This window comes from Lactuca serriola, chromosome 8 (assembly GCF_051521515.1).
Source record: "Lactuca serriola cultivar US96UC23 chromosome 8, Lser_US96UC23_V15, whole genome shotgun sequence".
Taxonomy (NCBI): Eukaryota; Viridiplantae; Streptophyta; class Magnoliopsida; order Asterales; family Asteraceae; genus Lactuca; species Lactuca serriola.
This window is the reverse complement of record NC_136415.1, coordinates 70,636,906-70,708,994: the sequence shown is the minus strand read 5'-3', so window position 1 is coordinate 70,708,994 and position 72,089 is coordinate 70,636,906. Positions and strand designations below refer to the sequence as shown.

The window sequence follows — 72,089 nt, the reverse complement described above, 5'->3', positions numbered from 1 at the left end:
CTGACCTAAGATCGATCTTTGAGAAATAGTTCGAACCTTGCAACTGATCGAATAGGTCATCAATCCTTGGCAATGGATACTTGTTCTTCACCATTGCCTTGTTCAGCTCTCGATAGTCTATACACATCCTCATGCTTTCGTCCTTCTTCTTTACAAATAGCACCGGAGCTCCCCAGGGTGATGAACTAGGTCTAATAAAACCTTTGTTCAATAACTCCTGAAGTTGTGTCATAAGCTCCTTCATCTCCGTCGGTGCTAGTCGGTATGGTGCTTTCGCTATTGGTGTTGATCCTGGCGACAAATGTATTCGAAACTCCACTTGTCTATCAGGGGGCAATCCAGGAAGATCTTCGGGAAAGACTTCCGGATAGTCACACACCACGAGTATACTTTGTATCTCCTTCTTCTCCTTCTTAGTATCAATCACAAATGCCAAGTATGATGTGCATCCTTTGGACAAACATTTTCTGGCTTTCATCAAGGAAATGATTCCAGAATTTACTCTGTGTTTTCCCCGTACACCATAAATGACTCTTTTCCAGATGGGTTTACTCTTACCATCTTCTTCTTGCATAGTATCTCAGCATCGTACGTACTAAGCCAATCCATTCCTAGCACGATGTCGAAACCATTCAACTAAATGGGCAGTAATTCCTCGTGGAATTTATTCCCGTTCAAGTCGATGATGATATTTTTAATGCAATTACTAACAGGTATGAACTTGCCACTGGAAACTTCTACAACTATAGTATTATTAAGTTTATCTATAGGCAATGCTAGTCTTCTACCAAAATTATGTGATATAAATGAGTAGTTTGCTCCTGAATCAAATAATATATTGGCAGACAATCCATTTACGAGAAAGGTACCTGAAGCGACATCTACTTCATCCCTTGCTGCTTCCAGTGTCATCTGGAAAGCTCTGGCTTTCGGTTTCGATGGGACATTGGGCCTTGCTACCTCCTTCTTCTTCGGTCAGTCCTTCAAGATGTGCCCTTATTCATTACACCCAAGGTTGTAAAAATCGCTCGACGTTAGCTAGTCGGTGGACTAGGGTTAAGGGATTAATCGGCTAGGCGGAGATTAATCGGAGACCATTAATTGCTAGTTTGTTAGATTTTAAAAAATTAAATATGAATAATATCATATAAAAGTTTGTAAATACCATTAATATCATAACAAAATAGGTTAATATGATAAATATAACATTAATCATACCTCATATAGTTTCTATTGAGATATAACTTCTTCAAAGTGTTAAAGTTTCAGCAGGTTTTACTGTTTTAGTCATTGTGTATATAGGGATTAATCGCTAGGCACCCTATAATCGGTCGAGTAGCGCCTAAGGATTAATCGGAGATTAATCGGGACCTAATCGGGATTTTTACAACACTGATTACACCCATAACAAACTTTCTTGTCGAGGGTGCATTCATTGGCATAGTGCCCAGGCTTTCCACACTTAAAACAAGTGACTCCTCCGTCATATTTCCCTATGTGCTTCTTCTTGCACTTCTCACACCATTTCGCTTCACCTCCTCTTCCTCCAAACTTCTTCGAATCAGACTTCGAAAATTTACTTTTCTTGTTGGACCCTAAAGATCCATCGTACTTCCTTTTATCACCAACTTCAACCTTGCTGGCAGCTCTTCCCTTAATCATCTCCTCAATAGACTTAGCAGCCCAGATAGCTGCCTCCAGAGTAGGTGCCTGACATACTGGCACAGCGTACTCCCATGGAAGTCCCTTTGCATACTTGTCGACTTTTGTCAATTCATCTGGGACGATGCGCAAAGAAAACTCCATTTTGTCTGTGAAGGCATTGGTGTATTCATCAATGGACATGTTGTCCTTCTTTAAAATCAGGAACTGGTTTTCCAGCTCTAGCAGATTTTGGGCCGAGCAGAACTTGCGTTTGAAGTATAGTAAGAACTCTGCCTATGTCAGTTGTAGTGTCTCGTTGGGGCTTATGGTCTTCCCCAGAGTGTTCCACCAGCGAATAGCGCCACCTCTAAACTGACGTACTGCATATGTGGTTTGTAGTTTGCCCTTGCAATCACATGTTATGAAAGCCAACTCCATCTCCGAGATCCAATCCATAACTCCAATTGGATCTTCTTTCCTAGTGAAAGTCGATGGCTTGCAAGTTGTGAAGTCCTTATACTTGCATCCATTTCTCTCGACTCTTTCATCTTGGTTGTTCCTCCTAACCATTGGCGGTTCAGCTTGACTAACAGTCCTACTGTAATTCCCTTCTTCTGACAGTCCGTCATTCAGCTCAGGCTGTTCAACAGGTATCGTAGGTTCGTCCCTATTCTGTTGAAGTAAACGCCTTGTCTCCTCCATCTGGCGATCCAACATCATCTGGATCATAGCTTGTACTCCAGCCATCGTCATTGGCTCAGGTGCAGCTGCTACAACTGGTACTTGTTCAATCACTTGGGGTTGAGGCTGTTGATTGTCATTTACATTGGCATTTTTTACTCCACTTCAGGTTCTTGCCATGATGATCTATACACGAAATCATACGTTCAGTGTGTAGTGACGAGAATTAAGATAGGAAAACTTTATCTACCATAGACGTATTAAATCCTCCTTATTACTCCAAAATGTTTACATGCTAGTTCTAATATCATAGTCGAACGTTTAGAATCCTAAACACATAAGGTTTCTAGATTTGGTCGGCAACAGACCATAGATTCGAACAAATAATAGCATATAAGGTATCTTTATAGTTATAGCTATAACACAAAACATTTAGCACATAAAAGCATTTTAGGCATTTTTCCTAAAATAAACTAGTGATCATGTCTAAAATATAGCAGGAACTCATCTCACAATCATCACTTAGAATTCAAAGTTTAAGTCTACAAATCTTACAATTTCCTAGTTCGCTTAAACTAGTGCTCTGATACCAACTATGACATCCCCAAATTCACGGCCAGAAAAGACTGATTTGTTTATGCTTTATTTGAAAATCATAGTATATTTTTAAAGAAGTATAATGCGGAATTTGTTCCCAAAAAAAATATGAAAAAGAATTTATCAAAGCATTTCCGTGGAAATGTATTATATTAAAAACTTTGGGATATCATTGTTAATACAGATCAAAAGCATAAACATAAACAACATAGGCATTATAATATCTATTTATTCTAGTAGCCTATAATCCATTGATCTCTCATCAGATCATCACTCTTGTGCTCTCTTTCCACTACCTGTATATGAGAAAACTGAGTGGGTCAGGCTTGGGAGCCTGGTGAGCACATAGGGTTTTCAACCCGCAATAAATAAGTTTATTAATTTCATCAACAAACAATAATCCGATTACCCATTCCCGTTATCCTCATTTTACGTCTCTAATACACCTATCGTAAGGGATCTAGCCTAAGGATTATCATCAGGATGGACACTACTGCTAAGGGTTTTCCTCAACAATAAATGTCCGTAAGGCAACCATGAGGGGGATAGAGTACACCAGTGAACACATCGTTCACAAACACCTACAGGTTGCAGGCCTGCTAGCGTTCCACTTGACTATCTAGAATAGTCTGTGGTTGTCATCTATACTCTACTAGATGACTGGATCAACAGCAACATCGAGGCCTCTCATCATTTTATTTCATCACACACCCACTATTTCATCTACCCATGTTTTACCCTAACATATTTGTAGATATAAAATACATATACAGTTCAAATCATTTAAAACATGTATAATAGTGTTCGTCTAACATAGATAACAAGTATACAGACAATATGCATACATAGCATGTAATTTATATAAAATACTTCATATCTATGCGTAAGATGAAAATAAATATGCACTCACTTTAGTAGCGGGAGAAGATAGAATCTAAAAACAGTCAACGGCTCGTGATCGTTGGGCTCGGGACGCAGAATGGCTTCAGAAAATGAGAGAGAAGGAAGATTTGGTGTAAGAAGTGAATGAGGTCGAACTTGCTATTTATAGGCTGATTTCGGCCCATTCATGTTGTGAGAATTCATTGCTCACGTTGTGAGCCATGGCTGAATCACCTTGTAGCTTCGACATCTGCGTTCTAGGCTTGAATAGTGTCTGTTTGACTCCTCACGTCGTGAGAATTCATTACTGACGTCGTGAGCTTTTGAGTTATCGTTTCCATAGACTTCTAGCTTCGAAATGTGGCGTTTTGACTCCTCACGTCGTGAGAAAAGAGGCTCACGTTGTGAGTCCAGTCAATTTAGGGTTTCTGACACGTGTCATGCTCTTAGACATTTGTCTCTTCGGAAGGTCATGACTTTTGCATACGAACTCCGTTTTTGACGTTCTTTATATCCACGCGTAGGTGGAGACGTACTCTACAACTTTCATTTAGACCCCTAAGGATAAAAAGTACTTTATCATAAACTCTTTTTACGATTCCCAGTGTCGTGTCGGTTTTGACGCGAAACTTTGACAGGTCATATCTTATTCGTTATAACTCGGATTTCGGCGTTCTTTATATCTCCGGAATCCTTTGATGGGTTTTGGACATAAGAACTTTACATATGTGCACATACAACCCTATAGCTTGGATCTAGGTTTCACTAATTGAACATGCAACATATCCAAGACTTTCATGGCTAGATCTAATGTAAACTAACAATCAAAACATATGAAAACAGATCTAGAATAATACCTTGAGTTACTTGCTTGAAAACTTTCTTCTTCTTGGAGCTTAGAGTCAGAAATGTCACTCCTCTTATGGCTTACAAACACCAACTAGAAAGAAGATGATTGAGAGAGGTGAGGAAGAGGGAAATTGGCTCTAGGGTTTCTCCAATCACAAGGATGGCCGATTTCCTCAACCCTATGGGTCTATTTATACTGTGAGCTTCTAGGGTTTCACCCTTAAACCCTAATTGGATAACTTAGCCTCAAAGCAATCCAAATCCCTTCCTAGATAAGGCCTTGGACGATTTCTAGGTGATCCATATCCCTAAAATCGTCCAACCCTATGTCCATAAGGATTATCAGCTCAAAATACAACTTTCATACACTTGACAGTTTATACCCCTTTATTTAATTAATCTCTTTAAGTCACCAAATTAATTCCTAATTAATTTATGACTTATATTAATCAAATAATATTATCATTCCTTTAATATATTATTCTTATAATATATTAACAATAATATTTCTTCCCTCTATTAACAAATCATCCTATCAAGTTGTTATGGTGAAGGCAACCCAAAAGGACCATGCACAATCGGGTCAAGTACTTACCAAATATAGTTACAGCCTTAGACACTAATCCAACATCCTTGTCCCGACCACTATAACTTTCTTCATAGATATTGGACCTATTTATTATTTTATTTTTGACTCTTATTTTTATTCTTAACTTATTATATCTTATAATTAAGTATAAGGCACATAAAATCACATAATATTCAAATAATTCCTATTTATTATTTCAAAGTAGGTTAGAAGTGTTGATCCTAACTATTACACCATTAAATTAATGCTTAGCCTAGAAACATGGGCGTTACACTGAGAGGCGTAATCGAACCTTGTTGGATATGGTTCGTTCCATGATGAGTCGAGCTTTGCTACCAATCTCATTCTGGGGGTATGCCTTAGAGACTGCCTCCCATATCCTTAATCTAGTCCCTACAAAGAAAGTTGCCAAAACTCCTCATGAGATGTGGACTAGAAAAGTTCCTAATCTAGACCACATCAAGATTTGGGATTGCGAGGCTTTCGTGAGGCGTGAGACTCACGATAAGCTCGAACCTCGAAGTGAGAGGTGTATTTTCATCAGCTACCCACAGAAATCCTTTGGTTACCTCTTCTACAGACCCAGTGAGAATGTGGTCTTTATAGCAAGGAGTATTGTCTTGAGAAAGAGAGAGATAGAGAGAGAGAGAGAGAGAGAGAGTTCATAAGCCAAGGAAACAGTGGGAGGAAAATTGACCTTGAAGAAATTCAAGAGTCACATGGTGAAGGAAATTCAAACCCTAGCAGTCAACCTGAGGAGGAAACTCCTGTTGAACCAATTGACGAGTCTGTACCTTCGAGGCATTCCACAAGGGTTAGGAATGCACCTAAGCACGACTATGGTTTCCATATTACTGCAGAAGGTGAGACACTTATCACTGATGAGACACTGGTAAGTCTGGATGAACCTAACAACTATGTGGAAGCCATGGCAGGCCCCGAGGCTACTAAATGGAAATAGGCAATGGACAGCGAGATACATTCCATGTATGACAATCAAGTTTGGAACTTGTTTGACAATGTACCAGGTCGTAAGACAGTTGGGTGCAAATGGATCTTCAAGAAGAAGACCGACATGGATGGTAATGTACACACGTATAAGGCACGACTGGTTGCAAAGGGCTTTTCTCAAACTCCAGGAATTGATTATGATGAGACCTTTTCACCAGTATCAAAGATTAAATCCATTAGGGCCCTTTTAGCCATTAATGCATTTTATGATTATGAAATATGGCAAATAGATGTCAAAACCACCTTCCTTAATGGAAGTTTGGCTAATGTTTACATGTGTCAGCCAGAGGGTTTTGTTAGTACAGAATACCCTAATAGAGTGTGTAAGCTTGAGAAATCCATCTATAGATTGAAACAAGCACCTCGCAGATGGAATCTTTGTTTCAATGAGAAAGTCAAAGAGTTTGGCTTTTCATGGAGTGAAGATGAATCTTGTGTATATGTCAAGGCTAGTGGGAGTGTAATTAGCTTTTTGGTACTGTATGTGGATGACATGCTACTCATAGGAAATGAAATCCCAACCTTGCAGGAAGTGAAGTCCTGGCTTGGGAAGTGTTTCACTATGAAAGACCTGGGAGAAGCTACCTATATTCTAGGGATAAGGATTCTGAAAGACCGGAGTAAAAGATTAATTGGACTTAGTCAGAGTACCTATTTGGATAAGGTGCTGAAGAGGTTCAGCATGCAAGATTCCAAGAAAGGAGAGTTACCCATCCAGAGTAACGTCGGATTGAGTAAGACTCAGAGCCCGAGTACCGAGGTTGAGATAGCAGAAATGAGTCGAATACCTTATGCTTCTGCTATAGGTTCGATCATGTATGTTATGACCTATACTTGTCCTGATGTGGCCTTTTCCTTGAGCATGGTCAACAGATATCAGGGGAATCCTGGAAAGGCTCACTGGACCATGGTAAAGACTATCCTCAAGTACCTGCGGAGGACTAAGGACTGGGTCCTTACCCTCGGTGGGAGTGATGACTTGAGAGTTGTAGGGTATAGTGATGCTAGCTTCCAGACTGATAGGGATAATTTCCGCTCTCAGTCAGGCTGGGTCTTTACCTTAAACGGAGGAGCAATTACTTGGAAAAGTTCCAAGCAGGATACAGTGGTTGATTCAACTTGTGAATCAGAGTATATAGCGGCAAGCGAGGCAGCAAAGGAGGCTATATGGCTAAAGAGCTTCATTGGAGACCTTGGAGTTGTACCAGCTATAAAGGAGCCTATGGAATTTTTCTGTGATAGTGAAAGTGCAGTTGCCTTAGTGAAAGAACCAAGGGATCATGGGAGATCCAGACACATCAACAGAACATACCATTTCATTAGACATTGAATAGAAGAATGACTCCTCGTGGCAAAGAAGGTATCATCGGATGAGAACCCAGCAGATCCCCTCACAAAGGGACGGGGTAGGGTTAAGTATCTCCAGCATGCGAGGCACATAGGGCTGAAGGATGATATTAGTTTTAGTAGTTAGATAGCTCTGAAATTTGTAAAGTGTAATTGACATTTGATGATGAATAAAAGTTGTGTTTATTTATGAGTAAAGTATTGCTATCTTTTGCCAATCGTTTACTATATTTCTTTTGCATGTTTTGACTTCCAGAATAATTATGTTTGGTATATCATATTATTCGAATTCTCCGCAGTCAGTCATATGTTGGAAGTAGGTATGAATCAAGACTGTTATGAGTTGGTTGCAGAGGTCAAAGTTGTTGGACATGGCTACAACACTCATGAGTGCTCATAAGTTCCGAGTATTAGATTCTACCCACGCTTACTGGTATCACATCATGGAATTTATCTCGAGTGATCGTGAGATGGTAATATCATATAAGTCTTCAAACCTAGAGATATGACTTGTTGCCTATGAGTTGGTTATACATTGATTGTACAAAAACACATTGGTAACTCGATGTTATAAAACGTACTTTTATGTGTGATTCAACAAGTAGTAGAACAAGCATATGAGTCGAAGTTTATCTGTTCCTTCTTGGATTAGAAGCAATATCTGGGCCCCTCGATGATTTTGTTTTGACCCATGTACCGGGCCCGGTCAGAACTAAATTGATGTGTTCGATTAAGTTCTTTGTCAAACAAATCGGAAATTGAGAAACAAACTGCTGGACAATAAGTAAGACATTGTTCCATGTATTTGTCTGGCTGATATCTAGAACAGAAGGTTATCTAATCACTTATCTTAAATGGCATATCATCATTATCTCAGTTCTGAGAGACCTTCAAAGAGATACGATTGTTGATCAGTTCCTGAAGTCATACTTGCAGTTATAGTTATTAGACTTATCCAAGTGGGAGACTGTTGGATAAGGTGTCTAAGTCCATAACTATTTCTGGTATGTACTTGACCTGGTTTGGCATGCTCCATTTGGGTTGCATGGCATCATGCATTTGGATAGACTAAAATGAGAGAAATAACACTTATGGTTTATTAATATATTATAAGTTCTAATATATTAATAATAATATTTAATTAGTATTGATCAAAAATTAATTTAGAATAAGTAATCAAAAGAAGACTAATTAAATATATGGGTTGATTGTGTAAATCACTCATACTTGTATAGTGGGCTGATGCTCCATGGATTATCAAGTTGGGCTAAAACCCATAGGATGCTCCATGGTGGTTATATAACCAATGGGCCATGGTAATGAAAGGTCATGACAATTAGGGTTTACATGGTGTAACCCTAATTGTAACACAATATATAAGGATCAACATGCCCACCAAAATCGGTACTTCAGCAAGAGTAAGAGGGCATAGCCGATTTCTAAGTGTGTGACATTTCTCTCAAGTCATTCCAAAAGCACTTGGTGTTGTGTGAGACATTTGAGGCATCACACTTGGGGTGCTAGGCTCACAAGGTTTTCAAGGAATCCAAACTACTATAAGGTATGTTGTTCTAGCTTACTTTATGTTTAGAAGTTCCCCATATATGATAGATAGGATTATGAACCTTGGAAAATTAATTATGCATGTATCTTAGTCAAACATCGATCCAAGGTTTCTAGGGTTGCATGAACACCTTAGGAGTGTTAGAATGCTCAAAACCCATCACATATTCCATAAGAAAAATCGAGAGATCACTCAAAAATCCACTACTACCAAAAAACAACCCAATAACTTGAAAATACTCAATCACAACAACTATCTTTCTCTCCCTAACGATAAGACCCAAATTCCAATGAAAACCACTCAAACCGGGAACTCTCAAAACTACAACCACAAACCAACTCCATCAATATACTCCCGGGAACCAGGAACCCATCAGTCTAAACTTTAGAAATCATAACCTAAGACTGATGATCATCCATTCTTCGTACCTACCCCAAGTTCCTTGACTAGGACCACCACCAAATTGTGACAATTAGCTCCTCGAGACCAACACCTTACTAAATAATTATTGATTTTAGGGCTACTATTTATTCATTAATTTATTAAATAAACGGGGTGTTAAAAAATTGCAGACATCGTTCATCTTCAACAATATTGGACGTATGTCGCTTAGCTTTAAAGGTGGAAAAGCAATTAAAGAATCGAGGCAAACCAGGAGGCAGAAAGTTTATAACCTCTTCCAGATCACCACCAACACAAACCAACAAGACACCCAACCCTAAAGTCGATATCCTAACAAGTACTATCAACAACCCATCAGGCCCCTATGTTTTTTGATGCTTCAAGTGTCAGGGTGTGGGATACATTGCTAGAGAATGTCCGAACAAGCACTTAGTTACCTTGGTGGAAGAATCAGCTCCTATTTATGATACCGAAGATGAAAAGGAGGATGATGGGGATGAAACTGAAGTGGTATATGTTGATCATGGTGAACTCCTGATTGCCCAACGTGTTTTAAATGTAGATGTTTCAAAAACCATTGATGACAACTGATGGTTGTGAAATGACATTTGTCGCACCAAATGCATAAAAAAGGGAAAATTTGTAGCATCGTAATCAATGGAGGAAACTGTGAGAACATGGTGGCAACAACAGTGGTAGAGAAGTTAGGCCTCAAGGTGGTAGATCACCTACAACCATATCAACTGACATGGAAGAAGAAGAGGAATGTCGTCAAACTAAGTAAACGTTGTTTTGTTTAAATTTTTATTAGAAAAAAATATGTTGATGAGGTCTGGTATGAGGTAATTCCCACGGATGCGTGTCACATCCTACTGGGAAGGCCTTGGTAGTATGATCGGAGGACCAAACATGATGGTTTTTATACACTAACAGTTTCAAGAAAGATGGAGTATATATAGTCTTAGCACCCTTTGACGTAACCCCATTGACAATTTATTTCTGTCTAAGGTTAAAATCAGGGGGCTAACCAAGCTTACTCCTCAAACCATCATGTATGCTATAGTGATAACAGAAGAAAACAAACCAACCCCAACTGTCCCCAAACTAATCTAACCCTTAATCGAGAAGTTTCAGGGTGTTTTTCCAAGTGATATCCCACCTGGTCTACCACTAATGAGGGAAATCCAACATTGTATCGATTTCTTACCAGGCTCCACCATTCCAAATAAGCCCGCCTCTCGCATGAACCCTAAAGTATTTGAATACTTACATCAACAAGTGAACGAGTTACTTGAAAAGGGCTAATACGGCAAAGTATGAGTTTGTGTTCCGTTCTCGCCTTGCTAGTTCTGAAACAAGGAGACACTTTTCACTTGTGCATCGATAGTCGAGCTGTTACCAAAATAACTATTAAATATTGGTTCCTAATTCCTCGATTCGATGAATTGATCAACTAGTTGCATGGCTCAACAGTTTTCTCCAATATTGACTTACAAACTGGGTACCAACAGATTCGCATGCTACCCAGTGATGAGTGGAAGACTACTTTCAAGACACGTGACGAGTTATATGAATGGCTAGTAATGCCATTCAGTTTGTCAAACGCACCAAGCACATTTATGCGCTTGATGAACCATCAAACCATTTATCGGCCGCTTCATTGTTGTTTATTTCGACGATATATTGGTTTCTTAATAATGATGTGGAGAGACATGTAGCACACCTTTGGTAGGTTTTTACGATCTTACAGGAGTAGAAGTTCTATGCTAATGGAAAGAAGTGTCACTTCCTTACTAACAAAGTTATTTTCTTGTTTTTTTTTTGTTTTAGGCGATGGCATAAGGATGGGCGAATCAAAAGTTGAGGCCATTACGAGCTGGCCTACACCGACTATGATTCACGACATCCATAGTTTCCACGGGTTGGCCTTGTTTTATCGGCGATTCATATGGAAGTTTTGTAGTATCATTGCTCCCATGATGGAATTTATGAAAGGGGGAAAGTTTTGTTGGACAAAAGAGGCTGAGAATGAGTTTGAAGAGTTAAAACGAAAAGTCACACGACCCATTTTTTGGTTTTTCCTAACTTTAATGAAATATTTTAGGTTGAATGTGATGCCTTGGGTCTCAGAATTGGGGGACTGCTAAGCTAAAAACTAGAAATCCATTGTATTTTTTAAAGAAAATTTCAATGAAACACGTCGCAAATACACCACGTGTGATAAGGAGTTTTATGCCATTGTTCGGAGTTTGGAATATTGGCATCATTACTTATTAGCCAATGAGTTCATCCTATATCGTGATCACGAAGCACTCTAATACATCTAGGGGTAGCAAAAACTCACCCCTTATCATGCTAAATGGGTCGAATGTTTTCAATCTTATTTCTTCGTCATAAGACACAAAAAGGGATCATTAAATACCATGGTTGATGCTTTACGTCGACGACATGTTTTTGACCGGTTTTTCCCATTTTTTCTTTATTTTTGTGCCAAACTTGCGAAAATCATAACTTTCGCATACGAGCTCTGTTTTTTACGTTCTTTATATGAACGCGTAGCTAAAATTACGCTCTATAACTTCCGTTTAGACTTCGTCGGCTAATTTTCACTTTAATTTTTTTATTATTATTTTTAACAGACCGGGACAGGAAATTCGTTAAAAATTCATAACTTCTTCATCCGACGTCCGTTTTCGTCATATTTTTTACCGTTGTGCTACTAATGACGAGACCTTCAATTCTCATTTAGGTTGTGTCGGCTAAAAATCGCTCGATCTAAAATTCGAGTTTTTAGCTGTCTACTGCTAAGCTGAAACTTCGAAAAATCATAACTTCCTCATACGAAGTCAGATTTGGGTGTTCTTTTTATCGAACTTCTTGATTTAATGAATACTATGACTTTCGTTTAGATCACTAAGGCTAAAAAGTAGTTTATCAAAAACTCACTTTTTACGACATTCGGCACCGTGCCGGTTTTGTCGCGAAACTTCGACAGGTCATAACTTCTTCGTTATAACTCGGATTTTGCTATTCTTTATATCCCCGAAATCCTTGTTTCGGCCATTACAACTTTGTGTAAAGATATCGGTCTTACCTCACACTTTAATTTTGACGCTTATTTTCATTTTTAATTAATTAAACCCTAATAATTAAGCATAAAACACATAATTCACATAATTCCTTTTCATTTCTTCTAAACGAGTTACCAAGGTTAACCTAGAGCACTATGTCAATATTAATGCCTAGCCTTGAAACACGGGAGTTACAATTTTCTCCCCCTTAGGATGATTCTGTCCCCAGAATCACACAACAATAAACAACTATGGGTAGCGACTCACTATGCCACTCTCCGTTTCCCAGGTGGGATTTGGCCCATTTATATGTTTCCAACGTACTGGGACTAAATCGACTATCTTACGTTACAACTTCTTAGTCTTACGGTTAACGATTGCGTCAGGTTCTCCAATTAACCTCTTGTTCTCGTCCGACCTTAATTCAGAAATGGGAATTATATCGGGCACACCTCCCGTGAAATTTCTCAAATATCAAACATGAAAGGTGTTATGAATACTCTCTAGTTCTTCTGGTAATTCTAGCTTGTAAGCTTGATTCCCGATCCTATGAAGAACTTTAAATGGTCCAATAAACTTTGGACTCAACTTTCCCCTTCTACCAAATCTTATAAGTCCCTTCCACGACGAGACTTTAAGTGAAACCGAATCTCAAACTTCGAATGATATCGGTTGTCTTTTCTTGTCAGCATAGCTCTTTTGAGTAGCTAACATCTTTTTCCCTAATCACTTACAACTTTTCAGCAATCTAATGGACTATTTCCAGTCCCATAGACTGCTTTTCCTTAGCTTCCAGCCAATATGATGGCATCCGACACTTTTCCCCATACAAAGCGTGATAAGGTGCCATTTTAACGCTTGAGTGGAAACTATTATTATAAGTGAATTCTACTAGAAATAAGTGTTCATCCCAGTTACCTTGAAATTCTAGGGTACATGTTCTCAGCATATCCTCCCATGTTTGAATCGTTCATTCGCTCTGACCATCGGTTTGCGGATGGTAAGCTGTATTCAAACACAACTTGGTACCCATTTCCTCTTACAGACTCCTCCAACACTTTGAGGTAAAACGATTGTCACGATCGGATACAATCATTAACGGAACACCGTGAAACCTCACAATTTCCTTCACATAAGAATTTCGCAAATTTATCCATAGACCATTTCTCGTTAGCGGCCATGAAATGTGCATTCTTAGTGAAGCGATCAACGACCACCCAAATCATGTCGTGACCGTTCCTTATTTTGGGCAGTTTAGTCACAAAATCCATGGTGATTTCTTCCCATTTACCCATGGGTACAGGTAAAGGTTCTAAACTCCCATACGGTTTCTAATGTTGTGCCTTAACCCTAGCACAAGTTACACACTCAGCCACATACTTAGCAACATCGAGCTTCATCGTCGGCCACTAGTAATAGGGTTTTGGGTCCCTATACATTTTCGTACCGCCGGGATGAATCGAGTACATGGTCTTGTGAGCTTCTTCCATCAGAAGATCTCTTACTCATCCCGTCTTAGGTACCCAAATCCTATCTTTGAATACCTTCAATCCCTGACCGTTTATATCAAACACCAACGTTTTACTCAAACGTTCCTCCTTCCGGTCATTTTTCTCTAAAGCTTCCTCTTGAGCTTTCTTTATACTTTCCACAATTGTAGAGACAACTTCAATTCTCAATGCTCTTGGCCTTTTCTTTTCAAGGTTCACCTTCCGAATGAGATCATCAGCATCAACATTTGCTTTACCAATGTGGTAAAGTATCTCACAGTCGTAGTCCTTGAGTAACTCTAGCCAGCGTCGTTGCCTCATGTTCAATTCCTTCTGATTAAAGAGATACTGAAGACTCTTATGATCAGTGAAAAGTTTGCATTTAGTACCATAAAGATAGTGCCTCCCTATCTTTAGGGCGAATACTACCGCTGCCAACTCCAAATCATGAGTGGGGTAGTTCTTTTCATGCTCTTTCAATTGCCTCAATGCACACACTATCACTTTATCCCTTTGGGTCAGAACACAACCTAACCCAACTCCAGAGGCATCACTTTAAACTCTGAAGTCATTAACTCTTTCAGTTGACGAGAGAGTCGGTGCTTCACACGACGTCTTCTTTAACTTCTCAAAGCTTCCTATGCTTCTCATTCCATGTTTAGACAGCTCCTTTGTGGGTCAAAGTTGTCAATGGAGTCGCGATCGAAGAAAAGCCTTGGATAATTCAGTGATAATATCCAGCTAATCCTAAAAAAACTTCAGATCTCCATGGGACTTTCAATCGTAACCTTTGAGTTACAAAATAAATCCTTATTGAGGACTCCTTCTTTTTCTTGGAATAAGTACTTTCCTTCATTTATTGTAACAGACCGATGGGTCATGTTCTAATGATCTCTCATTGTATACTGCACTACTTAGACTCAGATCTCCTTGGGATAATTTTCGGAACAAACTACATCTTCCTTCATGTTCTAATGTGATACAATCACAGTTCAACATGTATTATTCCTAAATATCAATTTCTTTAACAATGAGTGCGATACTTCTGTTGATCGCCTTAATCATCTTTTACTTTAATCTTCTGGATTAAGTCAAATGCTACATCGAACTTGGTTCTCTGAACCACGTAACATACTCATCTTAGTCGGACTCGATTCAATATGAGCTCTAAGGTCGGAATAACAATCATCTTCTTAGTCTTTACCGAAACGATGGTAATGACAGACTAGAACAAGACGGAATCAAATAATAGCTCCTTGGTAACTTTGTGACTTTCCCTGATCCAAGTACGAGTCCTATGCTTCCGGTAGTATAGGCGTCTACTACCATTCGCACCTACTCATACTCGTCCCAAGTATTGTCTCGTAGTTCTCCAAATCGCCATACAAGAATTTCACAAAGTCATTCAATTCATCATATGACAAAACCATGGTTTATATTATTTCCTTGAAATGATTACACAAAGGTTCAAGTTTACCCTATAATATGCCTCTAATAGGCCTAACCACTTGTTACTATTCCCATTACTACTTTATAACTTGATCTTCTTCTTTTGCAGCCTCAAGTGTCATCTGAAAGGCTCTCGCCTTCGGCTTTGGTGGTAGATTGGGATTTGCAGCATCCTTTCTCTTCGGACAGTCTTTAAAAACATGCCCTTCTTCATGGCACTCAAAACATACCCTCTTGTCGGATGGACACACGTTGGCATAATGCCCAGTCTTTCCACATTTGAAGCAAGTCACCTCCTCACTACATTTCCCTGAGTGCATCTCTTGCACTTCTCACACCACTTCACTTCATCTCCTCCTCCAAACTTCTTAAACTTAGAAAATTTGCTTCTCTTGCTGGAACCTGAGGTTCCTACTAATTTTCTCTTTTCACCAACTTCCGCCCTCTCTAAACCCTTCTCTCTGATATGAACCTCAACGTTCTTAGCAGCCTAGATGGCGGCTTTCAAAGGGGTTGCTTTCTTGACCATCGGACCAAAGTCCGCTGGTAATCCGAGGGCGAACTTGTTGATCTTAGAAAGTTTAGTTGGAACTAAGTAAGGAACAAGCTTCATCTTTTCAGTAAAACTAGCAGTGTATTCAGTAACGCTCATCTTTCCCATCTTTAAATTCTGGAACTCATTATTAATTTCCAGAAGATCCTGCTCAGAGCAGTATTGCAGTTTCAGTTGTAGTACAAAGTCTTCCCAAGGCATCTTATGTAACGACCCAAAAATCATGACTAAAAATTTCTTTTAAACATTACTAAAAATAGATTTATAACAACATATCATAAGTCAAACATAACTTTTGAGTATTAAATTCAAAACATAATATCATTATCAGAGTCAAACATTCCCAGGCTAACTGACTATGGTGTGTGCTCTGCAATCTTCCCGAGCTCCTCTTTTGAAAACCGAGTACCTGAAACCAAAACTGAAAACCGTAAGCACGAAGCTTAGTGAGCTCCCCCAATCTACCACATACCATACAAAAACATATAAAGCACCTATTGGGCCTTGCCCACTGCATCAGACCGAAGTCCGGACTAACTGGGGCCTTGCCCCCTGCATCGGACCGAAGTCCGGAAACTGACTGGGACCTTGTCCCCTGCATCGGACCGAAGTCCGGACTAACTGGGACCTTGTCCCCTGCATCGGACCGAAGTCCGGGCTAACTGGGGCCTTGCCCCCTGCATCGGACCGAAGTCCGAAAACTGACTGGGACCTTGTCCCCTGCATCGGACCGAAGTCCGGAAACTGACTGGGACCTTGTCCCCTGCATCGGACCGAAGTCCGGGCTAACTGGGGCCTTGCCCCCTGCATCGGACCGAAGTCCGGACTAACTGGGACCTTGTCCCCTGCATCAGACCGAAGTCCGGGCTAACTGAACAGAACATAACATAAACATATCAACTAGCATGAACACACGTATACTGCATACTACTTCGGGCCGTAGCCCGGAACACATAACACATAAATCCTGTCTGAGCCACGAAGGCATCAAACATACTAACTACTATATCAGATCAACATTCGAAAACTACTGCTATCTAAACGGGCCGACATTGTGGCCTTAGACCCATTCCTACTGGAAGGAGACTCACCTGAACTGCTGAGCCCTGCTGATAAACCTCTGGCTGCTACTCGACAATCCCCTGAACCGCTGCTCCTCTAGCTCTCCGAGCTATCAATATACATATAACACTTAGTCTGACAGTCAACTAGGTCAACTCTGGTTAAAGTCAACCTTCCAGGTCAACCTTACTCGCCGAGTCTTCCTAAAGACTCGCCGAGTTCATAAGCTCAGGGTCTTTCTTATTCGCGACCCGACTCGCCGAGTCAGTCCATGACTCGCCGAGTCCAACTAGTTCCAAGTCCTGACCTGTCCAACTCGCTGAGTCATCACCCGACTCACTGATTCTAGTCTCAACTCAAAGGGTTTAGGGTTTCGTGATCTGACTCGCTGAGTCCAAGAACAGACTCGCCGAGTCCTAGACAATCTTCAACCAACTCGTCGAGTTGTTCATCCAACTCGCCGAGTCCATGCCTAACTTCATCCGACTCGACGAGCTGTTCATCCTACTCGTCGAGTTCCTCCTCATCTTCAAGCTACTCGCCGAGTCCACTCGAAGGACTCGCCGAGTCTATCCAATCCTCAATCCATGCAGTGGCTTTTCGAGCCAAACAGAGCTTCCAACTCATAGATCTATACTTCTAGGGCCTATTCCCCACGTAAAGTGGCAAACTTTACGTGTAGATTGAGAGATCTATGCTCAAAACACACTAAACTAGGGTTTATGGCAAACATGCCTCTTCAACATACCAAGGGCTGATACTCTAGGGGATTCAAGACCAAAACCAACATGGATCTGAGGTAGCAACCTCAGATCTGAACCTCCAACTCGAATTGGTTACATATCATACCAATAATGACCAAAACTCACACATAAGAATAGATCTAGATGCAAAGGGAGTCCAAGCAACAACTTATTACCTCCAATTGGTCTGAAATGACTCCTCAATCCTAGATCTACAGTCCCTTCTTGCACCTCCAAGGTCTTTCTTCCTCCTCCAAGCTTTAGTGCACTCTTCAAGGCAAGATCTAGCTCAAAAACGGATATGGCGGCTAGGGTTTGGTGTTCTGAGGTAGAAAGGGAGTAAAGGAACCCTAGGAAAGAGAATGAGACGCTTAAATAGGCTCCAAGTCCCGGATTTAGGGTTTTCCTCGATCAGACCCAACTCGTCGAGTCTCCTTGGCCGACTCGCCGAGTCGGTCGCTTTCACCACAACCCGGATCCCGCTCGGACTCGCCGAGTCCCTCCATGGACTCGCCGAGTCTCCCCTAAACTTGAGGTTTTCTTTCTTTTCTTGGCTTTCCAAACTTTGGGGTGTTACATCTTACTAGCTTCTCCCTTGGGCATCGAATTAGCTAGTAACTTCCACCAGTTCAACACACCAGACTTTAATAGAGGAATTGCAAGTGCGGTCTTTTGTTTGTTGCTGCACTCACAACTTTCAAACATCGTCTCCATTTCGGAGATCCAATTCATGACTTCCACCGGTGTCGGACTTCCAGATAGACATGGCGGTTTAGATGCCATGAAATCTTTGTATTTGCATCCGCGTCCATCAACTCCTCCATCCTGGTTGTTTTGTCTAACTATCGGTGGGTTGGCTTGACCAAGAGTCCCACTGTAGTTCCCTCCTACTGATTGCCCTTCATTCAATACGGGCTGTTCCACAGGCATCGTAGTCTCTTCCTTATGTTGTTGTAGTAATCGCCTTGTCTCCTCCATCTGGCAATCTAACATCATCTGCATCATTGCTTGTACCCCAACCATCGTCATTGGCTCAGGTGCAGCTCCTACAACAGGTACTTGTTCAACTACTTGAGGTTGAGGCTCTTGATCCCTGTTTATGTTTGCATTTGCAACTCCACTATGAGTTCTTGTCATTACAATCTATATACCGAATAAGGCGAATTTAGGTCTTTACCCTCGATAGGTATTTAAATTCCCTTATCCCTCCGAAACGTTTACATGTTGGTTCTAATCTCGTAATCGTACGGTTAGAATCCTACACACATAAGGTATCCAGATCCGGTCAGCAACAGACCATAGATCCGAACAATAATGGCATATATGGAAAACATATAACATTTAGCACATAAGGGTATTTTAGGCATCTTTCCTAAAATAAACTAGTGCTCGTGTCTAAAATATGGTAGACACTCATCTCACAATCATCACTTAGCATTCTAAGTTTAAGTCTAGAAATTCTACAATTTCTTAGTTCGCTTAAACTAATGCTCTGATACCAACTGTGACATCCCCTAATTTCTCGGCCAGAAAAGACCGATTTAATTTTTGCTTTTTAAAATAAAATCAGAGAAATCTTTTTAAAAGATGTTGCGGAATTTGTTCCCAAACAAAACATGATAAAAGTTTATCAAAACTTTCTTTAAGAAATGTATAGTTTCATTTCATATCAAAACCTCGGGATGTCATGTTCCGATATAGATCAAAAGCATAAACAAGACATTATAAGCCTTTCAATAGTTATTTACAACTACTGACCTATAATCCAAAAATCCCTCATTGTCCTCCGACTATGCTCGGGGTCCATTACCTGTAACATAAAAAGCTGAGTGGGTCAGGCTTGGGATCCTGGTGAGCATATAGGGTTTTCAACCCACAATAATAATAAACTTACTAAGTTCATCAATCAACAATAACCCTGATTACCCGTTCCCGTTATCCTCACTTTATGTCCCTAAACACTTATCACAAGGGACCTAGCCTAAAGAATATTATCGGGATGGACACTACTGCTAAGGGGTTTCCTCAGCCATACATGTCCTAAAGGCAACCATGAGGGGGATGGAGTACATCAAATAAACACCCAAGTTCATTAACACCTACAGGTTGCGGGCCTGCTAATGTTTCCCACTGGACTGTCTAGAAAGTCCTTGGTCGTCATCCAAACTTCGCTAGATGACTGGATCTCAAAACTCATCTAGGCCTCTTCTCAATTTTATTTTTATCACACAACACTATCTACCCATGTTCTACCCAACATATTTGTAGATAAAAATACTTATATAGTTTAAAACTTGTATAAAACATCAACTCAACGGTCACCTCAAATAAACAATTAATATATATTTATACATAGCACGTATTATAAGGTAAATACTTCATATCTATGTTTAAAATGAAAGTGACTATACACTCACTTGATTTGATGATAATCGGGCAGCAATTCGTTTCCTAAAACGATCATTTCTAATAAAACCTGGAGTTTTATTGAGAAACCGGGCTCTGCAAAAATCGGGCTTTGAAACCGAAAAGATAAATTTTCCGGGCTTCTCGGGCACTTCGTGGCGTATTCCGGGGCTTATAATCGATACCGGGGCTTTGGGGATGTTAATATGAAGAAAATATGGGAAAAGGGGTTAAAAGTGGCAAATTTCCAAAGTTACCCGGGAAGTCTCGCATGGCTGCTATTTATAGGGGAAGAGGACCGAAGGCTCGAATCCAAACTGAGGAGGGGATGGTACGCGTCTGCAAGGCTTGGACCAGGTGGCTGCTTCGGCGAGGGTCGGACTGGTCAGCTGCGAGCTTCAGATTGGTCAGCAGCCTCGGTCCAATGAGAAGAGCCCACGTATGCGAAGGGGTGTTCGAGGGGTGTCTTCGGGGCATCTCATGCGAAGTTGTTGGCTTCTAAGTGGACCTCGACTGCAGTCCAATCAGGAGGTGCCACGCATGGGTTCGGTCCACTCAGCAGCTGCCACGTGCGAGGGTGACGTGGCATGCGAAATTGCCCGGGTTTTCCCATTTTTTTCTTTATTTTTGTGCCAAACTTGTGAAAATCATAACTTTCGCATACGAGCTCCGTTTTTGACGTTCTTTATATGCACGCGTAGCTAAAATTACGCTCTATAACTTCCGTTTAGACTTCGTCGGCTAATTTTCACATTAATTTTTTTATTATTATTTTTAACAGACCGGGACACGAAATTCGTTAAAATTTCATAACTTCTTCATCCGACGTCCGTTTTCGTCAGACTTTTTACCGTTGTGCTACTAATGACGAGACCTTCAATTCTCGTTTAGGTTGTATCGGCTAAAAATCGTTCGTTCTAAAATTCGAGTTTTTAGCTGTCTACTGCTAAGCTGAAACTTTGAAAAATCATAACTTCCTCATACGAAGTCAGATTTGGGCGTTCATTTTATCAAACTTCTCGGTTTAACGAATACTACAACTTTCGTTTAGATCACTAAGGCTAAAAAGTAGTTTATCAAAAACTCACTTTTTATGACATTCGGCACCGTGCCGGTTTTGTCGTGAAACTTCGACAGGTCATAACTTCTTCGTTATAACTCGGATTTTGGTATTCTTTATATCCCCGAAATCCTTGTTTCGGCCACTACAACTTTATGTAAAGATATCGGGCTTATATCACACTTTAATTTTGACACTTATTTTTATTCTTAATTAATTAAACTCTAATAATTAAGCATAAAAAAAATAATTCACATAAAATTCACATAATTCCTTTTCATTTATTCTAAACGAGTTACAAATGTTAACCTAGACCATTATGTCAATATTAATGTCTAGCCTAGAAACACGGGCATTACATACCATCCCCAAACAGATGGTCAAATAGAAGTAACAAACAAACAAACAGATGTAACGTCCCAAAAATAAGACCAAAATTTTAGATTTTTAAATTGATAAAACCATTATCCAAAACAACATCATAAAAACCATAGTGAATCAGAGTGTATCAATAAACAACCAAGTACATCAGAGTAATACAAAAGGTGAAACAATATAGTGTGTGCACTGTAATCACTTCCCTTTCGAACCAGAAGTTCCTGAAACATAAACTGAAAACCATATGCATAAAGCTTAGTGAGTTCCCCAAAATACCACATATCATACATATAAAACATATAATGGGCCCTGCCTGTTATCGGGCCCCGCCCGACATCGAACCCCGCTCGGTAAATAGATATGTCAGTCATTAGGCCTCGCCTGGCATCGGCCCCACCCGATATACATATAAACATATAATCATATAAAGACATGCGATAATCACAAAGATAATAGCATATTGGATAGTCATCGGCCCCACCCAGTAAACATATACACATGACACATGCAAGAGTCACGCGAACAACTAACATACTAACATATCAATGATGGTTTTGAGCATTCTAACACTTCCTAAGTGTACATGCAACCCTAATAACCTTGGATCTATGTTTGTCTAATTATCATGAAAGGTTGATTTCCAAGGCTATGATCCTATCTAGCATACATGGGGAACAATTTTAACTTAAATAAAAGATAGAAATACATACCTTGTTGTTGAATTTGATCCTTGAAACCTTGTGAGCCTAGCACCCCAAGTGTGATGCCTCAAATGCTTCACACAACACCAAATGCTGTGGAGTAAACTTGGAGAGAAAGTGTAACACACTAAAAATCGGCTCTAGCCCTCTTGTTTCTTGTCTAACCGATTTTGGGAGAACACATGAGCTTTATATAGTGTTGACACATTTAGGGTTACACCATGTAAACCCTAATGTGTCATGACTCTTCATTTCCATGACCCATGGGTTTGTAACTCCCATGGAGCATCCAATGGGTCCAACCCAACTTGATTATCCATGGATCCTCTTAGCCCACTATATAAGTTATGGATGATTTACATAATCAACCCATATATTTAATTAGTTATCTTTTGATCACTTAATTAATTCTAAAATTAATTCTTGATCAAACTAATTAAATAATATTATTAATATATTAGAACTTATAATATATCAATAACCACAAGTGTTATTTCTCTCATTTAGTCTATCCAATTGCATGGTGCCATGCAACCCAAATGGACCATGCCGGGTCGGGTCAAGTACATACCAGAAATAGTTATGGACTTAGACACCTTATCCAACAGTCTCCCACTTGGATAAGTCTAATAACTATAACTGCAAGTATGACTTCAGGAACCGATCGGCAATCGTAGCTCTTTTCAAGGTTTCTCGGAACTGAGAAGATGATGGTACGCCATTTCAGATAAGGGATCATATAATCCTCTGTTCTAGATATCAGTTGGACAAACACATGGAACATAGTCTTGCTTATTGTCCAGCAGTTTGTTTCCCGATTTCCGATTTGTTTAACAAAGAACTTAATTGAACACATCAACTTAGTTCTGACCGAGACCGGTACATAGGTCAAAACAAAATCATCGAGGGGCCCAGATATCAGCTTCTAATCCAAGAAGGAACAGATAAACTTCGACTCATATGCTTGTTCTACTACTTGTTAAATTACACACAAACGCACGTTTTATAACATCGAGTTACCAATGCGGTTTCGCACGTCCAATGCATAACTAACTCATAGTTAACAAGTCATATCTCTAGGTTTGAAGACTTATATGATATTACCGTCTCACGATCACTCGAGATAAATTCCATGAAGTGATACCAGCGAGCGTGTGTTGAATCCAATACTCAGAACTTATGAGCACTCATGAGTGTTGAGGCCATGTCTAACATCTTAGACCTCTACAACCAACTCATGACAGTCTTACTTTATATCTACTTCCAACATATGACTGACTGTGGATAATTTGAATAATATGTAAAACAACATAAATATTCTGGAAGTCAAAACATGCAAAAGAAATAATAGTAAACGATTGACAAGCGATAGCAACACTTTACTCATAAATAAACACAACTTTTATTCATCATCAAATGTCAATTACATTTTACAAATTTCAAAATTATCTAACTACTAAAACTAATATCATCCTTCAGCCCTATGCTCCTAGCATGCTGGAGATGCTTAACCCTACCCAGTCCCTTCGTGAGGGGATCTGCTGGGTTCTCAATCGATGATACCCTCTTTGGCACGAGGAGTCCTTCTTCTATACGATGTCTGATGAAATGATATTTTCTGTCAATGTGTCTGGATCTCCCGTGATCCCTTGGTTCCTTGGCTAAGGCAACAACACTTTCACTATCACAGAAAATCTCTATAGGCTTCGAGATAGCTGGTACAACTCCAAGGTCTCCAATGAAGTTCTTTAGCCACATAGCCTCTTTTGCCGCCTTGCTTGCCGCTATATACTCTGATTCGCAAGTTGAATCAGCCACTGTCTCCTGCTTGGAACTTTTCCAAGAGATTGCTCCTCCATTTAAGGTAAAGACCCAGCCCGACTGAGAGCGAAAATTATCCCTATCAGTCTGGAAGCTAGCATCACTATACCCTACAACTCTCAAGTCATCACTCCCACCAAGGGTAAGGACCCAGTCCTTAGTCCTCCGTAGGTACTTGAGAATGTTCTTTACCACTGTCCAGTGAGCCTTACCAGGATTCCCCTGATACCTGCTAACCATGCTTAAAGCAAAGGCTACATCAGGACGAGTACAGGTCATAGCATACATGATTGAGCCTACTGCCGAAGCATAAGGTATCCGACTCATTTCTGCTATCTCATCCTCTGTACTCGGGCTCTGAGTCTTACTCAGTCTAGTGTTACTCTGTATGGGTAACTCTCCTTTCTTGGAATCTTGCATGCTGAATCTCTTCAACACCTTGTCCAAGTAGGTACTCTAACTAAGTCCAATTAGTCTTTTACTCCGGTTTCTCAAGATCCTTATCCCTAGAATATAGGCAGCTTCTCCTAGGTCCTTCATAGCAAAACACTTCCCAAGCCAGGACTTAACTTCCTGCAGAGTTGGGATGTCATTTCCTATGAGTAGTATGTCATCCACATACAGTACCAAAAAGCTAACTATACTCCCACTAGCCTTGACATATACACAAGATTCATCTTCACTCCTAGAGAAGCCAAAATCTTTGACCTTCTCATCAAAGCAAAGATTCCATCTGCGAGGTGCTTGCTTTAACCCATAGATGGATTTCTCAAGCTTACACACTCTATTAGGGTACTCTGTGCTGACAAAACCCTCTGGCTTATTCATATAAACATCCTCAGCCAACTTTCCATTAAGGAAAGCGGTTTTGACATCCATTTGCCATATTTTATAGTCATGAATTGCACCTATGGCTAACAATACCCTAATAGACTTAATCTTGGCTACTGGTGAAAAGGTCTCATCATAATCAACTCCTAGAGTTTGAGAAAAGCCCTTTGCAACCAGTCGTGCCTTATAAGTGTGTACATTACCATCCATGTCGGTCTTCTTCTTGAAGATCCATTTGCACCCAACTGTCTTACGACCTGGCACATTGTCAACCAAGTCCCAGACCTGATTGTCATACATGGATTGTATCTCGCTATCCATTGCCTCTTTCCATTTAGAAGACTCAGGGCCTGCCATGGCTTCCGCATAGTTGTTAGGTTCATCTAGACCTACTAGTGTCTCATCACTAATAAGTGTCTCACCTTCCGCAGTAATATGGAAACCATAGTAATGCTCAGGTACATTCCTAACCCTTGTGGAATGCCTCAGAGGTACAACTGGAGGTATAATTGGATCAACAGGAGGTTCCTCCTCAAGTTGACTGCTAGGGTTTGAGGTTCCTTCACCACTTGACTCTTGAAGTTCTTCAAGGTCAATTAGCCTCCCACTGTCTCCTTGGCTTATGAACTCTGTCTCTGTCTCTCTCTCTCTCTCTCTCTCTCTCTCGAAAGACAGCCATCCTTGCTACAAAGACCACATTCTCGCTAGGTCTGTAGAAGAGGTAACCAAAGGATTTATGTGGGTAGCTGATGAAAATACACTTCTCGCTTAGAGGTTCGAGCTTGTCATGAGTCTCGTGTCTCACGAAAGCCTCGCAACCCCAAACCTTGATGTGGGCTAGACTAGGAACTTTTCTAGTCCACATCTCGTGAGGTGTTTTGGCAACCTTCTTTGTAGGGACCAGATTAAGGATATGGGTGGCAGTCTCTAAGGCATACCCCCAAAATGAGATTGGTAGCGTAGCTTGACTCATCATGGAACGAACCATATCCAACAAGGTTCGATTACGCCTCTCAGCTACACCATTCAACTGTGGTGTCCTTGGAGGTATCAATTGTGAGACAATCCCACATTCCCTAAGATAGTCGAGGAACTCTGAACTAAGATACTCACCACCTCGATCGGATCGAAGCATCTTAATGTTCCTTCCCTATTGATTCTCGACTTCTTGTTTAAACTCTTTAAACCTTTCAAAAGTCTCTAACTTATGCTTGATTAAATAGACATATCCATATCTACTGTAATCATCAGTAAAAGTCAAATAATAACGATTAGCATCCCTTGTGGCATGTTTGAATGGTCCACACACATCCGTGTGCACAAGATCCAACAACCCTTCACCCCTCTCACAAGAACCTGTGAAGGGTGACTTTGTCATTTTTCCAAGTAAGCATGATTCGCAACTATCATCTGACTTTAGGTCAAATGACTCCACGACTCCATCCTTTTGGAGTTGGCCTATGCATTTCTTGCTTATATGTCCAAGACGACAATGCCATAATGATGCTTTATCCAAGTTATTATTATTAGTAGAATCAATACACAATACATTATTTCCTAAGTTATCTACAATAGACACAGCTTCATACACACCATCACAAGGTAATGCTTTAAAATAAAACACATTATTAAAGAAAGCATTTATTCCACCAATTTCATTATCAAAAGAAAAGGTAAAACCTTGTTTATACAAAGCATGAAGGGAAATAACATTTCTTGCCATTTCTGGCGAATAACAACATTTATTCAAATCTAAAGTAAATCCACTGCTAAGCAACAAAGTATAAACTCCAATCTTGGTGACAGGTGAAACTTTCCTATTCCCCATGATTAAGTTTATCTTTCCATGCTCCACATTCTCACTTCTTCTTAGTCCCTGCAATTAAGAACAAATATGAATACCGCAACCGTTATCAAGGATCCAAGAGTTAGAATAGAGTGATTTATTAGATGAGATAGTGTAAATACCTTCATGGTTATGTTTAACCTTCCCATCCTTCAAGTCTTGCTGGTACTTTGGGCAGTTACGCTTCCAGTGCGCCTTTTCGTGGCAGTAGAAGCATTCAGCCTCTTTGGGATCAGAAGAAGGTGTAACGAAACCTTTCTTGGTTCCGCTAGAAGAGGAGCCATCAAGGGTCTTACCCTTGGTACCCTTCGAAGGGTTCTTTCTCTTCTTCCCTCTATCTTTCCCGATTTCCAGGACAGGTGCTGAGTTTGGAGTAGTAGTAGGAGTGGTCACAACCAACTTACCTTTAAGACCTGATTCTGCGGTCGTTAGGAGTCCCTGAAGTTTGCTAAGTGTAACTTCCTCCTTATTCATGTGGTATGTCATGCGGAATTGATCATAACACGAAGGTAAGGAGTGCAAAATAATATCTATTGCTAACTCCTCAGGGAATTTCACATTCAACTTCATCTATCTATCCACATACCTTTGCATTTTCTGCATGTGGCCCGTGATGGGTTCTCCATCTTTGATTCGGGTTGTGATTATAGAGGAGATGATTTCATATCGCTCTTGACGAGCACTCTGATGGTAGCAGTCCATCAAATCCTGGTGCATCTCAAAAGGATAGTAGTCCTCATAGGACTTTTGGAGCTCAGCTGTCATAGTGGCCATCATGATGCATGCCACTTTGGTAGCATCTCTTTCATGTGCCTCATATTCAGCAAACTCCTCAGGAGTAGCAATTGGCTCTGGCACCTTGAGCTCCTTGTCAAGAACATATTCCTTGTTCTCGTAACGAGTGACCATCCTGATGTTTCTGATCCAGTCAGTAAAGTTGGGTCCATCAAAGATGACTCTCCCACAAAGGTTCATGAGAGAGAAGGAGCCTGTAGGGTTTGAGCCAGGAGTAGCATTATTGGAAGACATCTGAAAAGAAGAAAGAAGTTTAGTTTAGATATAGTGATAGTCCTTAATAAACACCCAAATGTAATATTAAGGCTAGGATCCAATCACAATATATTATAACCCAGAAGAGGGATGCCGTAATCCAAGTTATAACATATTTGAAAGGTAGGTGAATGACGATTCACCAATTTCCACCATGAAAACGAAATATAAATTATTAGGTTTTATTTGGCTTTTATAAATTCCTAGATTCTTTGAGATTCATTGAACTTTTCAATGGCATGTTTCAATCTCGAGTGAGCCCTTCATGTTTTGTGACTGGGATACCGAGGATCACAAAACAAGGTGTGAAGTAACCATGCAAATTACTTGGTACCCTTAATGTTTTTCACTTAATCGTTGTGCCGGTAAACCACACGCGCTCCTTCCGACCACATGAAAAACCTTAAGTCACCCTTTGCCTTCCTTGTTAAGTCCAAGTTAGTGTGCCGGTAAACCACACACGCTCCACCAACGACTTAAACAAGGTGCAAAGTGTAATTTCATGGATTAGCACCTTATTCACATTTTTCTTAAAGTAACTAAGATTGGGAATTTATAAAACATTTAGTTACTTTATAATAATCATTATACTTTTAATGAGAATTTATAAGTCCTTGTCTTACCCATTCGGCTAATGACCCTCCACCAGTCAAGCAAGCGGTGGGTGAGAGTGGACACCCATTAAGTTGCCATTTTAAACCTCATACCCACCTTATAGACCGGCTTCGTGAATGAGGCGTACTAGCGTAAGACGAATTTGATCTTATACATATATATATATATATATATATATATATATATATATATATATATATAATTATTAAATCATAATATTATAAGTATAAGGGTTGAATTTTAACTTTTAAAATTCTAAGGGTTGGAACTAAAGTTTTAATCAAGACTTTACTTGTTCCAAAACTTGAGGGCAAGTTTTTTAAACTTTCAAAAATTTTCATTTCTTGTAACTTATGAGTTTATTAGGGTATTAAAAATGATGACTCTTCATTTTTATAACCCATGTGTTCTTTTAATGGTTTTAAAGCAAAGTGACTTTTGGTTTTCCATAACTTGAGGACAAGTTATGGACTCCATTAAAACACATAATAATCATGTATTAATCTACCAATTAGGTTACAAATAATTCCTATGATCATTTAAACATCATAAGATCAAGAACATGAATATAAACACTTTCATGAATCAAAAATTACATTTAAAACTTTGTAATTTTGGTAACTTGTTGTTGTAAATGGATTAGCAAAGACATTACACCATCTAAAACAAGTTTTTAAGTACCAAAACAGTTTAGGGTAATGTTTCTAGTCCATTTCCAGCAATTAAAGTTGAAAAACTGCATTCTGTGGCTTCTACTCGCCGAGTGCATGAACCTACTCGGCGAGTAGGATGAAGATACACATGAACTCGGCGAGTCCCCCCATGGACTCGGCGAGTTCATCAGACAGATTTCAAAAATATCAACTTTTTTCAACTTTTTAGCACAAATAACAAACAAACAATCCTAGGCTCTGATACCACTGATGGGTTTTGAGCATTCTAACACTTCCTAAGTGTACATGCAACCTTAATAACCTTGGATCTATGTTTGTCTAATTATCATGCAAAGTTGATTTCCAAGGCTATGATCCTATCTAACTTACATGGGGAACAATTTTAACTTGAATGAAAGATAGAATAACTTACCTTGAACTTGCTTATGTTCCTTGAAACCTTGTGAGCCTAGCACCCCAAGTGTGATGCCTCAAATGCTTCACACAACACCAAATGCTCTTGGAAAAACTTTTGAGAGAATACACACTACTTGAAATCGGACAAGCCATCTAGTTTCATATGTGTAACCGATTTTGGTGGAGAATGGGATCCTTATATAGTGTTGACACATCTAGGGTTACACCATGTAAACCCTAATGTGTCATGACTCTTCATTTCCATGACCCATGGGTTTGTAACTCCCATGGAGCATCCTATGGGTAGAACCCAACTTGATAATCCATGGAGCCTCTTAGCCCACTATACAAGATATGAATGATTTACATAATCAACCCATATATTTAATTAGTTATCCTTTGATCACTTAATTAATTCCAAATTAATTCTTTGATCAAACTAATCAAATAATATTATTAATATATTAGAACTTATAATATATTAATAATCTCCAAGTATTATTTCTCTCATTTAGTCTATCCAATTGCATGGTGTCATGCAACCCAAATGGACCATGCCGGGTCGGGTCAAGTACATACCAGAAATAGTTATGGACTTAGACACCTTATCCAACAATCAAACCATGGGCCGACATTGGTGCCTTCGACCCACTAAACACAGTGAGGAAACTCACATCACATTCTGAAAGAATAGTTGCTCCGTTCGCTGCTCTAAAAGTTGTCTCTACTGGTCACCTATACAACTAACAGGAACCTAAGTCTCAAACAATAATCAGATTATCCAAAATACCCTTTAGGTCAAACTTGGTCAACCCTGGTTAAAGTCAAAGTCAACAGTCAAGGTCCAAAAGTCAATATTGCTTCCTAGTGGAGTACATCTTGGTACGCCCAACGTACTCTGATGTTGACCAAAAGCGAGGCATTGACCGCGTACACGCAACATACCACCAGGTACGCCCATTATACGTGATATAATCCCAAATCTCCATTAAGAGCTTATTTCATTAAGCCCTTACGTCCAAAACTCAGATCCAAGCCCAAAATGATGTCCCGAGTCATAAAGCGCTTAATGTCCAAAACTTTATGACTTTGCGTGGCTATAAAGCGCTTAATGTCCAAAACCCTAAGTTCTTAACCCAATAAGACATCACAACTCTTGAATAGAAGGGATAGTAGGACCAAGATCACATTTTTATGGTTCATAATAGCTCCGTAATGGATAAAGTTTTCAACTTTATCTATTAAAATGGTCCCAACAAACAAGATCTAGTATTTAAGTCTCAAAGGGACCTAAAAGTTCATATTTTTCAACTTAATTCATTAAGTCCAAATCTCCAACCTTCATATCTGAATCAAAATGATGTTTAGATGGACAAAGTTTCCAACTTTATCCATAACAAGGTCACAAACTTTCAAGATCTAGACTTTATGCACTTAAAGTGTCCAAAAGCTCATAACACCCAAAACTTGTTAGATCTAACAATTTCATCATCAAGATTCAAACTTTATACCTCTATAAGAAAGATCAAGGTGAACAAAGTCTAGATCTACAAGATTCAATGCAACCAACACTTCTTTAATGAGTTCCTTCTTCTCTAAGGTACACCAAGAACACTCGAAAGCACTTAAAAATACATTTTTTTTTGCTCACAAGGCTCAATTTAGGGTTAGGGTTTCAAGAGAGGGTGTTAGAGAGGTGGAGGCTGAGAATGGAATGGGTTTGAGGGAGTTAAGGAGCTTAAATAGGGAGCAAACCACGAAAAAAAGGTTTGGGCACTGATCGTGTACGCCTAACGTACTCAATTTATTCCCAATGTACTAGGGATGCCATAGTACACCCAACGTACATGTTAAGTACGCCCATCGTACACGACTCAACCCAAAATCGCCCTAACTTCAAACGGTCATAACTTTTTTGTTTCAAATTCGATTTCGACGATCTTTATATCCACAAAAAGGTGTTGAGAAGCTCTACAACCCTATCAACTCTCCTTTGTCTTAAAACTTACCGAACTTAAATCTAAAATTAATAAAAGGCTCAAACTATCACTTTACGGTTATACCTTTGGGCTCCAAAGCACCAACTAAACTCTCGAATCACCTAATCTACATTACCCACACTCAAGGGGGGGGGGGTCTAGGTATCTATCCCAAAGGCCCTAAGCCTTATATGATAACCGGTCTTCGATTCACGACCTCGAATTATGAAACGATTCGAAACAGAGTGTTAAAACATGAGTCTTGGGAACCTGTTGCGAAGCCTTATCGGGGACAATCCTAAGCAGTGGGACCTCATCCTTGCTTAAGAAGAATTTGTTTATAACCATTCTGCCAATCGCACAACTAGATTGAGTTCGTTCATGATAGTTTGTGGGAGAATCCGCTCACTCCACTTGACTTAATGCCTTTTCCTCTAGTTGAGCATGTTAGTGTTGATGGGGAAAGCAGTCTCAACAAATTAAGAAGTTGCATCAAAAGGCTCGAGATCAGATCCTTAAACATCACACTGGATGCCAAAGTTACGCCAATAAGCATCGGAAGCAAGTCATTTTACAAAAAGGGTGATCCGGAGTGTATTCATCTGAGAAAAGAACATTTTCCAACGGGTCATTTTGGGAAGTTGACGCCTTGTGTTGATGGTCCTTTTCGGATTCTTGAGAAGATTAATGACAATGCGTATAAAATTGAATTCCCAAGTTATTATAATGTTTTAACTACTTTCAATGTTGTGGATCTGTCGCCATTTGAAGGAGATCTTGAAGAAGTGGGAGACTCGGAGGCAAGTCTTTTCAAAGGAGGGGAGGATGATGCAGGGGCATCCAATCACAATCTTATCTTGATTGATTTTATTTTCTTTTAAGTTTAGTTATTTCTTATTTAAATAATAAAGATTTTATTAGAAGATTATCTCTATTTATGGAGTATATCTCTAATCGAAATCTCTACAAGTATTTTTGCTATTTTCCTGTTTTTACTAGGATAATTCTAATTACCCTGTAAGTTTGTTTTTCCCTAGAGTTTTACAACATTGAATATATATATATATATATATATATATATATATATATATATATATATATATATTCTAAGAATAAAAATTATCGAGACCTTTTAACTCTCGTTCTTTATCACATGTGTAGTTTTGACCATTTAATGGCTAAGGTTTGTATCACACAAGAAAATGACTAGCAGAAAAAAAAAAAAAAACAATTCAGAAAATCCTAAAAAATAATATGTGTCATATTCATTTAGCTAATATTTGGCAAAAAATGATTTTAATTCAAAGCATTTTTATATAGATTTTAATTCTTTTTAGTTTTTACATTCTTTTATATTTTTTATTTAGTTTTCGATTAAAAAAAACTCTCTCTCTCAACCTTCGCCACCTATCTCGTTTCGGACCGTCGCCGCCTATATGGTTGTTCTTCGTAAATAAACTTCATGAAAACACACAAACACTCGAGAACACATAGGGCGGTCAAAGCCGAATTGAGGCCCGGGGCAAAAAAATTTTGAGGGGCCCTTGATAACCTCATAGCTTTAGTAAAAATTATCAGTTTTTATTTGAGTTTTTTTGGCTGATTTGGCAACAAGAAAACATGTTTTTTCATTCCTATGCAACAAACACCATTCCATTCTTTTTCAAATTCTGTCGTACCAGATACCAAACACTAACACTCGCTACTTCAATGACAAACTTTATGTAGAGAGGATAAAAACTGGATAATTAACAAAATATATGTGTTCCTACAAAACTTCATACATATACATTTTCAACTACATGAAGATTTGATATTAATTTTCTTATAATGATATCTAATAGGTAAAAGCACACATCAGATTAGATATTACAAAAAAAAGAAGCTCTAAAGTCGTATTTGGCAAATTTGGAATCTCAGTTGCCAAATGAGCTAAAGAATAAGGAACAAATATAAATAAAATATAAATCTTCACAAAACTAACATAAGGATAGAAGTTCCAACATTCTTCTTTTAATATACTGCCACGACAAGCACAAATGTTTCAAATGTAATCTGTTTTTTTCCTCATCGTCTTCGGCCCTTGATAAGCAACATTTATCAAGAAAATTGGAAATTACCCTCACAAAAAATACAGAAATCAGTTCCGAAATCAATAAAAAAAAAAGCTAGAAATCTATAATTTCATAAATCAGAAAAAAAAAAAATAGAACTTTAATACCAAAATCGAGAAATCAGTGAAATCCAAAATCAAACTTAAGACATCGAGAAATCAGTAAAACTTAATCAAATGGTGATTAATGAACTTCAACATTATCAACAACATTAATCAGAATTCCACCAGATTAAAGTCTTAACCATGGAAAATTGAAAAATTAGAAATCGATTAGTAAGACTTTACAATCAACAGTCAAGCTTCAGGAAATGAGTATAAGAAAGAAATCAAATTATCATAGGCGTTTAAAAGGAGAAGATGAGTTTGATCGATAAAAAGAGAAAGAAATCACATTATCATTTCTTTTAATCGAGAAATTAGAAATCTTAAGTCTTGAGACAATCAACAATCAATGACGTTTAAGAGACCGATGAGTCTTGAAATCCTAGTCAATTCTTGGAAATCTTAATCAACGTTTAGGTTTTGAAGTCCGGCTTCCTCTTTTGGTGCTTGGTGATTAGATTTGGGCCTTTTTCAAGATCGATGCTAAAACTACTTGCTTTCAACTCTTAACCCAATATAACAACTCTAAAATGTGGGCCCTTAGACATTTGGGGCCCGGGGCGGTCGCCCAGCTTGTCCAGGCCCATGGGCCGGCCCTGAGAACACACACCACTATCACCACTATCTGTGACCACAGTCTGCTATCACCGTCTTGGTTTTGTATTTTTGAAGTCAAAAGGTTCAAGATTTCAACCAAGATTCTACCCCCAAATCTTACACATCAGTCGAGATTCACAGCTTAGAAAAACAGATAAATCGTTGTCGACGGACATTGTAGAATCCAACGGTAACAACTCAGCAGAAGCCTCTGATCGGTCAAGTTCTACCCATTCTTTCATGGAATCCAATATGGTAAAGTAAATGTCGTACTCACCCTCTTCTCCTTCCTCTTTCGCCCTTGACCTCGTTGTATATCTGAACCTAATTTGAGTAGGTATAAGGTATGCTGCTGATAATTTCCCCTCATGTCTTGGTGATGACTTTCAATCGAAGGGGGTGGAGCTCCAGGCAAGTTACCCTTATATAAACATGTTTTTTGAATGGATTGTTTTTGCTCTTATAATAGTAAAGTACCATTAGTATCATGGTTGAGAAATCTCGCATGCTGTTAGTTATTTTATCTTTTACAGCCATACCCTACTTTACATGTACAGTGACTATGCTAAAGTTCCAAGAACCGGAATAATCCCTAAATTGCTTGTTCCATGAAGCTTGATGTACCATGCCCTAATAATTCATCCAAGTGTTTGCTAACTAGTAACTTCCATGCCTATGTTTCATAAGCTTTTCATTTTTCTTTGATTGAGCAAACAGTCTGGGGACACTCTTTGAGGCATATAAACTTGGTAAAGATGCTCACAAGCAGCACCCACCTGCCCAAACATCTTGCCTATTTTGTATTTACAAAAGTGTAGATGAAGGTTTTAGATTTTTATGCGTAATTGTTCTCGAATGTAATTTGGTTCAAGTCCTACTACAAACTGTGTGTAATTAGTATTAGTTTGAATTTTGGGAAACCTTAATTACTACCAAGTTGTATGTTTATTGGAATGAATTTGGTTATGCATTTACAGAAAAGGTTAACAAAACTTCATTGCATTTAGAACTGGAATATGAATTTTTGTAGTTTAAGCCTGATGGTTCATAAAGTAAAGTACTTTTGCAGAGTCTAGAGTTGTATCAAGTAATACAACGGTTATGAATTAGGTGACTACCATTGCAGTTACCACATGATCATTTGACAAATATTGTCTGTCTAATACTTTTTTTCTATAACTTTAATAGCGACCTCAAATCTTGCATAAACTTTCTATTGGCAGCATGCTGAGTTTGGTTTTGCTTCTTTAAGTAAACCAGTTGCAGGTCTGACAACTGCTTGTTTCATCATCCTTTCTTTTCATTGGTCACATTAGTTTACATTTTAGGCCCCTAGACATTATTTCTCCATTGTAGGTATAATGTAGTATGTCAATGTCAATATGTCATCTCATACTTAGTTGGGTGAATTCGCATCACTATAAAGTTAATCTTGGGTGGGTTATCCTTGGGGTACCACATATGTGTGAGACTAGCATCAAAGAAAATTCATACTTGTTTTATGTTTTTACCATGATACTAACAACATTGATCTTATTCAATTCTACTTGAAAATGCAGAGTCAAAATCATTATTCACATATAATGGGTGTCTGTTGTACTTTTAGCATTCGGGATTGGTGGGTGTTGGTGGAGGTTTTAGTACGAGCATGTGTGGGATAGCCATGCTTATCATCAGGTAAGTTTGTCTGCAACCGTTGTTTAACTTTTCTAATTCTTTCTTCCTTGCCTTTTGAAGAAAGTATGAAACACAAAAATAATCAGAAAGTATTGATTAGAAACTGACATGAGTTAGTAAATGTTTCTCAGACTAAGTAAAAGAATCCAATATATTTCATACGTTTAAATCGAACCATCTCTATGTCTTGGAATTATATTACAACAAATACTTGTAATTTAATTCAACAACTGGTTACAAAAAAAGCTTATGAGTGATTCGGAGGTGTCCTATTTGATGCAGAGTTTCCCTTTGGTTATTTGTTTGTTGCATAATTTCATGTTTTTTTTTTTTTTTTTTTTTTTTTTTTTTTTTTTTTTTTTTTTTTTTTGAAAGAGCTGCATAATTTCATGTTGTTTGGAGAATGGAATGATAATTATTCTGGCGGTCATGGTGTTTACCGGCGACCAGGTTATTATTTTTCAGGCGGTCAATGTGTTTTCCGGTGACAGGAGGATGATAAAGAAAGGGATAATGGGGGTGGCGTAGGGTCCATTAGTAATATATAAAATAATATAGAAAAATTAATAAATATTAAAAATATCATTAAGGGTATTATAGTCATTTTACTTTGATTAGGGACCAAATCGAAACAAAATCAAACCACAGGGACGGTCCGAGTTAGAAAAAAAAGAGTTAGGGACCATTCGTGTAATTTTTCCTAATTTATATGTTCATTTATGTTTCTTGACAAAATAATGTCACATATTCTGAAAATAAGTTACATATATTCGTAGTTTCTTTAAAAAGTCAACCTTACCAACCAATAAAAAGAAAAGATAAAAAGAATTCAATGTCTAAACTTCAAAAATATAAAAGATAGAAAAACACAACCATTTATCTAGCGGCATTAAGAAAACCCTTACATTTTCTTTATTTGCAGAACAACCCTTATATTTTCAGTTATCTTTCGGATTTACCTAAATATCTGTTTTTTAAATAAGTTACCGGTTGTTTTGTGTCATGATATTTATGTTGTTTGTTTTTAGGTTGACATGGGAAAAAATAAGTGATGTCACTTATTTTTGCTTGAGTAAACAGTCGTTGAGTAAATGATCTATTTCTAATGTTTTACCTTAGACAAGAGGCAATGCCACTTATTTTTTGTTTCCATGTCAACCTAAAACGAAAAAGATAAATGTCATGTCACAAAACAACCATTAATTTCTTAAAAAAACGGATATTTTGGTTAATGTGAAAGATAACTGAAAATATAAGAGTTTTTATGCATACAAACAAAATGTAAGGGGTTTTTTGAATGTTAGTAGATAAATGGTTGTCTTTTTATGTATTTTGCCCTATTTGAAAAGTCGAGAAAAAAAGTCTAATTTCTAAACTTAAAAGTATGATATATTATAAGGATCCAGATACCAAACCCCCATTTGGGTTTAGCCCAACAAGCCCCATGTTTGGAAAGTTTATGAGAGGAGGCCCAAGCCATGTGTAGGGCAGTAGTGGAAATAAGTTTGTTAGGATATACTGTCAGTATACAACTAAGCTGATAGCTGTTTATTTTCTAAAAAGCAAATTAACCAACAAAAAGACAAGATAAAAATAATAGCAAAAGTAACCAATCGGTAAAAAAGAAAGAGAGAAGGATCCTATATCCAAACCTAGAAAACGTGGAATACAACTCAACTCGTAGTTATATAAATTTTAATTTGTTATGAATCAATCAAAATTTGTCTTTGTAGGCATTGATGATATAATGAATCATTTTTCGGTTTTGTAAAGCATCCCAATTCCCAACAAACCCAGAAACTGATATGGCATCTAAAAGACTAAAACAGTTATATTTGACCTGTGGTGGATCTCATATTCTCAAACCAACTTTATTTGAAATCTAATCCCATTATCTTTTGGCATGTGATTACTCTAGATAAAGTTTATGTTCATAATCTATTTATGTTCATTTATGTTTCTTTACAAAATAATGGCACATATTGACAATAAATTTCATATATATGATTCTTTAAAAAGTCGATCAATCACTTATTAAAGAGAAGATGGGGCGGAGGAAATAAGTTTGTGTAAAATAAGACATAGTCCTTTATAAAAATATTTAACGACACTATTTAACACAAGGATGTGGTGCATGCATAAAAGAATCTTTTGAGGACCAAATTCATAGCTTTCACTCTAGTGCAAGGACAAAATTTGTAATTTACAGTAACATATTTGTAATGAATCAACAATACAGTGTTATGACGTGGAAATTCATTTTTTTGTTACTTTTGTCCTTTTCACGTTTTTGTGATATATTTTGGATATCTATGGAGCAAAAATACAATTATTGTGGTTACTCATTTTAAGGAGATAAATTAATAAATCAAAGACAGTTGTGTGGACCCTATAACTACAAAAAGATGGAAAATCATTATTTATATATATATTCATTTTTGTTTTTGTTTGTTTTTTTTTTCTTGACAAAATAATGGAAAATATTTTATAAATAATTATAATATATTTGTGTTTTTCTCAAAAAGTTAATCAACCAATAAAAAGAAAATATAAAAAGATTCCAATGTTTGAACTTATGGAATAAATATAGATTGATTACTAAATTTTGTCCCCTTATGTTTTAATTAGCGGTAAGTAGGTGAGAATCAGTTTGTTAAGTTCTATATTTAAGTCTGGTGACCTCATGATTTATGTCCCTCATATTTGTAGTATATATAGTTGGTGGGGTCATCCAGGGGAGACATTTGTCTTTTCTTCTTTAAAATGCAAATATAAAGATGTCTAATGACAAGAACAAGTCACCTAACATTGGTAAAACAAAATACTTTTTTATTACAGACTTAAAGAAATTTTAAATTTGTATATTTCTTTGTATTTTGTTACAAAGTAATATCATATATTCAATTTTAAAAAAAAAGTATGATATAGTTTTAACAATAAGGTTCAGTTATTTCCATCTCTTGCTTTCTTGTGAAAACTTTCCCTTCCAAAAGTGTCCTCCATATTTTCTTCAAAAAACATGAGTTTAATAATGACAACTTCAATGTGAAAACAACTTGATTTATTGAAAATGTCGAGTGTTTCTTGAGAATTTAGTAAATTGAAAATTTCTTGGAAACTCACATGTCTCTCCCTCTCTCTCTCAATATATATATATATATATATATATATATATATATATATATATATATATATATATATATATATATATGGGTCATTTCATTGAGTTGCTCAAATAACATACATTCAATCTCAAACAAATTAACTTATGGATGGCATCTTTATCGTCATCGTCTTCTTTAGGGCCGGTCTTTTCTTCTCAATTGTGGAAGTACCATGTTTTTCTTAGTTTTAGAGGAGAAGATACTCGTAAGACGTTTGTGGATCATCTGTACACAGCTCTTGTACAACAAGGGATCTTTACTTACAAAGACGATGAAACACTTCCCCAGGGCGAATCAATTGGTCCATCTCTTGTGACGGCTATCGAAGAATCACAGATAGCCATCATCATATTTTCTAAAAACTATGCAGATTCTTCATGGTGCTTAGATGAACTTGTGCATATCATGAAATGCAAGGACACAAGAGACCAAATCGTTATGCCCATATTTTATGATGTGGATCCCTCTGAAGTGCGAAAACAAAAGGGGAAATATGGAGAAGCATTTGCTAAACATGAGTTGGAGAAGAACACCAAGGTTGAATCTTGGAGAAAAGCACTTGTGGATGCAAGTAACCTTTCTGGATGGGAACCCAAGCACATTGCCAACGGGTAATTTTCATATTTTTTTGTGCACTTTTAATGCTTAAGATACATGTGCTCTATGACAAGACATTTACCCTTATACCTTATAAGCTTTTAAAGGATTAAGCCAAATTCTTGATTATAAAATACATATTTTTAGAAAAAAAAGTCATTTACGATGTTGTAAGTGATTATAATTGTGCTACGGAATAATCCAATTACAATAATTGTATTTTAGATGGGATCCCACAAGTATGATCTGAAGAAAGATGCCGCACGTTGATAAGTAGGCTGTAATACAAATGTTTTAATTATTCTTGATGATATTGATAGCCTTAATTGATAACCAGAGGCTGTGAGTGGATAACTTGATTAGCGACAAATAATAATTATTGCTACTTGATATTAACATTTGCTAAGAACTCGCAAAATAGACAATTCTTTCGGGTAATAGTTTATGACGAGGCTGTTTGTCAATTTGAGCATGTGTTAATGATCCTTATATATTTAATTTGCAGGCATGAGTCAAAGTGCATTGAAACAGTTGTTTACACAATTTCACATAGGTTACGTCCGATAAGTACTTCAAGTGTGGATGACAAGCTGGTCGGAGTAGAGGCTCGTATGCAAGATTTGATATCAAATTTACAAATTGGGTTTGGTGGTAAGAGAATGATTGGAATATGGGGGGTTGGGGGTGGTGGTAAGACTACTCTTGCCTCATGTATATATGATAAAATATCTAGCAAGTTTGATGGTTGCTGCTTTCTAAAAAATATTCAGGAGGAATCGAGTAATAAGAATGGTTTAACAAAGCTGCAAGCAGAAATTCTTTGTGATGTTTTGAAACTAAAGCAGTTGAAGTTAAAGAGAGTCGAAGAAGGAAGACGCATGATAAAGGATAGGTTACAACATAGAAAGGTCCTCATTGTTCTTGATGATGTCGACAACCTTGAGCACCTAGAAGAGTTAGCTGGATCACGTGATTGGTTTGGTGAAGGAAGCCGAGTAATAATCACCACTAGAGATGAGCATGTATTAACTGGACACAAAGTAGATGTGATACACAATATTAGTTTATTAAACAATGATGAGTCTATGAAGCTCTTTTGCAAGCATGCACCCTGGGGTCACAAAACTATAGAAGATTATGAGCAGCTTTCAAAAGATGTGGTTTCATATGCTGGTGGGCTCCCATTAGCACTTAGAGTTCTGGGTCGGTTTCTATGTGACAAAGAGACGAATGAGTGGAGGAGTGCCTTGGCTAGATTGAAAGAAATACCAGATGCTAGTATTCTCGAAGTGCTAAAAATCAGCTTTGATGGACTTAAACCGATTGAGAAAGAGTTGTTCCTTGATATTGCATGTTTCTTCAGAAGGGGGTTTAAAATTGAACGTGCAATATTGATACTTGATGCTTGTGGCTTTCACCCTGTTATAGGCATAAAGGTGTTGGTACAAAAGGCTCTCATAACTATTTCTGAGGATGGAACATTTGATATGCATGATTTGGTACAAGAGTTGGCACACTATATTGTTAGAGGGGAATACCCTAAGAACCCTGAAAAACATAGTAGGATTTGGAAGGCAGAAGATGTTCTGACACTATGTGCAATGGATGCAACGATGGTAGTGATTAAGCTAGCTTTTCATGATATATATATATATATATATATATATATATATATATATAGAGAGAGAGAGAGAGAGAGAGAGAGAGAGAGAGAGAAACACTTTGAACTTGATCCTGACACCATTTTGTTCTATCACAGGAACTTGACAAGATTGAAGCTATATGCGGTCACCATTTTAGGAGTGATGATGGATGTGTTCTTCGGGTCACTGCAAACATGAAAAAACTTCGGTGGATAAGTTTGAACTTTGAACGGCTAGAAGATGGTTTGGTTGAGACCACACATCCATTAATGCCAGAAAATTTTCCACCAAGGGAGCTTTGTTGTCTAACATTGCGTGGCTTTCATGGAAAAGAACTTTGGGAGGGTTATAAGGTAATTCTTATTTTTAAGTTTATTGCTTTTGCTTGTGTTTATGAAGCTATTATTAAGAAATATTAAGAATTTGGTCTGAATGATATATACATAGGACCGTTGGAATTTGCAAAGGTAACTTATACATTACGCCATGTAATACTTGTAGCTAGGATACTTATTGATTCATAATTTAGTCCATTCCATTTGAAAACCGGAACCAAAACTGTGCTTTTCTATTTTCTTCAAACTTAAAACATTGATATTTTAGGCTTATATTCTTTATATTAAAATAAACTCAAGTATGAATTCAGTTTAAGGTTCAGTTTGGGACCAAACATGTTTAAACTTTTAAAGCTGAAACCGACTCTGTTTCAATCAGGTCATTTTTTGATTTTATTATTTTTCTATTTCACTTCTATTAGAATTTATAACATTATGGTCAATGGTGAATTTGTAAATATGGCCATAGTTTTATGTACACAGATTTATTAAAACATAGGCAATTTTATATTGACAGATTTTTTTGAAGATGGCTATTTTATTAAACAAGTTTTCCTATAATGAGTACTTTTGATAATAAATTCGAAATATCTATAATGATACACTTTACAAAAAATTGTTTTAAGACAATTCTTTTGTAAACATGACTTGTTTTATAATTCACTTTTTGTATACAGATTTTATATGACAATTTTGTTATCATAAAAAATTGATTACGATAAAGAGATCATATTTTCTTTTAAAATGTGATGGTTTCTGACCAATTTCTTAAAACATACGTAGTTTCAGACAGACTTTTTTTAAAACAATCATGTTTACAAACATAACAAGTTATAAGATGGTTCATCATATATTTTTTTTAAGTTATGTGAACTTGTGTATACAGTATCTCCCAAATTTGAGGATGATCGAACTTAATGAATTGAAGACCCTAATAAAGACACCAGATTTTAGCGGGCTTCCGAACCTTGAAAGATTCATGGTTTATTTATGTTTTCATTTAGAAGAGATTCATCCATCATTTGGACATTTGGAAAAGCTTGCTTTTGTAGTGATAGACTGTAGTCGCAATCTTAAGATGCCTCCAGATATTTCCCGATCAAAGGAACTCGAGACTCTTACACTCTCAGGGTTTTCTAGTGGATGCTTAAGAAAGCTGGATCTCTCACAGTGTAATTTGGGAGATGGAGACATCAGATCTGCTGTTGGTTGGGAGTTACCCAACTTGCAACAACTCAGTCTAGAAGGAAATGGATTTGTAAGGTTGAGTTTTAGGTTCTTTAGACTTCCTCGGCTCAAATGTCTCAATGTGTCATACAGCTATGACCTCGTAGAATTGTCAGAGCTCCCATCAAGTGTAGCTGTTGTCTTAGCGGATGATTGTACATCACTTGAGACCCTTGGAGATATTTCAAACTGTAAATGGTTGTGGAAAGTCTCACTTCTTTGGGGGGAAAAACTTGCTGGAGACATAATACTCGACTCCATGTTCCGGGTTTGGCTTTTGTATTTCAGTCTTTATATAAAACCAAAACATAAGAAGAATACATGTGAATCATAATGAATATGTTGTTTTGTGGCAGGGGAACGCCAAAGATTACTTTATCAGTATCAACCTTTCAAACATGGACATTTGGAGTGGGCCATCTGCACTTTGGGACTTGGTGAAGAATTATAATATGTCGCTTCCACATGATTGGTACAATCACTTTTCTGGGATTTTGATGTTCTTCCAAAGCAACAAGAACTTTTATAATGACCCTAACATAGCCATCAAGGTGGGTGTACATGAAAATTTTCAATGTGAGCTTGGTCAGAAATCTAATGAAACACTCAAGACTCATAACCCTGACACATACGTAGGATATGTTTCGTTTAGTTCATTGAGGCACACTGGATGCTTGAATTCAATTTACAAAATCATTTCATTTTCCTTAGACCCGGAGGGTTTGTATGGAGATGGGTATATGTTTAGAGCTGTACTCGTTCCTAAAGATGATACAGTGCAAACAACAAAAGTAGATTCCTCAGAATTTTGGGATGAGGAGGAACTTTATGAAAGAAGGACATTTACGATCCAGCATGATTCAAATTCCTCTGTCGAGTTTTTATGGCATCCTCTTAGTCATTTCTTTTATAAATGATCTGACTATGTTACCAATTTCAGTTAATGAATTTGTTGCTGTCGACCAAAGTCTACACAGAGAAGTTTATTCAAGAGTCACTTTAATTAGTCTCAGTTTCATAGTGGTTTGATAATTGATCATTGGTGTTTTTATTTTTTTTTTAAAAGTTTTTTTTGTTTTTGTTTTTGTTAAAAAGAATTGCATATGAAGTGATTAGATTGGAAATTCTATTGTAAAATTGTCTCTCATATGATATTTGTGATTTTAGTACATTTCTACAAGTCACATCAGTTGGTCAATATTCCATTTAGTACATTTCTACAAGTCACATCAGTTGGTCAATATTCCATTTTGCATAATCTAATGTTGTTTATGGAAAGTGATTACAAGTTGCCTTGTTGATAGACCATACGATTTGTGCTGTATATAGATACCGAGGGTATTCTAAAGATGAGGTAAAACGTTAATATGTTTGTTGTTGGATCAGGTCTCACTCTTCTCACTCACAAACTAAAGAAAACACCCTCTGTTTAGTATATGAGAAATATATAGAGAAAAGAAGTGTTCTTGACTAGAAAAAAAACTGCACACTTTATTCAATAGATATGAGACTATTTATAGCTATACATGCTAAACTCTAGCAGGAAATAGTAAAACTCATGTGCCCACCTTTCCAGCAGCAATCATGCTTCTAATACTCCCTAATACCCGGTCCTTCATTGACACTTTCAACTTACTAACATTTATTTAATTCACTAGATAAACTAAATACTAAAACACTACTAAAATAACAACCTATCAAGATTAAAAACCCAACATTTGTAAGCCTATTATGAGTATAAACTGCAACCTTCTTATGTGAAGAATAAACTTATAAAAATCCGTCCTCTTCTCTGCTCCTTTTCACATTGCTGCTACTGTCCTGCATTCTTCCTCCAAACTCTCAGTTTCTACGGCCATGGGTTGTTGTCGTGATACAAGTGCTATTTGCTTAAAAGCGTTTTGTAAGTTGTAAGATTTCAGGAACTTACATCTTTGATATGTAGGGCGAATGATTGAGAAGCAGGGACGGTTTTGTAGTTTTCGTATATGCACTGTAAATTTTTTCAAAATTTTTTTTATATATTGGCAGCTACGTAAAAAATTGGCAACTACGTAAAAAAAATTGGCAACTACGAATTTTTTTTTGCCACCCAATTGGATCAACCAAGCCCAAAAATATATTAGTAGTCCAAAAAGCCTATTAATTTTAGCCCAAAAAAAAAAACTAGTGTAGCCCAAAGCTCATTTGGATAATTGGATCTTTTGATCCAATTGGGAGAATGGCAAAAAAAACTTGCGGCCGATGAGATGAGTAGCAAAACATAAAGCAAAAAAAAAAAAAGTCATCGACACAGTGAAGTCGACTTCGAGACTTCGACTGTGACGCACGCCTCAGCCCTCACGAAGACTTGCTTGGTGCTTGATGCTTCAATTGCTAATTCCTTCTAATTTCTTGAGTATCTTGTTGATTGAGTAGCAAAAATCGATTCCCAATTGTTCAATTCGACTCCAAGTGACCAAGCCCTAGCTAAGAATGAAACAAGTAAGTGTTTGAAAATTGAAATTTTACCAATTTGTTTAGGTTGAAATTGCTATGTTTTAATCTTGAATTGGTAAAATTGCTATGTTTTCATTGATGTTATTGACTTATTGATTGATTTGGTGAAATTTTACCAATTTGTTTAGGTTGAAATTGCTATGTTTTTATCTTGAATTTGTGAAATTGCTATGTTTTCATTGATGTTATTGACTTATTGATTGATTTGGTGAAATTTTACCAATTTGTTTAGGTTGAAATTGCTATGTTTTTATCTTGAATTGGTGAAATTGCTATGTTTTCATTGATGTTATTGACTTATTGATTGATTTGGTGAAATTTTACCAATTTGTTTAGGTTGAAATTGCTATGTTTTTATCTTGAATTCGTGAAGTTGCTATATTTTCATTGATGTTATTGACTTATTGATTGATTTGGTGAAATAAAATTGCTATGTCATATTGTCTTTATTGAAATTCAATTTTGATTTGGTTTAATTTCTATGTTTTGACTTTTTTTTTTTTTTTTTGGAAAGGGAACTTCCCTAACGAGGGTTTCCGGGCCAGCTTACGCGCACCGACTAATCCCCCGCTGCAAACATGAGACTTTGCCTCATGCCCTGGAGTCACTGCAGGCGAACCTCCATGGCCACAAGGGCTGAGTAGTGCCAGGATTTGAACACGGGTCAATAGGTTATCCACCATATCTTCCACATGCCTTACCAAGTCACCACAACCCAAGTGGTTATGTTTTGACTTTTTATTGAAGCTATTGGATGATTTGGTGAAATTATTAGTTATTTAGCTTAATGTTGAATTGTAGGTTACCCTTGGTGGTTTTCTTACCAAAAGACCAAGACCTAATATTAATGAAAGTGGTGAAGGATCTTCCCAAACACCAATCACCAACCAATCAATTCCTTCGGTCTCTAATGCAATTCCACAAACACCATGCTCTAATGAAACTAATGATGGTGTTGATTTGAAAGATCTTCCAAAGGACCCGACGGATAGGCCAATGATTACAAGTTATGCCTCAAATATAAGAGATGATGTAAGAAGGGCATATTTGCTTCAAGGACCTTGTCAAATAAGGCTACATAAGTTTCCAAAAAATAAAATAGGTGATAGATTAAGAAGCTTCGTTCCTTCATGGTTTAACAATTTTGATTGGTTGGAATATAGTGTGAAAAATAAAAAAGCATATTGTTTATATTGTTATGTATGTGGAGACCTCATGGGACCAAAAGGAGGGAGAGATGCATTTGTTTCCCAAGGTTTTGATACTTGGAATAAAAAAAATGCATTTCGGACTCATGTGGGTAATGTTGATAGTTTTCACAACAAAGCAAGAGAAAAGTGTGACTTTTTATTGAGAGAAAAACAAGCTATTAATGTAGTCTTGAGGAGGCAAACCGAAGCGGAGGACCATAAATATAAAGCGCGATTACGTGTTTCTATTATTGTTGTTAGACTTTTATTGAAGACCGATTTACCGTTTCTTGGTAATGATGAGTCGGTTAACTCGGAAAATAGAGGACTTTACATTGAAGTGTTAAAAGCCATTCGAGAGACTAGTGAAGATATTTTCAACAATACTTTAGAAAATGCTCCTAAGAACAATCAACTTATTTGCCCTAAAATTCAAAAAGAACTTGTGCAATGTTTTGCACAAGAAGTACTTTTAAGTATTCGTCAAGAGATTGGTCAAGATGTATTAGCTTTATTGATTGATGAATCTAGCGATGTCTCAAAAAAGGAACAAATGGCTATTGTTTTGCGATATGTTGATAGTCTTGGCTTTGTGAAGAAAGATTCATCGGAGTTGTGCACGTGAAGGATACATCCTCTTTGACATTCAAAAACGCCTTAAATGAAGTACTTACAAGTAATAAGTTGAGTTTTAGTCTGGTAATTTATTCTTTACTTTTTTGTTACTTCAATTTAATTTAATTAGCTTTGTGTTATATTATTTATATATTTTTCAATTTTTTTAATAGATAAGAGGACAAGGTTATGATGGGGCTAGCAATATGCGAGGGGAATTCAATGGTTTGAAAGCTTTGATATTACAAGAGAATGACACAACTTTTTATGTACATTGCTTTGCACACCAACTTCAATTGGTGGTTGTAGATGTAGCAAAGAAGCATGATGGTGTTAGTGACTTTTTTGAGCAAATTTCGTTGGTGGTTAATGTTGTTTGTGCCTCGTGTAAAAGAAAAGACTTGCTACGGGAACAAGCAAGAAAAAGGGTGCAAAAAGACTTATGTAGTGGTGAACTTGAAATGGGAAGAGGGTTAAATCAAGAGACTACACTTGTTCGGGCGGGAGATACAAGATGGGGTTCACATTTCAACACACTCACAAGTCTGATGAAGTTGTTTGCGGATGTTCTTGTGGTTTTAGAATTTGTGAAAGTGGATGGAGGGTCATTGGCAAACCGCCAACAAGTGTCCGGAATTTTAGCATATTTTCAATCTTATGAGTTCGTGTTTTACTTGTATATGATGTATGCCATTTTACACCTCACGGGTACATTATCAAAGCAACTTCAAAAAAAAGATCTAGACATTTTAGAAGCGGCTTCGATGGTTAGAGGGACAATGGACGCATTGTAATCTTTAAGAGACACGGGGTTTGCTACCATTTTGCCAAATGTATCCTCTTTTTGTCAAACACACAATATTGCTACTCTGGAAATGCAGGATTTTTATATTGGTGCGAGAAACCGTACGACCACAAAGACCAATAGATTTCACTTTGAGGTTGAAATCTTCAACACGGTGGTAGATATGCAACTGACAGAATACCGGGATCGATTTAGTGAAACAAGCACCCAGTTACTAGAATACATGGGGTGCTTTGAGCCCTTGTGATTCATTTTCACAATTTGACAAATCAAAGTTGTTGAAGTTGGCTAAGTTGTACAAGTATGACTTTGATGATTCGGATTTGATAGATCTTGAAGGACAACTTGAGATATTTTATCACTCTTCCATCAAAGATGAGCGTTTTACCACTTTGAAAGGAATTTCCGAGTTTTCTCGTTTGATGGTTAGTACGGGGAAACATCGGTCTTATCATTTGGTTTATAAGCTTTTAAAGTTAGCTTTGATATTACCTGTAGCAACCGCTAGTGTAGAAATATGTTTTTCGAAGATGAAGCTCTTGAAGACCGACTTGCGCAACAAGATTGGCGATGAGTTTTTGAACGATGCGTTGCTTTGCTATGTTGAGATCGAAGCACTTGTGAAAGTTGAGAATGAAAAGGTAATGGAACAGTTTCAAAAGATGTCCGCACGAAGAGGACAAATTTAAATTGTAATAGATGATAGATTGTTTTTATGGTTTTAACTTTTATGTAATGGATCGCTTATTTGTATTAGACATAATGAATTAGTTTTGGTTTTATATTATGTTTGACCGGAAAAAAAAATCGGCAACACCTACTATCAATTCCTGCGTCTGCGTCCGTCCCTGAGGATATATAGGAACAAAAAGTAGGAAGATATTTAATTTCTCGTGATAAAATATAACTTTTGGGATATTTATAAGATTTAAGGCTATGTGGTGAAAAGGTAAAATATAAAAGTGTGAGGACTAAATGTTGAAACTTCAAACCACGAGTTATACGTAAGGAAATCTTTCGCATTATTTTCACTCCCTCGTTGACCGATCTAGAGAATTGAAAGAGAAGTGTCAAACGGTATAGAAAGGTATCCACCAACTCAAATCGATCGATTCAAGCTGAAAGAATAAATTAAGGAAGAACTATATGGAAATTGATGTATAAGGTAATTTGATTGCAAAGTTAAGAGCTTAGAAAGCGAGTCTGCTAAAGTTTGGTGTCGCTGGGAATTCGAGGTACGTTCCTCTAACCGATAAATTGATAACGTATAAGTTATCAGTAAAGAAATCGAAGTTTTAATAAAGTTTTGTGCGAGTTGAGTAACTTGTTTAACGAGTTAAGAAAAATATCGATGTGGAATGTCCGACATGTATTTGACCAGATTTAGTCAAAATTGAGATTTTTTTTATATATAATTAGTATAGTTATATGATTAAATTAAACAATTTTGAAAGTTAATATGTTGTTGTGTATGCTATAAATGAATGGAATTAGGGGGAAAATGAGCCTAATGATGCTTATATGTGTTGAGGATACAAAATGAAAACCAAATAGGGGAATGGCGAATCTTTGATAGGGGATTGGTCCTGGGTGTGCACCTCTTGGCACTACTTAAATTCGTGTATTGCTAAAGTTACGGAATATTTGGGAAATTCAATATGGAGTAAGTTCAATGATGAGAATGCCCATATGCTATTAACATAGGTCAAGGATCTATTGTTGGGAGTTGGGACTTTGAAGGAAGTAGTATCATCTACAATATGTCCTGATGACTTATAATTAACCTTTTTAAATCAGATACTGTGATACATGGCATTGATGTTTATTTGGCACCCAATGCTCTTATTGGATTTTATTTCAGCAACATAAATATCACTTAGGGTTGTATAAAGGTAAGTGATAATCCATTATGGATACAGGAAAGGAAATTGTTTATCATTCACATGATGATGTTCTTGGTTCCAATTTGTAGATAGCTCATAGCACCATAGGTGTTGTGTCATGATGGTGATATAAGTAGTTAATGAGTCATACAATTGAAGGTCATATATGGAAATAGGACCAAATTATGATTAAATGTGTAGGTTATATCAACGGATGGTTGACATACTGGTTAGCATACAACAACAAATCCCAAGGGTAGAGAGGTTTAATCCATAAGAGACCATTGGCATGAAGAAGAGTGTGACATACACGTGTGTATAGAAAGGAGTATACGCTTTAATGTATTAATACTAGAACTAGTACTAATAGTAATGAATGAGAGATAGTGCTAATATGTGAATATCAAAAGTATGTCAAGATTCGAGTGTGTACATAGTTGATTATATGCATACTTATATGAGTCTGCTCATTGTTCAAGTAGTTATCTATACCATGGAGGTCATACATATATAAATTATAGATGGTGCATGCATTTAGAACCATGAATATGACCAATTCAGCAACTAACATTTATAGATGGAGGCGCTACAAATAGAAATACTAAGTGCCATGGAGATAAGTTAATTACTACTATGGAGATAAACTTATTCAAATGCAATGGAGGTAGTTTCTATATGTTACTCTGGAAGTAATGTTAGATCAGTACAGGACAGGTAATGTGATTGGCTTATTGCAATACCATGGAGGTAGTTTTCATGATAGATGGAGCCATATATGTTGTGAACTGTTGAAATTAATCAATTATATACATATAATATATGAAGGTCATGATAGATTGAGCCATGTAATTACATTTATCATGGAAGCTATATTATATCTTTTGTTATACATTTATTAGTTGTTATGAAAGGCATGTGTTTATAAATTTCATGGAGATAATGCTTTTACTTTTTATTTTATTTTATTTTATTTTATTTTTTTTATATATTATAAAATGTTGTACATTTAAGTTCACTAACGAGGTTATGCATTTATGTTTATCGTTGAGACTACACATTCTTATTTGCCATGGAGGTTATGGGTCTTCATTGGTAAGAAGAACAAAGAGCAGGTATTCTTAGTTGTTATGGAGAATAATTTGAGTTCATATATATATATATATATATATATATATATATATATATATGTAATGGTATATTATAATGGTTAACAATATGGAGATCTGAAAATAAATATAGTAACATGGAGCTGTAACTACATAAATGATTACATTTGGGTTTATAGATAGAGTTTGCTAAACTAAGAAGTTGAGTAAGATCATTTCGAGGAATGTACTTCAAGCATGATTTTTTTTCATATACTAGGTAAATGGTGGGTATGTAATGATGAGGTTATTATTTTCACTGCGTTGTGTTGTTAATTGATCTAGAGTATTGAGAGAAAAAGGTGGCACGGTGGAGGAAACGTATCCACATACTCAAATCAGTTCAAACTAAAAGAATAACTTAAGGAACAAATCCTATGAAAATGAAGTATAACTTGAAAAGTTAAGTTGATTGCAAAGTATTGAGTTTAGAAAGAGTCTGATAAAGTTTAGCGTTGCTGGAAAATTTTCTCCATGTATTTTAAAAAAATCTCAAATGTAGAATTAGAAGTATAAAAATTTATTTGTTTAATGTGATTTTGTGAAAAAGAACTCACATCACGTAAATCTTTTAAATTATAACTTGTATTATACTATAGGACTTATTATGACAAAAAAATGAATTTTTTTTTTTGTAAGGATACTAGTAATGAGATTTTCTACATGGTAACCATTTGTTTCAATTATCAGTTCTAACAAGGTTTTTTCTACATGATAACAGGTTATACTGATTATTGGAAATTCGGATCTCTCTATGTAAAGTTCATTTCATTGAGGTGCTCAAACCACATACATTCTATCTCAACAAATCAACACATCCATGGCATCTTCATCATCTTCTCCTTCTGTTCCGGCCTTTTCTACTCAACCGTGGAAGTACCATGTTTTTCTTAGCTTTAGAGGAGAAGATACTCGCAAGACTTTTGTGGATCATCTCTACACAGCTCTTGAACAACAAGGGATCTACACCTACAAGGATGACGAAACACTTCCTCGGGGTGAGTTGATTGGTCCAACCCTTATGAAGGCTATAGAAGAATCACAGATTGCTGTCATCGTATTCTCTGAAAACTATGCAGAATCGTCATGGTGCTTAGATGAACTTGCATATATTATGAAATGCAAGGATACAAGAGGGCTAATCGTTATGCCCATATTTTATGACGTGGATCCCTCCGAAGTACGAAAGCAAAAACGGAAATATGGAGAAGGATTTGCCAAATATGAATTGGAAAATGCCAAGAATGTTGAATCATGCAGAAAAGCACTTATGGATGCAAGTAACATTTCTGGATGGGAACCTGAGCACATTGCCAACGGGTGATTTTTCTTATTTGCTTTTGTACTTTTTTTTGCTTAAGATATGTTTGCTCTGCAAGACATTGAGGGGGTGTTTAGATTACTTATTTGAAGTGTTTATTGACTTATTGCGGTTTGACACCGGTTATAAGCTATTTTAAGTGTTTGGATAAGAGATCATTAAAAGCATTTATCAACTTAAATAAAGTGTTTTTGATAAGTTACTCCCTCCTTGCTTATTTACTTAAATAATAAGTTTTAGATAATTTACTTCTTCATTACACATATAAGTAGAATTTTCCAAACACTAAAAAATAACTTATTAGCTTATTACGTTTGGTACTGGTCCAAACACTTCCCGAACACCCCCTTAGATTTGTACTATTAAGATTTAAAAGGATAAAACCAAAAATTCTTGATGATAAAGTACATGTTCACGAGAACAACTAGTCGTGTACAACAATGCAAATAATGATACTGGTGCTAAGCAATAATCCAATAACGAAATATATAGGAAGGAGTTATATTAGCTATTTTGAAAACAAAACTGGTAGTACATGATGAAAAGGAAGATGCATGATAATTGGTAGTACTTTATGAAGAAGGTTAGAAGGGAGATGCATGATAAATAGTAGGCTATTACATAAATGTTTCAATTATTCTTGATAATGTTAATGACTTCAATTGAAAAACAGAGGCTTTAACTACGTCACTTGATTGGAGCCGAATAATGATCACTACTAATAGAGGTTAACATTTGCTAAGAACTCACAAAGTAGACATTATCTAGAGTAGTAGTTTATAATGACGCAATTTGTCAATGGGAGCTTGTTGAGTTGTAGAGTCTGATTGCTTCTTAACCTTATTGGAGTCCCTATGGAGACTCAGCAGAAGTCTCAGTAGCAACTTAGCAATGGTCCAGAGATTTGGGCCCTGAGATTTTAGAAGCTTGAGTAGATAGATATTTTGGTGGCCAATAGCCTAGAGATTTTGGTAGAGAACAGAGACAGATTTAAGTTTCCAGACAAAGATATCCAGATTGGCCAAGGATGAGGTGTCCTGGAGGTTTTTGTTTCGTCATTTCCTCATCCGATGGTGTTTCCATAAACATAGACTTTGGCTTAATAGAATCCAAGCCATATACATCTTTAGGCCTATATTCTTTGCGAATATAGATCTCATGTTACTGTAAACCTTAATGTTCCTAAGCTAGTAGAAACCTCTCTACTTCTCCCGTGGACTTAGCATGATTACCACAATCGTGTGAACCATGCTAATTCTTGTGTTCCTTATTTTTTTCTTTAAATCTTTAATTTTGTTTTTTGTTGTTCTTAACCCTAACCAACAATATATGTTAATGATCCTTGTATACTTAATATGCAGACATGAGTCAAAGTGCATCAAAGAGATTGTTGAGACAATTTCGCATAGGTTGCATCTCGTAACTTCAAGTGTGAATGACAACTTGATTGGAGTAGAGGCTCGCATGCAAAATATAAAATCAAACTTACAAATCGGGTTAGGAGGTAAGAGCATGATTGGAATATGGGGGGTTGGGGGTGGTGGTAAGACTACTCTTGCCTCTTCTATTTATGATGAAATCTCTTGCAAGTTTGATGGTTGTTGTTTTTTAAAAAATATTCGGGAGGAATCAAGTAATAAAGACAGTTTGGTAAGATTGCAAGAAAAAATTCTTTGTGGTGTTTTAAAACAAAAGCAAGTACATATAGGGAGAGTTGAAGAAGGAAGGCACATGATAAAGGATAGGTTACGCCATAGAAAGGTGTTGATTGTTCTTGATGATGTTGACAACCTTGAGCACTTAGAAGAGTTAGCAGGATCACATGATTGGTTCGGTGAAGGAAGTCGAATAATTATCACAACTAGAGATGAGCATGTATTAACTGCGCACAAAGTAGATGTGGTACACAATATTATCTTGTTAAACGATGATGAGGCTATGAAATTGTTTTGCAAGCATGCACCCCGAGGTCACAGACGTATAGAAGATTACGAGTTGCTTTCAAAAGATGTGGTTTCTTATGCTGGTGGGCTCCCGTTAGCACTTAGAGTTCTTGGTCGTTTTCTATGTGACAAAGATATGAATATGTGGAGGAGTGCCTTGGCTAGATTGAAAGAAATCCCACATGCTAATATTTTGGAAAAGCTAAAAATCAGCTTTGATGGACTTATTCCTATGGAGAGAGAGTTATTCCTAGATATCGCATGTTTCTTTAAAGGGCATGATAAAGATGAAAGGGTAATGATGATACTAGATGCTTGTGGTTTTCACCCTGTTATAGGCATAAAGGTGTTGATGCAAAAGTCTCTTATAACTATTTCGAACGGAAGGTTTGGCATGCATGATTTGATACAAGAAATGGCACACTACATTGTTAGAGGGGGAGACCCTAAGAATCCTGAAAAACATAGTAGACTTTGGAAGGAAGAGGATGTTCTAAAAATATGTGCTATGGATGTACCCGTGACGGTAGTGGTTAAGCTACTTTTTTATGATATATATATATATATATATATATATATATATATATATATATATATATATATATATATATATATGTTCAAATATGGATGGATATCTATTGTGTAGACGTGTGGATAGTGTTATTTTGTGAGAATAACAATGAAAATATGTTGTTTAGTAATATGAATACGTTCAACCTTACATAACTATTGTCATTATCACACATTCTCACTAATTAAATCGTCTATAAGGTTATTATATTTTTTTTTATGATTCTCACTCTATCAGAATGTTTATTGAATCGTATTATGTAAAAATCAAAACGAGCGAGAAACGATGTGTGAAAACAAAAATGGACAAAAATTAGTAAGAATGTATGATAATAACGATAGTTATGTGAGGTTGAACGTATTCACATTATTAAAGAACTTATTCTCTTAGTCATTCTAATAGAATAGCACTCTTCACACGTCTGCACAATAGATATTTATCCACATTATAACCTATATATATATATATATATATATATATATATATATATATATATATATATATAGAGAGAGAGAGAGAGAGAGAGAGAGAGATCTGATAAGAAATTTTTTTTGGTAGGAAGTTAAGAATTTTTTTTTCGACTTATTTTTTTGGCGAGCAAAATAAATGAATCATTAGATGAATCAATAATAACATGATTCACAAAAAAAAAAGTCCCGAAAAAATATTTCGATGATTCATTTTTACGATGATTTTGTTGATATTCACTAAAATTGTTATAAAAGTGAATTTTTTTCTTGATTTACCTAAAAATGAATCATAAGTGTTTTTTCCAAATTTTTTTCTTGTGAATCATCTTACTTTTGAATCATCTAATGATTCATTTCATTTTTTTCCTAAGAAAATATGTATATAAAAAATTTCTTACCTTCCTACAAAAATTTCCTTCTTATTTGATCTTGACTCTCTCTCTCTCTCTCTCTCTATATATATATATATATATATATATATATATATATATATATATATATCAAGCCTGATCACCATTTTTGTTCATGTATCCTAGGACCTTCACAAGATTGAAGCTATTAACTTTTCTTGTTCAACAAGTGTAGAAGCAGAACCTTTTCTTCAGATTGTGGGAAACATGAAAAAATTGCGGTGGATTGATTTGAGACTTGGAACGATAGGAGGTGAATTGTTGGATTCGGAGAGTAGGCTTTCATTAATGCCAGAATTTTTTCCTCCAAGGGAGTTGTGTTGTCTAACGTTGACTTGTCTCATGCATAAACAACTTTGGGAAGGTTATAAGGTAATTCTTATTGTTTAATTGATGAAAACAAAGTGAATGATTAAACTAAGTTGCTCTCTCTCTCTCTCTCTCTCTATATATATATATATATATATATATATATATATATATATATATATATATTAAGGTTGTAAAAACGCTCGACGTTAGTTAGTCGGTAGACTAGGGTCAAAGGATTAATCGGCTAGGCAGAGATTTATGGGGGGATTAATCGGGGACCATTAATTGCTAATTTGTTAAATTTAAAAAAATTAAGTATGAGTAATATCATATCAAAGTTCATAAATACCACTAATATGATAACAAAATAGGTTAATATGATTAATACAACACTAATCATGCCTCAAATAGTTTCTATTGAAATAAAACTTCTTCAAAATGTTAAAATTTCATCGTTTTATAATATTTCATGCGTTATGTATGCAGGGATTAATCGCTAGGCGCCCTCTAATCGGTCGAGTAACGCCTAGGGATTAATCGATTAATCGGGACCTAGTCGGGATTTTTACAACAGTGATATATATATATATATATATATATATATATATATATATATATATATATATATATATATATATATATCCCCGTTTTCCATGAACTCTTTATTATTGTACATAAATATGGTGGCAATTTTTTGACTTATGTGCACCCTTGTATACAGTATCTGCCAAATTTGAGGATGATCAATCTTTTTTACTTGACAAGGCTAATGAAGACACCTGATTTTGACGGGCTTCCAAACCTTGAAACATTAATTGTTAGGGAATCTTGGTCGTTGGAAGAGATCCATCCTTCATTTGGACGTTTGAAAAAACTTGTTTGTGTAAAGATTAAATGTCACAATCTTAAGATGCTTCCACCCATTACCCTGTTGAAGAAACTCGAGACTCTTATACTGTCAGGCTGCTGTAAACTTTTCAGTTCTTCAACAACCCAACAAAGTATGGAGAGTCTAAAACATCTTCAAAGGCCTTTTCTACCTCACAACAGCATGGATCACATAGGGATAAAGCTTATTAATGGATGCTTAAGAAAGCTGGAGCTCAAGTGGTGCAATTTGGGAGATGGAGACATCATATCTTCTGCTATTTGTGAGTTGCCCAACTTGCAACAACTCAATCTAGCCGGAAATAGATTTGTATGGTTGGATTTTAGTCTCTTGCGAGTTCCCCGGCTCCACTATCTCAACGTATCAGACTGCAAACAACTTGTAGAATTGTCAGAGCTGCCATCAAGTATAGCTGTTATTATAGCGGATGGTTGTATTTCACTTGAAAGCTTTGGAGACATTTCAAACTGTAAATGGCTGTGGAAAGTCTCACTTTGGGGGGACATAAATCTTGGTCCACTTGGTGTTGACATATTACTAGACTCCATGCTCCAGGTTTGGCTTTTGAATTTCACCCTTCATATGAACCAATTACCAAATGAGAAAAGTTTAATCATAATCAAATGTTCACTGTGACAGGGAAACGCCAAAAATTACTTTATCAATATCAATTTTTCACACATTGACATTTGGAGCGGGCTCGTACTTCGGCTTGACTGGGTGAAGACGTTTACCATGCCACTTCCACATGGTTGGTACATTAACTATTGTGGGATTTTGATGTTCGTGAACTGCAACAAGCGTGATCTAGCTGCTGATATAATTATCAAGCAGGGTGCAGAAAAAGATTTTCAAGCTGTTCACTCAGAGTTTGGTAAGGAGTCTAACAAAACACTGGAGACTCATTATGGTCACATATTTGTAGGATATGTTTCCTTCAGCTCATTGAGGCACACTGGATGCTTGAATTCAACATACAATATCATTTCCTTTTCATTAGACAAGGGGCATTTGTATGGAGATGAGTATAGGTTTAGAACTGCACTTGTTCCTAAAGATGATCCGATGCAAACAACAAAAGTCACACCAGATTCCTCAGAATTTTGGGATGATGAAGTTGATTATCGAAAGACATTTAGGATCCAACATGATTCAAAGTCCTCTGTCAAGATTATATGGACTCCTCTTGGTCATGTATAAACCCCTTCCAACAAGTCTTCTTGATTATTCACCAGTTCCTCGTTCCGGCTCTCAACCCTTTCGTTTGCATTATTACCGTTAAATGATCTGTGGTCTATACCATTTTTACTTTTATGAATCTGTTGCTTTTAAACTCTCATATTTTTAGTGGTTTGTTTATTATTCATGCTGTTCTTTTTGTTTTAAACACTTACATCTGAACTGATTAGATTGAAAATTATATGGTAAAATGTTTGTCTTTCGCGTATGATATATGTGACTACTACATTTCTACAAGTTACACTTGGTTGGTTGATATTTTATTCTCGTATCATCAAATGTTTGTGAAAAGTGATTATAAATTTTGTCGCTGATAGACTATATAGTTGTATATGGATACTGGTAGTTGGTATTATTTGGGGGGGGGGGGGGGGGGGGGGGGAGGGGGGTGAGTTCTAATGGGTTTAGGTTTATAAAGCCATTATGAGTATAATGTGATACAAATAACACGATTGTGTGCCGTGTTTGAGGCAAAGCACGTTTCAAAAAATGGCTTATGTAAAAGAGTATGCTGACAAAAAAATCTCTCTGCTTCTCTAGTGTCCCAGATTCTTCTTTTATGTCTAACGCTTTTTATAATTACTTAAAAAGAGAAGGTGTTGTTTATCTGTGCGGTTACTTTCAATTTATTACCTCATTGCTGCTATTTGCTTACAAGCATACACATATTCGGTAGGTTGTTATGTTTCAACTCAATGATTCTTAAACCTTTAGGGCGCGTAATCATATTTAAGAAGATTGTGATTTTGTATAGGCTCATACACATTAACATTCAATTTGTCTTTGGAAAAGCTCCATTGCTCTGTTTTTTCATAGTTGTACACTTGATTGATAATACCATCATGATTAATTCATGATGCTTAGTTGCTTAATGCATGACAACTTAAACTTTGTCTGATGACACAAAGTAAGAGCATTCAAAATAATAAAGTTTTCAACATGACCAATCCTCAGAATTTAAATATCTTGAAATGACCATAACGAACCAAAAAAAACGACCCTTATTGCAATTATAAGTTTTTTATTTTTGAGTATATATATATATATATATATATATATATATATGATGTTTGTAAGAATCGAGTTATGAATACGAAATCAATCACTAAACGCAATAAGAACATGTCAAGTAAATAAGATCTTATTGGCTCATTAATGTCTGAAAGAGTACAGAAGTTCAAGAGAGAATACAATGATGGACATCCCAAAAGTTACTCTCTTTCCTTATACCTACTCTATTTATATAGTGTTACAGATGCGCAAAAAATACAAGGACTGAACATTAGAGTTCGACTTCGAGACGTGCCTTGCAAATACATACACTTCAAATACACGATTTCGCACCCTAACATACTTAGTCCTATTTCGATTTCTCACTATACATTTCGAACCCTACAATCCCCTCCCTAGTGAGAAAAGACGAAATCACGTCATAAGCTTCATAGTCTATAGAAGTACATTGCGAATCTCCATATACCACATAATCGTCTTTCGAATTCAGCATTGTCTTCTGCTTCATTCTTTTTGTAATTGTTGATTCAAATGAGAAGATTTGTATTTTGAGAATTCGAATACCTCTCCACATCACATACTTGCAACAAGAACTTTGTCATCCTTCCATTCTTGTTCTTCCCTCAAAATACAACTCCCAGAGGTTGATGTATAATTTCCCCATTTTTATACTGGTCGATGTTAATCTTCCCCTTCAGCAAGGATTGAGGAACTTTCGAGGTCTTGTTAACAACCAAAGCCAACTAAATATCGGTGATTGCGAGGCAATCATAATAGTTATCAATGAACACCTTTATATGAGCAAAGCCAATGAGAAAATATCCTTTTTGTTCTCTAGCAGCTTTAAAACATCAACATTACTTAAAATCCATGTCACATTGACCAAGTCATTTAAGTTCATCAGTGGGAAATCAACAATCAAAAAATCACAAACCACATTATTCGCTCTAACAACCACATAGCGAAAATTTTGTATAATGCCTTCAAACAAGTTCTCACGCGAAATAGTCATCACTTTACGATCTTCACTGATGACCATACTTCCTCCTCACGCGAAAGAATCGTCACTTTTGTATTCTTCTTTGTCATTGAAAGCTACAATTGATGATCAGGTTCTGGAGTCATATGCAAAATAGTTATTAGACTTATCCAAGTAGGAGACTGTTGGATTATGTGCCTAAGCTCATAACTATTTTGGTATGTACTTGACCCGATTATGAGCATGGTCCTTTTGGGTTGCCTTCACCATAGCAACTGATAGGATGAACTAAGGAGAAAAAGGATTAATTAGGATTTATTAATATATTATGTGAATAATATATTAAAAGAGAAATCATATTGTTTAATTAATATTAGTCAATAATTAATTTTGTGGCTAAAAGAGATTAATTAAATAAAGGGTACCAATACTATAATTATAAGATAGTTACAAAAATTGGGCTTAGGATCCATAAAGGAAGCATGGACGAATTTTATATGAAAGTTCATATAGAAATCGTCCAAGGGTCTTCTGGAAGGATCCTATAGGCTGCTTAAGACCTAAGCAATTGGATTAGGGTTTGCTAGTTGATAACCCTAAAAGCCTAAGTATAAAAGGAACCCTTTAGGCTCCAAAAACGTGGCTAAGCTTTCTCTAGAAGATCTTGGAAATTTTTTGGTGCTCCTCCTCCCTCTCCTAAGTCATCTTGTTGCTTATGGTGTTTGTGACTCCATTAGAGGTGCAACACTTGAGGCACTAAGCTTTCAGAAGTCAAGATCAAGAAGGTTTATGATTGTTATTACTGCATAACAATCAAGCTAAGATCTAAACCCTAATAATATGTTTAATTTGATTATAGTATGTTAGATCTAGGGTTTATTGTTTTGGTATTCAATGTTGCACGTTTAATTAGAAAAACCTAGATCAAAGAAATTAGGGTTGCATGAACACCATAGGAATGATGTTATGCTCATAATCCATCATATGGATGTGGGAATAGTAGTGGTTTCAAGAGTTGAAGTAACAGAAGCTTCTTTGTTCGACACCTATTCACCCATATTAACATTTGTGTCCGTATTAGATACATTCACATTGATGTATGAAGTTCGAACCTCCTCCGTATGGGACTCGGTTTACGAAACCTAGGGTGGTATGACCTTAGTCTTCTCAGGGATGGATGTAGATGTGTGATCACTCGAATTGGTGTTCGTATCCATATTAGATACGTTTACATTGGCACCAGGATTTCATGTCTCCTCCAAAATTGACTTGATAGGAGAATCCCTTCAAGGTGACCCAATCCCATAATCATCATTACAAATATCAAAACATTCACTATCACTTCTATTATCTCTTTCAAAAGTGACTTTGTCAAGTGGATCTTCGAGTTGTCGTTTCTTCTTTTTAATCTTTTGGACCATTTCTCGAGCTTGACGTTTATTTGAATCAGGTGAAACATGAACATAAATGTCTTGAAATAGCACACCTCATCTATTGAACTGAGGTTTACAAATCTTCTTTATATCCTTTTGAGAAGAATGAGTATGTGATGAATCATGCTAGGGTTGCACAGTGGTATCAACTTCAAGTTTTGGAACTACTGACCTGACTGGAGAATGACGAGGTCTCTTGGCTGGCTTCTTAGTGCGCTTGAGAATACTAGTCTTCGAGGGAATAACTTCTTTAGAGACTTCCTCCTCTACATGTTATTTAACAGGTTGTGGTTTCGCAGTCTGCTTATTTTTCTTTGGTGCTTTAACATCTTTCAAAGAACCCTCAGCCCATTTTGGTAAAAGAACACCAACATAAACATCAGCATCAATGGATGCCAAGTACTGAATAAGAATTGGGTTATTAGGATCGATACGCCTCAGCATTGCATCTGGAATGCGAGCAACACTTGGAAAAAGGACTTGGATCATCATCAACCAATTTTCGAACCTGCAATGTCAAAAATTCAGCTTTTTTGTCGTCTGAAGGAACCAAAATCCATTCCTTTTCATATAGACCACCATGAGAATTAGACTCCAGTATCGTGCACAAGAAACACCATTTGACACATTGGTGTGAGTAATAGTCGTGCCAAATTCCTCCCATAGTTGTGTTACATAATCAACATTCAAATCGTAATAGACACTAGTAATCATCGCATCCACTTCTAATTTTGCCTTATCTAAACCTGAACTGTGACTAGTCAAGCATAGCAGTACAATGCTAAATGGAAAATTCTAGATGCAGGGAAGACTCGATTTGTGAAAAAGACTAATCCCAGTTAGAATTGGTTGATTACCCATCTCGTTGAACATATGAAGAACATGTTCATTCGTGACTTCATAAAAAGTACCTGAGATCGGTAGCTTCATGATTTGGGCAAACCGTTTCTTGGTAAGCTTTTGCAACTTGTTGTCCGTCAATTGGAAGGTAACAACCTTAGTTTTTGTTGAATATTGTCGTTGAACCAGCAAGAGACAGCCAAGTCATTGGAATGACAAACGACGATGACAACATCGTAGAAAGAACAAAGTGACTTAGGGCTAAAATCAACATCTGTAACTGTTCCTGATATTGATCAACTGTCGGCAGTAGACGAAGATTCGAGCTCTGAATCTTCAACAGGAGTTGTGAGATTTCTTCTTCATTGGTGTTGTTGGAGGGATCAACATTTCTGTTAGGAGCCGCCATTGTTATGATTGCAAAGATTGTTTGAAGACAATGAACTTCGGAGAATTTTAGGAAATTTGACAAGATAGCATAAAGTCTGCAAATAACACCACTAATTTCCTTTAACACTCGACGAATAATTTGAATTTGAACCGGTAACCAATAAGATATTGCCACGTGTTGCATTGGTTATTTAACCGGTCGTCGCAAAAACCACCAGGTCATAAAAGTGATCATCACATTTTCCTCAAATCCCGTAAAGATCCAGAACCGTCACGTTTTTCTAATATTTCGTTGTTCCCAACCGGATAAGAACCACCACATAGTTCGAACTATGGTTCAAGGACATCTTGTTGATTCGGCATCAAAAGAACATCATTCCTTTGCTTTGAGGTTAGGCTCATTTGATTTTGGGTTTGTAAAGCGAAATCATTTGCCAGACATTGCAAAATCTTGGTTTCGAGTTGGTATTACCCAAAACCTCAAGGATTCCAGTGCAAATGTGTGCCAAAGAATGAGTAAGAATCAAATTAAAAAAATGTGCGATTAGTGATATCAAATACATTTAATACGAAAGCAGTTGGATCCTGGGCAAAGATCTATTCATTTGACATCAAGAGAGATGACGAGCTGTTTGCGTGGTTTCCCGTGAATTACAATCAAATACTCATCGATGAGCATCGAAGAGCTTATTTTTCAATAGTTTTAAAAGGTAGGCTCAATTTCTCTCTCAATATCACAACTTAACATAAGTGTGATTGAACTGAACAAAATTACTTGGATGACCAGTGTAGTCAAGAACAAGTATGGTTGGATATATTTTGAAATAACAAGAGGTCAAAAAGATATTTAGACTGAAATCACATTCCAAGAAAAATTAAGTATTGGACCTTGTTGGGAAATAATGTCTTGGTTATAGAGCATTTTATCAAGATCACTCATGTTGAATGGAATATGATTTAGAATATCGAAAAAGGTACTGAAACAAGTGTTTTGTGATAATCTTGAACAAAAATGTTCACCTTCAATTCCTTAGTAGTTGGGATTGTTGCGTTTTACCAGCACCACAGAAGAATGAATTAGGATCATAAACATAGAGTGTTGCAATATCTACATTATGGTTGGTTTCTAACCAGAGATGTCGAGGATGTGCAGCGAAGTGTGTGATTATGAAAGAAATTTTGGTGAAAAGATTGGTTATAAGGAGCTCATTGTACCTATGCGAAATATATGGACTTTACAAAAATCTCTTTACTCAATATGAGAAGAGAAAGGTGGCTCTTTGACTAATGTGAATATAGCCTAATTGGTAATGAACTTTCGTAGTGAGAAATCCATTAATGCTTCGAACACAGAAAGTCTATGAGGCTTGAGGTAAACATACAACAACATGCATCTAGGGACTCTTAACTATTATATTATTTCAAAGCAATACCTGTTCCTTTTTTGAATATGATCGTTGAGCATTCGCCACCTTAGCATGTTGTCACAATGAGCCATGAAAGGTTAAACACAATATGAAGTAAAAAACAAGAAAATATTTTTGGAATTTTAGTGTTTTAAAAAAAAATACAAAAATAATAAAATCTTTTTGGATTTTTGTTTTTGAAAATCAAAGATAAAAATAAGAAAATCTTTTTGGATTTTTGATATTTGAAACAAATCAAACAAAAACAAACTTATAAAATGTTACCGGGTGACGTTCGATGTAAGAAGAACAACTTCGAAAGATATTACACGTCGAACAACTTTCTCCCCCACAAAGCGAAGTGAGTCCAGAATGATTTAGAGGAATTTCAAAAAAGAGAAAGTATGCGAACATTGAACATGAATAGTATCGATTTAGTAAAACACCAAAATATTCGACACCTTTTCTATCAATAAGAACCAGGGACAGAATTTGCATTGATCATCCCCAAACCATTCAAAATCCTTAAAAATGACTTCTCATCTAAAGGTTTTGTAAAAATATCGGCATGTTGATCTGTTGTTTTCTCAAAATGGACCTCGATGTTCCCATCTTTGACATGATCTTTTATGAAGTGATAGCGTAGAGCAGTGTGTTTGGTTTTAAAATGTTAGACTGGATTATGGCAGATGTGAATGGAACTTTGTGAGTAACAATACAAAGGACTTTTCTTCATATTGATTGCATAATCGTGCAGTTGATGTTGTATCTAAATAACTTGATAAGTGCAAGCTACAATAGCCACATACTCTGCTTTTTGTGTTGAAATCGAAACACGTGTTTGTTTCGATTGCCAGCTTACTAACTTGTCATCCAACAATTGACATCTGCCTGTTGTGCTTTTGCGATAAAGTTGGCATCCACCTAGGTCTGCATCTGAAATGCCTGTATAAAGAACCCTGTCTTCGAAGGATACCAAAGACCCAACGAAAACATTCCTATGATGTAGCGAAATATGTTCTTCACAGCATTGAGACGAGATTCTCTTGGGTTTGATTGGAACCTTGCACAGTTACCCACTACAAACATGATATCAGGTCTACTTACTGTTAAGTACAAAAGTAAACCAATCTTGTTGCGTTATGTTGTTAAGTCTAAAACTGACTTGTCCAACGAAGGATTCAAGCGTGTTCCAACTACCATTGATACTTTCACTTTTGTATTATTCATCATCCCCAATGTTTCAAGCAGGTTGCGAGTGTATTTTTCTTGATTAATAAAGATGCCTTCCCTCCTTTGACGAATATTTAAACCTAGAAAATTACTAATTTTTCCCATCATGCTCATTTCAAACTTTCTTTTCATAAGCTCCTAATTCCTTAGATAACCAAGTCAGTCGAACCAAAAATTATATCCTCGACATAAATTTAGCAATAATCAGGGTGCGTATCAAGCACGAGGTGCTTGTTTCAATCCATAGACTGCTTTATCTAAAAAAATAACAATAATCAGGATACTTATCATTGACAAAACTAGGTGGTTGTTCGATATAAACAGTTTCCTCCAAGAGTCCGTTGAGGAAAGCATACTTGACGTCCATTTGATACACATCGAAATCTTTATGCGTTGCATAAGTAAGAAATTTTGGAACAACCTCGAGTCTTGCGACAGGGGCAAAGGTTTCCTCATAATCTATTCCTTCTTGTTGAGAATAACCTTTTAATGACTAATCTTGCCTTATTTCGAATTACATTGCCTTCTTTATCAGTTTTATTTTTGAAAATACATTTGGGAAAATGACTTGTAAGGGTAACGGAGTATTAGACTTGTACAAAAAATACCATTGAACTTTTTTTTGTACACATATCACCAATCAACTATAGCTTTTGTACACATATGACCATTAAACTTCACCTTTGTTCAAAAAATATCATTATGTTACCGATAATAGTAGGTCACCAGCCACGTAACATGCCACGTGGATTTTATTGTATATTATGTACACATTGTACCATTAAACTATTTTTTGTACACATTATACCATTAAACTTTTTTTTGTACATTTTATCATTAAACTTTTTGTACACATTTTACCATTAATCTTATATAATTTATTCAAAAAATATCATTTCAAAAAATACATATTTTTACATAAAATGGGTTTTTTTATCACCTATTGTGACTCCCTAATTTTGCAAGGTTTAGGGGAAACGGTTTGTTTTTTACAATGATACTAAGGACTTTCTTTTACAACTACATTGTGAATTTATGTTGGTCATACATCAATTGAAACCCACAAGGTTTGAACTTGAGACTTTTATCTGGAGCGACGAAGAAATAGTCAATTGTTCATTATTTTAGCTAATGTCTAATAAACATATTTTTATAAGTCATTTTCTTAGGAAACTACGTTTGAGGCACACTTATAAACTCATGAAACATTTTGTACATGTTACCTTATTATAATCCCCCCTCTTCTTGATTATGGTTGATGATTAAAAAAGTGCATTGAAATTATGTCGTTGTTTACCGATAGGAAAATGACTTATAATGATAAGTTTACTAAAATTTAGAAAATCAGTAAAATCTACATCAGGTGATGGGAAACCTACTTTTATGTAATGATATGTATTTTTTGAAATTATATTTTTTTCAATAAATTATATAACATTAATGGTAAAATGTGTACAAAAAAAGTTTAATGGTAAAATGTGTACAAAAAAATTTTAATGGTATAATGTGTACAAAAAATAGTTTAATGGTATAATGTGTACATAATAAACAGTAAAATCCACGTCAGCAGCCATATGGCATGCCACGTGGCATGCTACGTGGCTAATGAGCTATTATTATTGGTAATATAACGGTATTTTTTGAACAAATGTGAAGTTTAATGGTCATATATGTACAAAAGTTATAGTTGATTGGTGATGTGTGTACAAAAAAAAGTTCAATGGTATTTTTTGTACAAGTCTAATACTTTGTTACCCTTACAAGTCATTTTCCCAATACATTTTAACCCAATTAACAAAACATCTTTTATTTTAGGAATTAACCTCCAAACTTTGTTTCGTTCAAATTCAGCGAGTTCAAATTGCATTGCAACAACCCAATCTGAGTGTTCTAATGCAACCTTCACTATTTTGGGTTCAAGTTTCGAAATGAACACATTAAACATATAGTATTCCTGATGTATATTAAGAAGTTCATTTTTACCTCTAATTTGTGCTTATGTTAAGACTCCAGCATGTGGATCACCAAGAACATGTTCTTTTGGATGATTGCATGTCCATTTATCCATTGGTGGATACACATGATCAAAATCTAAAGGTGCATCTTTGAATACATCATTCGCTTCTAAACCTTCACCTGTATTAGAAACATTGTCAATGACATCATGAAACTCATTAGTTTGATCATTTAGATTATCATAAATCGATCCATATGTCTCCCCCTCTACCAATGGAATCAAACTAAGATGCACCCCCTTGACATCATCATGGTCCAGCACATGCTCCCCTCGACTTGAGATGTAGTTCGTACATGCTCCCCATCAACAGTTGAATCTTGATTGTTATCATGTAATGTCGAACTCAAGTGCTCCCCCTTGACTTCAAATCAGTTGAAACCAATATGTCTTCGACATGTACGCATGAAGTGAGGTAGAATGAGAGTCATCTTCTTCCCTTGTAACAGTCGAATCATCGAAATGTTTCAATTCTTCAGGAATATGATTGTTATTAGCATGGTTTTCAGCATCTATCGCCTTATCTAGAATACGAAAATTCAAATCATTATCAACATCATACGAATTCATGATGTTAGAACCATCATTTGTTTCAGAAATGATAGGCTTTTGTATGAATGATTGTTCAACTCACTTGACATAATAGTCATTGAAAGTAATATTGAAATTTTCTTCGATCTTTCCCGTTCGTTTGTTTTACAACCAATATGTAATAGAATTGTGCGAATATCCCAGGAAAATTCCTTCTTCAACCTTTAACTGAAATTTTGAAAGAGTGTCCTTGAGATTCATTATAAAGCATTATGAGAATTTAAACTCTATAAGATCGATAGATTCAAACAGATATGAATAATAATTAACAAAAGACAATGAACACCATAATGAATTAAACGAATGTCGAATGATTAATATGCTCCACCTCAGAAGAATTCAAAGAGAATTGCTACTGTAGAGGTGTGCTAGGGTTACAATACTTAATCTCCAAAATAATAATCAAAAGCGTAATAAATATAATGCATATATATATATATATATATATATATATATATATATATATATATATATATATATATATATATATATATATATATATATACAAACCCTAAAACTGAACACAGCTGGACAGGCCCAAACCATGAGTACAAATGGACCGAACTACCAAGGCCCAATGGTGCAACTCCTTAGACTCAACAATCCCCCCCCCTTTGCGCCAATTGAGGCGAGAGATCACTTCGGTTGAGTAAGAGCAGATGACTTCACAGTCTTGAACAACTTTGGTATGATGGCAAATAGAGTTTGACAAAAGTTAATATACCACCGAAGCATGTCCGAAAATAACTTTTTGTCTGCATCACTGTTCTGATCACACCTGTATATTGTTTCAAGAATATGCTCCAAGCACGTGGTGGAGAACAAATGTTTGTCAGCAAGAGCGAACAAGCATCTTTGACCTTCGCCCCTAGTGAACAAAACCGTGTGATGCTGTGGATCGATTTTCCCCTTTATCATTACAGTCATGCCTCTTGCCTTCCCAATTGGCTTTATAATGGGCTTCTTTCTTGTGGCAGAGGCGACCTCCTGATCCATCTTCGCAACTTCAAGAATATAATATACCAACATCCATTTGATATGATCAATGATAGGCCCATACTCTTGTTGATTGGACAACAAGATATTGTTCAGAAGAATCCAATCATGAGGATTTATATTCGGTAGATCGACAAAGGAGATCACATGGACTGAACTGGTTGAGCCTCGGGTCACTTTGAATTTAATGTTGATAAACTTCCCTGCTGAAGTAGGTTTCAACACATTGACAATGGTGATCTTCTGATTACTCCACGTCAGGTATTGCAGTTGAGAGAATGAAAGATAATATTCGAGCAAGTCTCAATCAACCTTTGGATCAGGAGAGGGGATGGCAACTATTGACTCAAAACAGTGAAAGATAAACGCCTTTCAAGTGATTGGCATGTCAAACTGAGCATCCTTAGAGCTTTCAAGACTGAAGGAAAGGATCGGTTCAAGCCAATGTGTGCTTGGAGAGTCGATTGCATCTTTCAGAAGTCTTTCCATCGTCCACAAAGGGAATAAGTATTTCCTTCATTCCAAGACATCGTTCGCTTCTTTTAGCTTCTTCTCCCTTTCAATGACTTCATTCGCCTTTTGAAGCTTCTCCTCAAGCTCTCGATCACTCTGTTTGAATTTAGGATGTTCAGGTTTGGAGGCTTTATCTTCAATTTCAATCACTTCTTCAATTTTGACCTCATCGCTATCATCAACGTTCTTTCCTTCGTCCATCATACTGCCCGAAGAATCCTTAGCCTTCGGTACAGCAGTGACTTTTGGTTGTAGTGTAGGTTTGATTGTGTGGGGGGGGGGTGGTTGAGATTGGGCTTGAACAACATTGTATCCCCCTTGTTGCGGAGGGACAACGGACTCCGGAACACCCTCAATCCTGCTCAAAATGTCCAAAGCAGATCTCAATTTCTCAGCTAGGTGGCGTCGAACCGTAATAGTAAGAGAGGAGTCATGAGCTTCAAGTAGATGTAGAAGAATGGAATGCATGTCACCAACGCTGCTTTTGATGATAGCTCGCTCTGACTTGAGGTCATCATTCTCCTTTTGAACCAGGGTGAGTTGCAAAGATTGAGTTCTGACCTGAGTGGTTTTGAGGGCCAGTCCACCCATTACTTTGTTTACCATGGCGAGATCGTTTTGCAGGTTGTCAAGGCGAGAGGAGATGGATGACAAAAGAGCAGTCTGATAAGCTTTTAGAGATTCACGCACCATCTCAAATTTTTGTTGCTCACCTTGAAGTGAATTGGAAAGAGAATCAATAGCATAATTGACCTTGTTAGCATTGGACGCAGCAGCTCCCTTAAGAGAGTCCAGAAAAATCTTGGCATCTTCAATCATTTTGGCCACCTTTGCAGAAGCTTTCTTACAAGACAAGGTAGAGGCATCCACAACCTTGGTTGCCGTCTGAATAGACTCATCATGCTTTTGAATAGAAGTTTCAATCAGGGCTTTGACAGCAGCATCAGAAGACGCAGATGTTGAGGAAGTGGAAGATGAAGCGAGCAACCTGTCAAGCTTCTCATTGAGATCCTTCAGGTGTCGCTTGGTGATGGGAGCATCTTCATCATCATCTCTTAGAACACGATATGGGCTATAGTAAACAGAGCTAAACTCCATATTGGATTTGTGAAGAACAGTATCAGATTCGGTTGAGGGAGGTGGGGATAAAGGTTTTGAAGTAACATGGATTTCGAGACCTTCGGTAGGTGCCCCCGTATCATATACGTTGACAAAAACCGGAGGTTCAGTTGTAGTAGTTGTGGTGGTTTCTTGTGTGATGATTGGAGGTGGAAGAGGAGCAGTTGAAGTAGTTGGTGGAGTTGAACTAGGTTGAGAAGTAACCGGTGGGGGAAGAGGTGCAATTGAAATAGGCACTGTAGTATGAGATGGAAAAGGAGGAGGAGTTGGAACATATTCATGTAAACATACCTCTGGAGTTGGGGAGCGAGGAGGTGTATTTCCTCTTGGTGGGATTTCAAGATGAACAACCTCGCCTTCATTTGACTTCTCTTGGTCTTGATCCGATGGAACATAATCCGAATCACTCGTTGAGGCAGCCTTCGGTTGCTTAGCCATCTTTTTAATGTTTCGCTTCTTGTGGGCAGAAGAAGGTTCTTTTTCTACTTTGTGCTTTTTGGGCGTGGCTACTTGGGATGATTGCCCTTCTACATCCTTCTTCTTCTGATCTAGTTTCTTTCCCCTCTTTGCTGGTTTATCAACAACCTCCAACGTACTTTGCATTTCTAGTGTCAGTTGTCTCGGCCCTGTTGGTGGCAATTTCATGTAATCATCCATAGCCTTGCTTTCAACTGTAACGCATCTGTACATCGATTCAGGAATGGAACCAATGAATGTGAATTTTGTTGAATCAGAGACAATGATCTTTGTGGTGTGGAAAGTGGTAATCGAAGACTTCAAAGCATCCGCCATGACAGGAACCTAAAAGTGCTCCATTTCTCTTTGAGTAACCAGCGTCCAAAAGCGTACACAAGAAATTTCAGAGTGTTTGGACGAAGAATTGAGACTTTGCACCAGTTTAGTCCAGATCAAGGACCTATAATCTAGATTGATTCCATGGTAAAGACCATTAATAATGGTCATAAATCCCTTGTTGGCCCCATCAGACCCAACAACCCGTTCTGTTAGTCCTTTGAATATAAGAGTAAAAAAATCATTCCACTAAGAAGGCAAACAAGACTTCTTAAACTTCGTCGCCGTGGTAAGCACATCGGTGTAACCCATATCATAGAACATTGTAAAC

At 36.7% G+C, this 72,089-nt stretch overlaps 3 protein-coding genes across 5 annotated transcripts; all 3 read left to right on the top strand.

Annotated features, from left to right (window-relative positions):
- Positions 1 to 34,524: 34,524 nt before the first annotated feature.
- LOC145065431 (TMV resistance protein N-like) lies at positions 34,525 to 44,320 on the top strand. 2 transcript variants are annotated; one of them, XM_079012418.1, is made up of 8 exons: positions 34,525 to 34,761; positions 34,844 to 34,917; positions 36,066 to 36,183; positions 39,533 to 39,958; positions 40,450 to 41,560; positions 41,704 to 41,940; positions 42,809 to 43,417; positions 43,506 to 44,320. In XM_079012418.1, exons 3-8 carry the CDS (start codon positions 36,155 to 36,157, stop codon positions 44,064 to 44,066), a joined length of 2,973 nt encoding a protein of 990 aa, XP_078868544.1. In that variant the 5' UTR covers positions 34,525 to 34,761; positions 34,844 to 34,917; positions 36,066 to 36,154; the 3' UTR covers positions 44,067 to 44,320. The 2 variants fall into 2 exon arrangements, with proteins under 2 accessions (XP_078868544.1, XP_078868543.1); XM_079012417.1 differs by lacking the exons at positions 34,525 to 34,761; positions 34,844 to 34,917; positions 36,066 to 36,183 and having other exon boundaries at positions 39,387 to 39,958.
- Positions 44,321 to 45,624: 1,304 nt separating this feature from the next.
- LOC145067003 (uncharacterized) lies at positions 45,625 to 48,947 on the top strand. Its single transcript, XM_079014233.1, has 6 exons — positions 45,625 to 45,633; positions 46,450 to 47,373; positions 47,421 to 47,537; positions 47,627 to 48,220; positions 48,335 to 48,415; positions 48,534 to 48,947. The coding sequence occupies exons 1-6, from the start codon at positions 45,625 to 45,627 to the stop codon at positions 48,945 to 48,947; spliced, it is 2,139 nt and encodes a 712-aa protein (XP_078870359.1).
- A 333-nt stretch (positions 48,948 to 49,280) lies between these two features.
- On the top strand, positions 49,281 to 58,649 carry LOC145065931 (TMV resistance protein N-like). Of its 2 annotated transcripts, none has more exons than XM_079013049.1 (6): positions 49,281 to 49,493; positions 52,008 to 52,606; positions 53,969 to 55,076; positions 56,128 to 56,373; positions 57,035 to 57,757; positions 57,842 to 58,649. In XM_079013049.1, exons 2-6 carry the CDS (start codon positions 52,107 to 52,109, stop codon positions 58,400 to 58,402), a joined length of 3,138 nt encoding a protein of 1,045 aa, XP_078869175.1. In that variant the 5' UTR covers positions 49,281 to 49,493; positions 52,008 to 52,106; the 3' UTR covers positions 58,403 to 58,649. The 2 variants fall into 2 exon arrangements, with proteins under 2 accessions (XP_078869175.1, XP_078869176.1); XM_079013050.1 differs by lacking the exon at positions 49,281 to 49,493 and adding an exon at positions 49,503 to 51,253.
- The last annotated feature ends 13,440 nt before the right edge of the window (positions 58,650 to 72,089 follow it).

What these genes read in the sequence shown, in the direction of transcription:
- LOC145065431 (XM_079012417.1), top strand. Translation starts at nt 39,456, where the DNA reads ATGGCATCTTTATCGTCATCGTCTTCTTTAGGGCCGGTCTTTTCTTCT. An exon ending in AACTTTGGGAGGGTTATAAG is followed by an intron (nt 41,941 to 42,808) that starts GTAATTCTTATT and finishes TTGTGTATACAG; the next exon opens with TATCTCCCAAATTTGAGGAT. An exon ending in TACTCGACTCCATGTTCCGG is followed by an intron (nt 43,418 to 43,505) that starts GTTTGGCTTTTG and finishes GTTTTGTGGCAG; the next exon opens with GGGAACGCCAAAGATTACTT.
- LOC145067003 (XM_079014233.1), top strand. An exon ending in TGATTGATGAATCTAGCGAT is followed by an intron (nt 47,374 to 47,420) that starts GTCTCAAAAAAG and finishes ATATGTTGATAG; the next exon opens with TCTTGGCTTTGTGAAGAAAG. An exon ending in ATAAGTTGAGTTTTAGTCTG is followed by an intron (nt 47,538 to 47,626) that starts GTAATTTATTCT and finishes TTTTTTTAATAG; the next exon opens with ATAAGAGGACAAGGTTATGA.
- LOC145065931 (XM_079013049.1), top strand. Translation starts at nt 52,107, where the DNA reads ATGGCATCTTCATCATCTTCTCCTTCTGTTCCGGCCTTTTCTACTCAA. An exon ending in AACTTTGGGAAGGTTATAAG is followed by an intron (nt 56,374 to 57,034) that starts GTAATTCTTATT and finishes CCTTGTATACAG; the next exon opens with TATCTGCCAAATTTGAGGAT. An exon ending in TACTAGACTCCATGCTCCAG is followed by an intron (nt 57,758 to 57,841) that starts GTTTGGCTTTTG and finishes TCACTGTGACAG; the next exon opens with GGAAACGCCAAAAATTACTT.